Below are 72,089 nucleotides of genomic sequence, written 5' to 3' on the forward strand. Positions count from 1 at the left end.
GCATGTAGGCAACTCCGCAGAGTACAGCCAGAGGTGAGTCCACATCACACAAGTGGATTTCAGAGAGAAAACTGGATATCATAACAGTGATATTCAGCACTTGAAAGTAGGGATGATAGAGTCTCTCATTTAAGATTATAAGATTTTTTTCATGAATGTAGTTCAAGAGAACTAACTTTCCAAAAACCATTTTTAAAATGTCTCTCCTGTTTGAGAAAGACTGGATTGTTTGCGGTTATGCTTTATTATGTAACCGTATCTAGGAAATGAAGATTTGGGTTTTTCCCCTGAAATAACTGTTTAAAATACATTAGGAAAATGCTGTAATTCCTATGGGAGAACGTTTGTGGGTATCTCTTTCTGCTTACCCACTGGAATGAGAACATCAGTACTGACGCTTTCATTTATACACCATAATGTTCAATATTACTCTGAAATACTTCTGATCCTTTATCTTGAGGGACCAAATGAAGTGAAACCATTACTGTAAACACAGAAAACATTCAGCCGTGTTCCGAAGCACAGATTTTTGGCAGCAGTAAGCTCTCGCCAGATAGCTGCTTGAGAGTTTACAAATTGATCACGTATGAATCCATTTTGTGAACCTTACTCAAATTTGCACCTGCCTCCCAGAGACGGATGGAAAGGGGAGGGTATAGATACATTACCCTCTGCTGATGCTTCATTAAAGCTGAAGTGGAGTAGCCACGTATAAATGTTCTGATTCCAAACACGTTGGGTGGCAGAACATCATTTTGTTTGCTGGAAGGGAGCGCGCGGTGAGTCAGTTGTGGTTTTTGTTGTTTTTTTTTTCCCCTGGACTGTTGGGATATATTTTTTTTCCTGAATGAAAAGTAACTCTCTCCAGGTTATTTTTGTTGAGAGAGAGGACAAATACTCAAATAACAGACTGAGTCACCAAGTGGGAAAAGGATTTCTGGCACTGTTACATTTTTACCGGTCACTGGAGCTGATACTGGAATAAAGAGGGCAGCAGTGAGTCACGATTGTAGAACAGTTTACTAGGTAAAATTGAATGTTCAGGTAACATTGCAGAAACTTGTTTTGAAAGACTGAATGTTGAATCATGCTAAAAAACACTCCACAAAGCATATTTTTTCAGGTGAAATGTAGGCCATAATAACTTTTCCTGAAAAATTATTGACTTTTTTTTCCATGAAACATGAAGGTTTTTTTATTAATAGTATTTGGCAGGTTGTCCTGTTAACTTCAGCTTCTGTATCTGAATCTGAAACTTAGTAGAGGATTATCAAAAATAATTTATTATTATTTTAGCTCAGCAGCTCTGGGCATGCACTGAAATTCTTTTACGAGCTATATAGACTTCTTAGATTCACGGCCGTTTCTAATATGCAAGAACTATTTCATCACTGACTGTGGCAATCTGGACTTGCCATATTATTTGACTGTTACAGGAAGATTGCAAGTTGTTTTGTCTTGATGCTTTTCTAGTCCTTGTTGCAACTTGTTTGATGTGAGCAGCCACATTCTGGTGGAAATTAATGCTCTGTAATAACGAGATGTGTTTGAAGGAGTCATGCTGTGGTAACAACTTTTGGTGGGTACCGGCTAGGTCTGTGTGTAAAGCTTCAGAGTCCCATCCTGACTGTGCAGGAGGTTGGACGTGCGCTTGGCCATACTGTACTCTTAGTGATGGCCCTGCTAGCTTTGGTCAGACTAACCACACATGTAAAGAAGCGAGGAATCGGGGCCCTCACGTTCCTCTGATATGCAGTTTGTTAGAAGAGATCTCCTGAACCATTATATCCCTATGGGCTTTATTAAAAATGTATATGTGCGCATATATTTACATATACACACACACTCTAAATAATTTCCTTTTAATTCTTTCTAAAGACCTTTTTTTAAGGCCAGCAAAAACATGAAGGTGAACTGTCTATTTGTTCTTTATTAATTCTAATATCTGTTTCTAGCAGAATGTCTTAAAGTCTTTCTAGGCTTTCTCTAAGTCATGAACGCTTCCAAATACAGTTTATGATGCAGTTTCAGAGAGGCTAATGTTGCTTTAGAGATGCATAAAACATTTGTACACCTGCATGGTGTTTCTTTAATAATAAAGATTTACTTACATATTTTAAATAAATTGTTGGATTGTTGGATTGTATCAGCTGTTCGCCTTTTTTTTTTTTTTTAAATGGCATGAACATTTGGCTAAAAAAAGATCGATGCAGCCTAGTGCTTTGCAAGAAGGAATGGCGAAGTTCCCTGTACGGTATGTTCTATCTGCATGGCAGTTTACAACAATGCCTCTTGTTTCTTCCCCGTGTTCTTTTGTGTTCAGGTCTCCTGATAAAGGCTTGGTTGTATCTGGCAAGGTATGAATAGCATCTCTTTCACACCTCAGCTAAATAGTTGTTCACATGGCAGCTTTAAAAGCCTCTGGGTTTATCGGTGGAAAAAATGCTAGAAAAGGAGAGATTTAGTACTTAAATTAGTTCTATCGGCACTTTTTTTTTTTGGCTGGGACTCGTTCTCACAGAACTTCAAGCTGGATTATTTGTGTTAAACTTCCTGACTGAATTCCAAGCAAGTCATCTTTCCCCACAACACTGACCTTTAGTACAAGGCCAAAATAATTTTAATTTGTTTCAAGTTTCCCTTATAAGCAAGAGAACAAGGAAAAAGATCCTTCTAAGACCTGGTTAGTTAGCTGCACAGCAAAATATTTTCAAATTCTAAGAGGAAAAAACCAATAAAGTTGGATATTCCAAACTGACATCCAAACTGTACACCCTTCCTGAGCATGGTTAATTCTACAGCCTTCCAGGCAACTGTTGTAAAAGTCTTGGAAAAATAATGGCTTTGAACAGAGATGTTAGGTAACTAACATGCTTTTAACCAGGATTATGCCCTAATGGAGTTGTCGCAGGTTATGCTGCAAACTCCTGGTGGCTGTTTCTGGCCAGCCGTGGCTGGGGGTCAGAGGTAATGTCTTAGGCTTTAGCTTGCTGAATACTTTAGACCATCAGCTTGCCCCTGAGCTACCCCCAGTCTCCTGCTGGTACAAGCATTTGTGTAGCTGAGTTGTGAGCTGGATCAGATAATTCAGCTGGCTGAACACAAATCTTTGTTTTCCTTCTTTTTTTTTTTTTTCCCTTCATCTTTTCCTTGCTGGATTAGTTTTAACCCAGATTGGTTCCATAACCTGCTTCACTGCATGATGCCTGTGGCAGCACAAGGGAGGAGGGGGTATGAACTTAGGAACAAGTGACTTGGAAGGAGCAGACCACACTTTTATTTTATGACAATGATTAGATATGAGGGCAAGCAGTTTCAGGTCCTGTGATGGCAAGGAATTGCTGAGAGATGAGAAAGATTTGACTGAAGAAACTCTTGATGGTTCTGTGTTGGGAAGAGTAAGATGGATGGAGAAGATGAGCTGGGTGGGCCAGGAGTGGGGGAGTGCAGTTTGAGTACCTTAAAAATAAGTGGATCTACTTGTTACTTAGCTTAACCCAGCAGCACAGAGGAAACATGCCATAGATAATGATCACTGAAGAATCCCCTGTCAGTATCCATGTCTGTTGTGTTATGTCTTGCATTTTTACCCCAATAAATTCAGATTAAGAAAATAAGTTTCCTGTGTGCAGAATTGATCAGCTGTTTTGCTCTCAGACTTGCTGCTGTCCGTAACTGGAAGTGCACAGTCTTGACTTTTGCAGAGACTTGGCTTTTGTTCCTTCTTGTCAGACACTTAGTCTAAAAGACACATGTTTATAGGACTGCAGAGGACAGTCACAAAAGTAGGGAAGTGATTTTTTTCCAGCACTAGGTGGCTGTATGGAGGCCTGCAGCATTCTGTGGAAAGTTCACAAAAACAGTTAAGGAACGGGCCATTTTCAAAGCAGAAAAGTTGCTGCCTTTTCATGTACCTTCCTCAGCGTGATTTTTCTAAATGTTAGAAAATCAAAGAATTTTTTTTTTTTACACTGATCACTGGCTGCAGACACTGTCATCTGTGGTGTGGAGCCCAGATGGGTGTGGAGCCCACCAGAGAAAGTGACTGGGCCCTGATCGCTTTAGCTGGCGGCTGCTGCTGCTGCTGTTTTTTCCTTAGAGGCTTGGATTTGAGCGTGTGCGTGCGTGTGAGATACTGGGCTCTGAGCTTTCCAAACGCTCGGCCTGCCTTGAGGCCCTGTGCTGTTCGCCGTGCGGCTTGAGGACAGGCGGGGGCAGGCTGCCGCGCGCCCCACGTGCTGAGTATGGGGGCGCAGGGCAGCGGGGTGGGCCCCAGACTTCGGGCGCTTGTCCGCTGCCGGGGCAGTATCTGAGGGCTTCAGCTTTGCTAGGAGGTGGCCTGCAGCTCTCTTGTTCTGGCACAGGATCGTGAGCAGGGTGTTAGACTGAATAATTAACTGCCAAGCCTTCAAAAGGAGAACAGTCTTCTCCGTCAGCCCTAACGAGTGCGAAGTGTGTTACCCGTCCTCATGCTGGCACACCCTGAGGCACTCCTTCCTTCCAGTGGAGCATTTAAATGCGCTGAGCACTGGTCAAGCCGCTGGCTCGGCATGGTCCAGGACGCAAGTATCTTGACCAAACAGCGGAGGTGATGCGCTCCCCTTGCTCGCATGCAAAAATGGCTATAATGGCCTGTGAAGCCAGGGCAGAAATCTGCACAACTGAGATGCACTTATGAAGCCCAGACCTTAGAAACCTTGTTTTCTTTCCCCCTCGCCGTACTGTCTTCTCTTCTTGCCATTCTGTGGTCTAGTCTTTGTGTGTTTCCCTGCCCAGGAAGCTCCTCATCAGCAGCAAAGAACAAGACTGAGAACTGGTTTCGGCTTAAAAGGGAATATAAAATCCCAGTGTAGTAGCTTGTGCAGCTCTACATTTATAAAACCTGATGAGGCTGTGATTCAGTGGTACTCCATGGTGCCCTCTGGTTATTTCTTTGCAGTTAATTGCTGTGAAAGAACTGTTCGCAGTCTAGATCTTTTATGTGTTTGAGCTTCACCTGAATATTTTGTAGTGAACAGAGCTACTGTAACTTTCCACTTTTCTGGAGCTCTCTGGAGTGTAGTTCATACAGTTTTGCACTGAAAAGATGTAATGACACAAAATATTTCTTTTGCATTTCGATGGCAGCACATCCAATACAATGATACGTATTTTTTAAAGGAAGAGGTCTGGCTGAGGATTAAAGATCTTGGGGTGCTCAAAGGTGGTGTAAATGTTAAAGGTGGGCCATCTAATGAATTAGCAGAGCTGAGTAAACAAAAATCTTTAGTAGACTGTAAAGTCTAGGGACCTCAGTAATAAATTAGGTCTCCATTGTGCGGGGTACTGTACATGTAGAGTAAAAGGTTGGTTTGGGGCCCCCAGATGTTTTCTGTAACTCTCTGCCTAAATGTTTAAGCGATGTCTCTTTGACAGCCTTGTTTCATGCTTGCTTTCTCTGAATGCTCTTGAATGGATATCCCCAGGAAATAACAGTAATGTGCATGAGTATTTGTCCCCGGGTTTTTGCACACTTGATCAGACGTGAAAAGGAGATGCTGCAATGACTCATCTGACCTTGTAGACCCAAGGCTACGAAATGCTGATAGTGGTCTCTTGCTGAAGTCTCCATCACAAAGAATGCAAAGCATTTCAGAAGCGTTAATCAACGCTTATAGATAGTGGCTAGCAATTTTCTCACCAATATTATCTATACTGGGCAGGGAATGCAAAAGACTAATTGGGTAAACTATTGTGAGTTGGTTGTGAATCTCATTAGTTTATACTTGGCAAAGTAAATCCACTGCAGATATGTTACTGCTAGGAGCTGCTGTGATATATTTTTGTAAGAATGGCTTTCAGTGTTAGACTTTAGTAAGAAATATTTCCTATAGCAGAACTGCCATTACATCAGACCAAGACTTTGGCAGTACTGAAAGATTTGGTGGTATTTACTTGTAACCTTCGAGTTGTAGGGCTGCAAGAATGTCTTCCTTGCAATAAAAATAAATAAATAATTTAAAAAAGCTTTTTGCCCTCAGAAGCAAGAATTTAAGTCTAGACAGATGGGTACAAATGGCAGCCATCGTGTGCTACCAGTTCTAACTGGAAAGTTCGTTTCAATATCATGGTAAATGAGGGTATTAAGGGGAGGGGTTTAAAAAAGGATAATGAGGTAGAAAACTGCAGTTCTTTCTAAGCAGCAATACTTTATAATCAGCAAGGTCCTTGTAGGGGAAAGCATGTGAAAACAAGCAGGCAATGGGAGAGGGCATCCTGGTACCCGACTCTGTGGTCTGAGCTGTGTCACAGATGCCTGTGAATGACTGCGGTGTGATGTGAACCTCCGGCCTTAGCCAGGAATATATCAAAATTAAAATGACAGCAGGCGAGGAGAGAGGGCGAAGAACTTAAATACTGACTTATACAATCCAAGCTGCTCATATACATCTAAATTACTGTCTTAGAATATGTTTAAAAGTAGTTGGCTAAGAGTTTGTTTTTTGGGGGGGGGGAAAAAGTCAGTTTGTTTTAGTGTCTAATTTTATGTTGAAAGCAAACTTTCTTGTTTGCCCTCTGAAGTCAGCAGCAAAATGTAATGGGTCTCTGGGGGGGCAGCGGAGCTGACCGGAAGCGGCCTGCCAGTACTGCTCTGGGATTTGTTTTCTTTTGATTATGGGAAAAATAATCCGAGATATTTCTGTGCATGCAGAACATTCTTAATGCCTGAAAAATCTGTTGTCAAGTAGGGACAAGGGGGAAGTGCCATCTTGAAAGACAACACAAATGTGTTTGGATTAGGTTAAAAACCCAAACAAGTTTATTTTTAGTGACTTCCAGAAGCTTCTACTACAGGAAAACTGAGAGAGTCGCACAGCGAAAAGCTGGACTGGCTCTCCTGGAGTTAGTCGGGTTCACGGGCAATTAGCAGCGGCAGCAGGCACGGGAAGGGTTTCCTCCTCTGCCTTGGAGCGATTAATCAGTAATCTCTTGCAGCGTGCGTTGGGCGAGGAGGGCGGCAGAGGTGTTGTCAGGGCTCCTGCGGTCACTTGCACAGCGTGGGGGATTTGATAAGCTCCTGTGCAGCCGCCCAGCAGCCGGGTTGGAAGAGGCGGCGAGGGACAGGCCGTGCCGCGCGCGCCTTTTTACTGCTGGCCTGATAACTGGCCGCTGTTGCTTGCAGAGGGAGGCACCTGGAAGCACTGCGTATGCTCCTCAGGGGTATCTGCTTTGAAATAACTTTGATACTTCCACTGGAAAACTCCCTCTGGTGCCATTCCCGTGTCCTTCAAAGCCGGCACGTTTGGCTCGCGCGCGAGGCTGGCGGTGGAGAGCCGGCTCTGCGGGCCCAGGCGCCGGCCCCAGCGGTGGCGGCCCTGCCGGCGCCCGCGATTTTAGCTCAACGCGCGGCACTTCCATCGGAGCACCTCTCCGGAAGAAACTGGGATGGGCGCCTCTCGCTGCGTGCCTTTGACTGCGCTTTGGCACAGCAGGCGACAGCGTCGCTGCTGGAAAGCTCGCGGCCGGAGCGGCACAGCGCTCCCATCCAAATAATTTGCCACGGTTTGGCCCGAGCTGGTGCCCCGCAGCGGCTGCGTTAGGCAGAGCTCAGGGGTCCAGTTTCTGCCTCTCTTGCTGCGTGTCTTGAAGCATGTCCTTGAGCACATATCTGAAACTTGAACTGGGAGAGTTTCCTCACTGGTAAAATAGGATATTTAGTAAACTTTGGCTGGAGAGGGAGTAAGAGTAATGTACACTGCCAGATAGGAAAGTGTGATGAAACGTGCTTGTGTACATGCAAGTAGTATTATTGCCTGCCTCCGAAGAATAATATTGGGATACATTTCAAATACATTGCAGTCCTTCGCCAGTGACTATCGTGTGGCTTATTTCAGTCTAAAATGAGATCTTTGCACAAAGCAGCCCTTCAGCTCGCACACCTAGAAGCAGGTTTATTTTTTATGTGTAGCGTAAGTTATAATATAATGTTATATATAATGTACACAATAAGTTTATATATGTGAGGTTTTGGGGGGGGGGGGCAGTCAGGGGCTGCTGTTAGGACAAGCAAGAGCCGTTGCTGCTTGCAAGAGCAGCTGGAAGGGGCCACCTGCGGCGACAGCGGTGCCACGGTGATTTCAGAGGAAGCGTCAAGACTCCGCTCTTGCTGGTGCAGCAAGAGCCGGTGGGTTGCTCTGCCTTTCCTGTGCAAATAGGGGTGGCAGCCGGCTCCCCTGCCTGCAGTGCCGGTCAGGGAGGTTGCCGAGTCCCAGCCTGCCCACCCGCGCGGCTCTGCTCCCCCGCTGGGCCTGCGTGCTTATGCACGAGCCCGCAGCCGAGGATGCGGCTCAGAGACCAGAGGGCCGAGCTGCCTCCCGGCTCCGTGTTCCCTGGCGGCGCGTGCTGAGCGCGCACAGGAGTCCAGCTGCAGGGGACTCTTAGGCCTCGGGGGCTAACACAGCCACTACGTTTTTGGGAACGATCGTATGGAAATTACTCACTGTAGTGCAGTAGATGCCTGGTTTCAGATTATCATTTGGCTTGTCAGCAAATGAAAAGACTTTAGTTTTGAAGATGTTTTAATTAATGCCAAAAAATATTAAGTTCAAGGTTAGATTGTGTCATGAGATCCAGTATGCGTTATCAGAGTATTGTCTGGCAGCTGCCAGAGCCATTGATTTAGCAGAGCTTTTGCTGCATGTTACAGAATAAAATCAGAAACATTTAAAGGAAACTTTGTTTTGCCCTGCCTCTTTTTTTTTTTTTTAATTCAGTTTGGAAGATGCAATGATACATGCTTAAGGACCTCTGCACTGTTTCAGAGGCATTCCTGGGCTCTTCCATGTAGATATCCATGTTCATTTTTTTCCCCACTCCAGTGGGACTCCTGAAAAACAGTCGGCCAATTGCGTATTACCTGGAAATAAATGCATTCTTTTTTTTTAAATGTTCTTTTCTAGCTTTGTTTTTAATACGTTTTTGATTCATAGCTTTGAAAATGTGCTATGGGTAGGAGCGAGACTACCAGCTGATTGCAGTGGAAGTATGTTATTAAAAAAAAAAAAAGTTACAAACAATATTTTAAAATAGAGAATAAAATAATGTTTATAAACAACTAAATGCAGATTTTACTACAGCTGGACTTCTGTCTGTCACTTTTACCATTAAGTGCTGTATATTATAGTGCTAAAAGAACAAAGAGCCAAACAAACGGTAGGTATTGTTTTTATGATTTTGAAATCTAGACAGCAAATGATCAAGTCCAAATGATATGACATTGCTAGAAGCAATAGGATGTATCTAAAGTTACAATAATGTTTGTAGGACTCAGACTTGCCACTTTGATAAACAGGATTCAAATAGGATGAGCTGACCATTGGCAAGGGGTCTGTGCTCGGGCAGGGTGCAGACCTTCCTGCTCTCTCTCCCTGGGAAATGCCCCGATAAGCAATGGAGAAGTGAATGGTGCAGAAAGCTGGGAGACTCCTTTTCTTCTCTTCTCTTCTCTTCTCTTTCTCTTTCTCTTTCTCTTTCTCTTTCTCTTTCTCTTTCTCTTTCTCTTTCTCTTTCTCTTTCTCTTTCTCTTTCTCTCTTTCTCTTTCTCTTTCTCTTTCTCTTTCTCTGATGTAGGAAAGGAGAATGAGGAAAAAAACAGGACAAACTCCCAAGTGAGTTCCAAACCAACGCTAGCCAGGTGTGGAGGAGGAATGTTGTCATTGTCATCTTTTTGGAAGACTGTTGAAAGTTCCTGCTGCAGGAAATCAGCTCTCTCTTCCCCCCCCCCCCCCCCCGACCAGCTACATCTAAGAAACTGTGCAAAATTATTCTCAGATCCATATTCATTGGTAGAGGTAGGTGCTGTTAAATGCATGGCTTGCAGGTATCTCAGGTAATTCCTGTTGCTCTCTTCCTGGTGCTTGGCATTTTCGTTTTCTTCTCTGCTCCCTCACTGCATCTGTGTGTGTGCACATAGTGTGTGACCTTTGCAGACTTTAGGTGAGACCAGAGCCACACAGTAAGTGACCTTCAGAGAGCAGTTTATTGCTGCTTTATTTCCCCTCCGGTAAGCTTGTCTCATCTGACCCATGCAGCTTCAGCTGCAGGATTTGAGTGGTACAGGACACAGCTTGATGTGATCGTTTTGTTTTCTGTTGAAATGCCCTGTGCTCCTAGGACATGGGACATCCTCACTTAGCATGAACCAGCTGGTTTCAGCAGAGCAACCCCCATTTGTGGCCGCTAGGAACTGTGCATGTCACTTGGTTCTCTCCCTGTGCTTGGAAGCACAGACGGGTGCCTCTTAGTTTCATTTGCCTCACCAGAGCAGCCAATAATTAACTGATCAGTCGGCTTTAGCATTCCTGTAATAGCCTAAATGTGCCAAATTTTTAATGACCAGGATTTTTTTTTTGATAGTCTGTTTAACTGCTTGCATCACTGTAACGAATGCAGTACTTACTTATTCTTTGAGGTGATGACTGCCCTGGACAATATATGTACAAATGTGGGTTTTCATGGATTTTTTTCAGTTGTTGTTACACAAACATTTGAGAATTTGATCTTAAATGTATTGCTAGATAGATACTTATTTTATCAGTGCTGGCAAACCCGCTTGCCACATGGTTTCTTAGTTTTTATACATTTCTCAGTCTGCACTTCTCCTACACAGAGTGTGTGAGCACAGTGATTTATACAATCTAACACAAGGTATTTTCTTCTGGTGTGATGGAAGCTGACTGCAAGAAAAATGCAGGTAAAGCAGAAAGTGATAGTTCTTCTTATGTGCTTTTAATAAACAACATGGCAACTTAAACTTTACTTGCACTGGGAATGATGAGAATTGTGCATTGAACACTCAGGCTCTTAAATGAATTTTGAATAGGAAGAAAATATTTTTGATCTTTTGGAGTTTTGCCCCAAAATTGTGGTTAGCTTTTAAAATATGTAGTTTAGCTCTGTGCTGCTGATGAGCCCAGGGGTCTTCACTGAGACCTGCAATTTCTTCCAGAAGCCAACGTCCTCTGCCTGATGGGTGATACTCTCATGTCCACCTTACACACCCAGAGAAGACTGATGTGTCTTGCTCAGTGTCTGCCATTTTTTCCAGACCTTGCTTAGTAGTTTCTCCTTCAAAGTTTCTAGCATCTAAAAGTGATTCCCGAGCATGAGGTCATAACACCAGCTGGGGTCAGAGGCTGGCAAATTCAGCTTCATTCAATACTTTGAAGGCTGTATGAACATAGGCCCGTATGTGGGGCAGCAAGCAGGAAGAAGCTTGCAGTTTGCTGCTCTAAACTGTGTTTAGAATGAGTTCTTGGATGGGAGAATGACGGTAATTGCAAAATAGTGTTCTTTTTGCTTTTATGGATTTCACAAAAAAAGGTGTCTGTTGCCTTATTCCAAGCACTCAGAAATATATTTGGAGGATGTAAACTAGCTTCTGAATCTACTTTTTTTTATATTATTATTATTTTTTTAATATGGAAAGGTTTAGAGAAACTTTTCCACATAGGAAAAGTTTAAATGAAACCTGCAGACAGCTAGCTTAATTGCAGGAAGAATTTCCCATGTCCTGTAAAGTGTTGAGAAAGAGTTTGTCTCAAATTCTGTAAAGATCAATACATTGTTTATACATGTATAAAATAAAATGGAAATCCATAATTATGCACTTCCATTTATAACAACTTATTTGGTTTCTGAGCTTATTTATAGAAATTGTGTCAAAGCTGAAGTAAATAAAGCAAAGAGGAAAGGAGAGCAGAGATTCTTGCTGCTTGACTTTGTAATCATCCCATCCTGCTGAACTCTATGTCACTAAATAACTCAAGCAGTGCCACTGCTTCCCTTGGGCTATAGGCGGGAGAGTTAGGGTACCTAGAGTGCCAGTGTTACATGTTGTTTTAAACAAACAGGATTAAATAACACATTTCTAAAGCAAACATGCTAAGCAAACTGCAGCTTCCAGCCTCCTAATGTTTAATGGGAGTAGAGCCTTGAATTGTTTAATGTAGGAGATGATAAATCAGTGATTGAAGTGAGGGATGTTTTAGCAAAAAATGTCACAGATGATGTTTTCGCAAAGAACTGCACCAGCTAGTGTTTGCTACTTGGAGTGCTTGTACTTGAAGCAAAGGTGTTGGCAGCACTTTCAGCACAAACCTGTGTCCCCTCCTTTTTTCATTTGCTAACCTCTGGCATCTTGCTCCTTATAGCTGGTGTGAAGGTAAAGGCATGGTATCAGAGAGAACCAGCTGGCATCTTGGAAAGAAAGCTACAGCTCTAAATGTGAACATGGAGCAGCTGATATCTATCAGTTCACCACCTGGCCTGGATAGGAAATGCTACAGAGGTATGAACTGAGCCTGCATTCTAGCTTACTCAATATTTAAGGCATCATGCCTCCATCCATCCATCTATCCATTGATCCATCTATCTATCAAAATGAATATATATGTATGTATATATATATATATGGTGTGTGTGTATATATGCACACACACATATATACGTACTATGCATATATATATACACACACACACACATATACAGCTAGTTCTGCTTTGAGAGTGTGTGTGTGTGTGTGTGTGTGTGTGTGTGTGTGTGTGTTTGGGGTGTGGGGGGCTGAACCAGATGACCTCCTGAAGTCCCACCCAACCTCAGTTATTCTATGAATTACTGGGACTAAAAACTGAACAACAGGGACCTGACCTGAAAGCAGACTCACTAGTCTAGTTCATGTATTCCTAATGGTTCCCAGCAGTAGCCAGGTGTCTCTGGTTCAGCCCTGAGCAGGCTTGGCAGATCCTTGTGCTCATCTCCAGCTGTGAGTGAAAGCTGCAGACTGGAGGCTAGATGGCAAGGTGAAGAGCACGGCTGGCAAATCCCTCCCGAATAATCTGCATGCCAGATTAACAAGCATGTGTCATATAACAGCTTCCACAGTTATACACTGATCTACGGATCAGATGTCATGCCAGGGAGATGACCCGCCACTGCACACTTCTGTGGCACTCCCCTCTGGGAGCTGGGTCCTGACTCACTCTTCCTGCGATGAATGTATATTCATTTTCCAGCATGCGTTTCCTGTCAGGAGGCCCATGTGGGGCAGTTAGTATTTTAAGTACTCCGTTCTTTTCAACCAGTCTGGTTATGTGTTGTTATAAATACTTGATGCATTAAGATTATGTCGTAGCTTTTATTGACTACATTTGTGTCACCATCATGGTGATGCACGTTAAAATGCTTTACAAATTGGCAAGTGGTGGTTTTTGGGTTTTTTTTCCTCCCAAGGAAGGCATGAATTGCTCATTTTGAATAAATTTAAAAAATTAGGAGAGTGAGAAAATAGCATGCATTTGAAGGCCTTATGGAACTGGAGTACATCTGTTTTAAAGCACAATAGTGCAGACTATGTTCCTAAAAACAACTGTGGCATTCGTAACTCTTTCCATTCTGACCATGCATGAGAAGTCACAACAGAGGAATCTGCCAAAATAGACATTGTGTGACAGCCACCAGTAAGTTTCATTTGCAAATGTGTACTGCTGTCTAATTCACTTGTACTTTGCAAAGTCAGAGTGGCTTAGCTGCAGCGGGCACCTTTGGAGGAGGGTGGAATCGCACTGAAGTAGCAGCTCGTGAGTATCTGCCTTCTGGGAGGCACTGGAGGAAACAGCAGCCGTGGGGATGGGACATTGACCAGCTTAACAGAAAAGAAACCCACTGAGAGTAAATATGCAGAAACCAGAAAGAAACTCATTCTTATACTCTTCCCTAGGCATCCATGTTTATCCCCACCTGGAGAAAAGATACCAGCCTCGATGAACCTTTCACCTGACAGGCACAGCTGCTCTTGCAGGACCACTGTGTACGGAAGGTAAATGTGATCAAGCTCCCATCTGCTCAGATGTGCCATGAAGTTGAAAGCAAGAAAGAGGGAAAGAGCTTCAAAAAGGTAAAATATATATGTAAAAAAAGCACCTTCTCCATCCTATCAGAGCTCTGGCCACTCTTAATTATTGTGACTTAGGAAGGAATGTGAGAAACTTCCCCAAACCAAAGTCCTAGTGCTAAACCCTATGCAAGTTCATAGCCCAGGCAAGTAATTCTCTTCTGGAAAGCTCCAAGAAATAACGGGAGTCTTAAAAAGGAAGTGTTCCTCAATACTGACTGTCCTACCAGCCAGACTGGTTAAAGCTTAATTAAAAATTGCCAGAGTGGCTAAATTCTTTTCTAAAAGTGCAGCTGCAAAACATTAGCTGTGGGCATATTTTAGACCTTAATTAGTAACACTTGCACTGGAGGACCAAAATGTTTCATGCATGCAGCTGCAATCAATTAATATCAGTTAGGCATTTCTGTAGGCAATACAAGGGTCTCCTGAAAATGCTTTAGTGCCCACCTGGATAAGAATATTTACTTATGTGCAACAAACTACAAAATCAAACATAACTACAAAATGTCTTTATTGAAAAAAAAGCAGATTATAGCATCTAAGGTTAAATGAAACTTCTGACTTTAATATTAAATAACTTAGGATGATAGCAAGTAGCTTCTTCTTTAGATAAATAAATCTACATTTCCCAATTTTTTTCTTCAACAATCAAGGGAATCAAACACTGAAACACAAAAACCACAAGTAATTCTAAAGACTAAATGACAGAAGCACATTGAAAGGTTTTACAAGGATATATACAAAAATAGTTAAACTAATGTATATTTGCAGCATGTAAACTAGTTACATGATATACAAACTGGGAATTTATATATTTCCTACAAAATAAAAATCAACGTTGGTCCAAGTTCTTGGAAGAAAACTATATTCTTTTAAAGAAAATGAAAATATTTCTCAAATGAAAACTTAATTTAAGTCAAATTATATACTCTAGTTACGGCATTAGTTACAGGATGAATCACAAACTTTTAAACTTTTCTTGAAACACAAGAAAGCAGCTTTTGTCTCCTTTCGAGCTTTGGTTTACTTAACTACTCTGGAATTTCTGGTCTTAAAGAGCTCCTCTAGCCATGCTTTCCTTTTGAAGCGCCACCTTACAAAATATATACACATACACACATGTGCGCACAAGTGAAAGGAAAATAAAAGAAACCCAAACAACCCCTTTTTGAATGCTCAATTATCTGAATGTGTTCTTTTGTTTTCAAATTATTATTTTGGTCCTTGCTTTGGAACTCGTCCTCCAGTGCACTAGGGACTCTGCAGCTCCTAAACCAGCTATGTCCTGCAGGGATTTTTTTAAGACTGCCTTACCAGAATGCAAGGGTGTATTCCTGATGCAAATGAGAACAAGTTGTTACTGTTGTAACTTTATGGAAATATTCTGAAACTTCAGGACACAGACAAGGCTTCTGCTGACTAATCACATCATAAAACAAACTCTAGAAAGTTTACATCTGTGTTGAACTGATTTAATATAAGAATATGCCTTAAGAAAACCATTAAAAGAAGCTTTCTCATTTACACAGTTCTCCAGACAGGAGGTAAAATGTACAGAAACTGTCACTAGCACTAAACAGTACAGCACACCATTATTTTAGATTTGTTTATTTTTCTCTGTTCCTTGATTAAAAACTGGCAAATTTCACTTAAGTGCCAGTTTTTATATTAAATGCTGGAAAAGCAAAGCTGTACTTCATTATACAGTAACAGAATGCACCTGTCTGTAGAAAAATACTGGAAGAACAACTGCTGCTTTCTGGTTTTAAACAAATTGCTTATTCTATATTGAATAATTAATTTTCAATATTTTCCTGTGATGATACTTAACACATTGGAACTGAGTAGAACTATAAGAAAGATGAACAAATTAACATGTGAAATTAAATATTATTCTGTTCTAAAGTATGATCATTTTCCAAAAAAAAAAAAAAAAAAAATTATTGTATGTACATGTTAGATACTGTGCTGTCCCCTGAAAAGTAATGCTGGTGTGGAAATTTTAAACTTGCCCTTGAAGGAGGCAAAGTGCTAAGGAAGATAGTGACAGAAGACTGGTCTGAATGCCAGAGCAAATAGTCTTTCGCCTCTGGCTCCTAATGACTCCAAAGGTTTTGCTTCCATGCTGGTTGAGCAAAGCATTTTTCAATAGCAAGTACTGTTATGGGATGACTTGCTCACAGGAACAGACCCAAACCTCCTCTGTGTCTTTTAACAATTGTTTTTTTTAATTTGGTTTCCTTAAAATATATTGTAAAGACAAGCAAGTAAAAATGCCTCAAAGCTGAATGTGGTTCAAAGCAGCTTCCTTAAATGGAAAAGTATTACATTGTAGCTGATGCTAAAAGTTTATCTTGAAGCTCTGACAACTTCCACTTGATATTTTTATGTAATAACCTTAAGGAATTGACATAGGCATATAATCCAATTCAAGACAATTTCTTTCTGTTCTGGAATCTGCTGTTTGGGCAAGTGAGGCTCACATGCACTTTTAGCCTCCTTCTGAAGCTGCTCTGGTGACTGTGGACACAGAGATAATGTTTGCAAATGCAGAGAAGATGTGCAGGCACCCAGTGCTCACTGTCCTGCAGGCCAGACCTCTTAGGTGGCACTGCAGGAACAGGACACTAGTTGCATTGTAACACCTTCAAAACATGGCTCTTGCATTAAATACATTAATTATAAACTGATATATATTAATTACAAAACGACTGCTTAAAGGAACATGTGACTTGCCAAGCAGCATTCAGTAGGACAGGTTAATCTAGGCCAAAAGAAGTTTGGCAAAAGTTCAGAAAACATACCTTTTGTTTCTTCCTAATAGAGGGAAAAAAAATATTTAACAGGATTTTTTCCTGTCCCTCCCCTTGCCCCCAAAAGGAAATTCCAGACTATCAGAAAGTTCTGTTAAGGGAGTTAATTATTCCACTTAGGAATTAGTGTCTATTGGATCCCCTTTGTACTTTTCAACAGCACCACAAATGGCTTTCAAAAAATCAATGGAGCATAAGAAACTAAATGGCAATGGTGTTGCCAAATAAGTCAAGCCATTTCATCAGTCTGTGTGTTGAATTTAACACGTGATCGTTTCAGAGCTGATTCGTCAGATTCTCAACTTGTTGTGAACTGGCCTGGAACTGTCTCCATTTCCACATGCTGAGAATCTGGTCTTGTATTTCCACTTCCTCTAGAGCAGAAGAATTTTATTTTATTGTAATTTTGGATACAGTTAAAGACAGCAATGATGGATTTATTTAAAATATAAATTCAGGAAGGCTGGATCAATTCTCATGAGAATGCAAGGAATTTTTTAAACATACAGATGTGTGATTTGCATGTAAATCATCAACACATGGTAGAAAACAAACCATAAAAAAGATTCATCTAACTTCCTATATGGAAGACATATATTTCCCCAGAGCTCTGAGGTTACTGTAAAAGCTTATGCAAAATATGAAAGTGTGTACATTCTATGTACATCTAATACTTGTTATAAAATACCAATGTTTCAGTTGTCTGACTTTCTAAATTATTATTTCTGCTAAATTGTACTTTGTTTTCAAATGAAGACAATCACCGTAATCAGTTCAAAAGTACATCTAGAAAAGAACACAAAGCTGCAAAGATAATACAAAACCACTGCCCCCGCCCTTTTTTATAATATTTTAACATACAATTGTAAAGCAGTTGGTAACAAATGAAGTCTTGTATAAAACAAGTAGCATAAAGACAAGTGTAACTTTGCATAGCCAAAGGGGCTGCTAACCCTATTAACAAAAAAACAGGTTTAAAAATGAATTTTTTAGTAAGTGCCAAATCATCAAGTCAGTATGAATGTGTTTTGAAACCATGGCTACTCTTGTACACACGGCAAGTAATTACAGAGGTCTATAACTTTCTTCGACTGTTACAACCCTGCATGTACCAATCTTTTAACTCTTCAAATGGATATATTCTTCTATTATGTGGTTTCTGTAAGAGATGCTTGCCATATTTCTTTAACAAGCTATAGTCTTTGGATGACTGTGGAACCAAGCAGGATGGAAAGTTGGCCTGAAGCGTCTTCACAGAATACCATTATTTAACCCACGCTGAAAACTGTCATTGCTAAAAGTACTCATTTGCTTTCCTATTCACTCCTTCTGGGAATCTAAGTTTTTAAAAACATGAGACTGTATTCTCTAAGACCAGAATGCAATGAAACTAGCTAAAATGCTAGCATTTATCTTATCATGCTTGCTGCGATACGATAAGGTGCTAACTTTTGGGTAGTAATTCTACACTCCTTACTTGGGCAAAACCCCCACTGAAGGAAAGTGAATAGGAGTGCAGAACAGCCCTTTGTACCACTGTTTTTAGAAATGCTGCCCTTTACAGTTACAGTTTAGTGGTGCATTATTTGTTCAAGTAGACAGTGTCTCAGTGAAAATGTCTAGATAAAAGAATGCATATGTACAAGATCAGAAAGGACCCTTCACCTCTGATTTAAAAAATAAATAGCTGGTTTAGATGGTTATTACAGGAATCTCATCTTTAAGGAAACACAAAAGTCATTTTTAGATTTTTCTGTCTTCTCTTTTATACGGCTTATGGTAATGGAAAATGTCTTTCAGAGTTCTGTTACATGCATTGGATAGCTCGGAGGTGGATGTGATGGCAATTTAATATTAAGGCGCCTAATGTGACAGCCGTGGCAGAGCAAGTGGCCCTCTAATGGGTAACAGCGATGGCCTTCTTCATCATTGAGCTGCAAACCACAATCCTAGAAGAAAAACGTACATTCTAGGTTAGTGAGTGATTCAGGTAAGTCATAACAGTGTTGAAGTGTCTTGCATAACCCTGAGAGCTCCCCCCAGTACTCACAAAGGCAGCAATCTCGGGAGTTTGAGATAGATGGACACTGACTATCTTGTATTAAGCAAACTGACATCACTGAAATCTAACAGGACAAGCTATAGCACCACCCTGGGCTGGTTCTAGCATTTATTTTCATTGAATCCCATTCTGGTCTCTTCATCTAGTAAATGTTGATGCAAATTAGACAAAATCAGGCCAAGCACAAACCCTCATTCAGAGCTTGTGCTGACATATAAAACACAGGACAGGTTAGAACAGAAAAGGAGCTGCTGGTTCTGTAACAAGATGGTGAGCAGGAAATGGGGGAGCATGAGCTGGAGAACACAAGGAGAACAAAGTAGAGAATGAGAAAGATGAGTGGGGAGGGGGGAGATGGAGCATGTTTTTCTTCTGAAGCAGAACTGACCTTTCTCTAATTCACATTGGAATTTAAAAAATTAAAGACTTCAAGGCCAATAGTCCATATTTTTAGTGGAGATAAGTTAGCAGTTCTGACAAACAACTGCAGGACAAAACGGGTGCACACCAGTGGAGGAACAGAGGCAAAAAGAAAACCAACAAAGCAAACAATCCTGCTTGCTGACTATTTATATATGCTGCAGTAGGTACAATCCTGTTCTCAGTTGTCATCATTACAATTTTGAGGGCATTCAAAAGTCATGCACTTTTGTGCTTGGATTTGGTGTTTCGACTATGGTAGGTACTTAAAAATTGTTATTGTGGCCTGTCCTGACAAACTAGAGGTTCTGAGTATGTGTCTGTGCACTTAGTAAAAGGAAAAAAGGTTGAAAAAGTTGGGCGTAGATCATTTTAGTATTGAAAATTGAGGAAAAGTTTTTAATTGGACATAAAATATGATTTTTCAAATTTCATAGCTCAAGTCAAAATCCTCAAATTTTATGATGTTTAAGTAAGAATGAATTTTAAAGTAAGCTTTAAAACTGGAATGTTAGTTTAGGGAGCTTTAATCAGAGCTACATCCAGTGTAGTTGTCTGTGACTATATGCTATTTAATAACTTATCACCATTAAGTTAAAATTTGAGTTCCTCATTAGAACTTTAATTCAGATGTGTCAAATGTTCGTAACATATCTCCTCTCCTCTCCAAAACTGTATTCCTTTTTCTGCAGGTAAAGGAGGGGGGGGGGTCCTATTTATTTGCAATCTGGCTTGAACTCCACAACAGAAGCTAAGTTGTCATGCAAGAAGGAGATGACATGGAAAAGCAGCAAAGTTTCCAAAATGATTGCTTGCTTTGCATGGCCAACAGGTGATGATGGCAACTTAACAGAGTTTCAGAAGTGGCTGTGTAAGTTTTCCTAGAGATTGGACCTTTGTAAAGTGTCCATTTGAATACCTCAAAATAGCAGCACTAACTTTACTAGCGGTATTTGGAGGTATCAGTGACCCAGTGTGTACAGTCTGAGAGCCTAATTTGAGGCTGTTAGGCAGCAACCTACTCCTGTTAACACATGGCTAACCCCCTAATTTCTGCATGTAATGCACTCCGCCATTCTGGGCAGATGTGGAGGCAGCTTGATGTGCCTCAAACTGGAAGGAGAATGGGGAACTGAATAATAAAACAGAACTGGAAATAAACCCCCATTGGGACATTCCAGTATAAAGTCAATAGGCTGAGAGAGAAGAGGAGGGAGCTGTCATCTTAGGTGAAGCTTGCACAAAGCAATAGATGGGGGAAGAAAGAGGAGGGAAGCACAGCTCGCTCTTTAAAATGCTTGGATTTTCTCTGCCAATTTCTCTTAAAAATTAATAGGAAAGGATGAAGTATCAGCTGTCTCCATTAGAAGGAGATAGCTGAATGGACTGGCTCTTCCTCACATTTAGGTTCATACACATTTCAAGATACCCTGAATTTTGCTCTCTTCTCCCTCATTTGAAAATCTCTTTATAAAACCCTTTTGTGCAGGAGTGCACGGAAGGAGGATTGCTCCATTTTTGCTTCTGGGGCTAAGATAAGCCACACTGGATGGCAACACAGTTAGGATCTATGTTAACAGATGCATTTTGTATCAGACAAACCTACAGTAAAGGGGAATTTTGGGGTTGATCCCAAATTAAAGAGTTTGTTTCCCTCGTCATAGTGCCTGACACAGAGCTAAGACTGAACTCAGCTCTCCTCAGCCTCCTTTTGAAGCAAGTTGACGTAGTCCACAGCTTGGTCTCTCTGCCCCAATAAATATGTAAGTGTCCTGCACCCAGCTTTTGAAATTAGTTTACTGAAAATAAAGAAACTAATTTCATGCTACTGGAGATGACAGCACCACTTGCAGCTCAGCTAGCAAGTCACTGCTGCATTCATCCTCCCTCCCTCCCTCCATGGAGCAGCGTGGCAGAACCCTACCTGCCCAGGCATGCACAGGAGCCGGGGAGAGCACCCTGGGGTGCAGTCAGACATCCATGAGAGGTTGCTAGTTATTAGCAAAGACTTGCCGTGTCGCAGCCAGGCAGAGACGCTAGACACTCACCTCACAGTGATAGCATTCCACATGGTAGTCTTTGTCCATTGATACCACTCGAATGGTCTCCTCGGAGCCCTGTTTGGAAAGCACAGAGAATGTCAGACTGGGCTTGTAAGTTGTGTTTGTCAATATTCTTTCAGGGCCCAAACTGTAGCTTTGGAAAGCTCTTTCCCTGCAGAAACCCCTCTCCCTCTGCAGAGCAGCTCTGTGACAGCTAAAGGTCTTGTCCTCCTAGTACACAACACTGTACCACTGTTTTCACTGTGCAGCAGCAGCGTGGATATCTGACATATCTGAGCTGTAGAGCTCCTTTTGGAAGTGTAGCCAAAACTTTGTCCTCAAGAGAGAAATTTCTCTTGAAATCAAATCGTTTTCCAAAGGCACCCAGGATTTGAACAAATTAGCAGCCAAGAACTACAACCTGCTGATTGGGCAACTTCCTCTTACAGACATCCTGGCCTGATCTTTCCAGGACTGTATTCCCCTCAAACCAGCTGGTGCACAGCTATTTTGCACATGAACATGTCACCATATGTACCCCAGAGGGATTTACTTACCAGTCTGGCAGGTCATTATGAGCACAGGCCAAAACCTCAGCATGAGGGTGGATGCAGTGGAGTTGTGTAATTCCTGGCTGAGCCCCAGGCCCTGCACAGCAGCCCATACCCTTCTTGTAACCTCACAGACTCTTTTTGTAAGCCACTCTGAAGACAGAGCTCATCATTAAATTTTTTTCTCGCATTGTTTTCAGTTCCAGGTGTGGTTAGAGCACCAGATATGACGTAGACTATGTCTGAGAGAAGCTGTGGACAAGCTAGCACCTGCACTACTAGACTTGAACTAACCTATGAAATCTCCATGGGAAAGGAGGTGGAATCTATCCTGGTAACTATCAGATGAGTCAGCATTAGGACAGCTACACTTCTTTTTTTCTTCTTTTTTTTAAAGAAAAGTAACTTTGTAAAACACAAAACCAGTGAAATTTAGATAGGGCTTTTCTCCTCACTCCCCATCAGCAGGGCAGGCAGTTCCGGCTCACCCTTTAGAGGGTTTTTAATGCAGCTGAGACCTGGCCATTTAAAAGAACTAATAATGACAAATGAAGTGTAATATGCAGACTGGTGGAGGTGAGCATGCTGTACAATGCAAACTCTGGCTCTGTACACATGACAAGAGGAAGAGGAGGGAGGTACTGAGGCCCTTGCTTAAGAATAAGCTAGTCAGTGACTTGAGCAGTGGGAACTCAGTGGGTTCTGCACTCACTGGAATTAAGAGGGTGCATCACTGCGGGCAGATAGAAAAGGGCTGTGTGCTGTAACGCAGAAGTCTTACTGTGCTAAGTGTATTGTCAGGATGGGCTGAGGTTGCAAGCAGCAGTCATTCATCTGGCTTCCCTCTTAGCTAACTTTTCTACCTCCTTTTCCACCCCTTTAAGCACTTTCATTACAGTGCCACCCTGGGATGACAGGCTGTGTGGCCTTTTAACAGGATCAGGGTAACCCTCAGATGTCTTTTGACCTTGGGCATCTTAACAGATCCACATCAGAAATGCAAACGTAGCAGAAAAATAAAATTGCTACTTGAGCTAATGGGAGATTCTAAAAATAAACAGGGCTTTATTTCTTGGGTTGTTCTTGGAGCCCCAGTCAGAGCTTTCAATTAAATGAGATTTACAACAGCATAATTAAGACCTGGAAAGCACCCTAAAGATACAAAGTACTATGCTGCGTAAGTATTATGACTATTACAACCTCTGGGCATGTTTGGGAGTGATACTGCTGCTGAACTGTATTTAATTTTGTATCTGACCTACTACAGACTCTGGAAAAGGGAGGAAAAGTATCTAATGTGTTTTTAGAAAGTGTTCATATGCATACAACTGTCTTCCCTAAAGAGTCAGTGCGTATTAACACATACCTGTGCTGGTAGAATCGGCTGGTTACAGGAAGCACATTTTGGTGCAAAAACCCTATGGTGCAAGAAGAAAATGTTCAAATCCCATTCAAAGCTTCTTCAAAAAAATAAAACCAAAGAGGGCCATGTCTTCTTTTTAGCAAAATGTAGAGAACCAAGGGATTTGAAATATCTCTAAAATTTCACTGAAATTCAAGGAAAAGGAGATCTGGAAGAGAGGCTGATCTACCCCAGCTTTTTATTGCTTAGGTCTTCCTGATCTCTAGGCATAACCAATCCAACACTCTGCCTTCTTTCTTACTTTACTTTATTCATAAAGCCATTCACGTTCTTCTGTGGACTCCCTGCTTTGACGCAAAGCAGCTCCTGACTTAGAGACTGTCATCAACTAATGTCAGGAAGACATGACCCTGTTAAATATGAGAGGGGCTGATACTGGCTAGGATCTACTTATTAAACCAAATAAATCAGCTGGTCTTACCCATAGCTGCATTTTATGACAATCATTGGGCCAACATTCACTCTACTCTTGCAGTGTGGTCAGTTAGACCAATAGGGTTGAGTTCAGAGAGATTTACTCTTGCTGCATAAGCTGCATTATTGGTTGACAGGAGCTAATTCGCGTTGGCTTTGAGTGGGAGCAGAAGAGAGCCCAAGAGTAATCATTTAAACCTCAAAAATGTATTGCTGAGTGAGGCTAAAATCATTCTGACACTAGCTACTAATTACATGTCTACTGTCTCGTGTAGGTTAACATACCATATACTCCACTGTCATGCACTGCCAGAATCTGGACTCTTAGAAGCAGCCAGCAGAACCTACCATCACTTGCAGAATTAGCCTGGTTTAATTAGTACTAAAAGTCCTGAAAGAAGTAGAGAAGCAGCCCCCAGAAAGATACCCCCTTTGACACAGTTTGATTCTCAACCTCACTGGGCACCTCTATGTCATGTTGGGCTCACAAAGTGATCTTTAATACAACTTTCATATACCTTACAAATACAACATGTGGGAAGAGCACTAAGGGACATCAGAACAAATAGGACATCAGAACAAACAGGCACTTTTTATCTACTGCAAGGCTTGTAACAGTAATTTAATTAACCATTTTTTCAAAACATGCAATGGATCTGTGTACTTACGTGTGATAGTCTTTGACACAGTAAATATTGTTCTCCACATCTACAGTGAAGGGGACTCCATCCAAACATTCATTACATACCACACAGCGGAAGCAGCCAGGATGGTATGACTTTCCAAGGGCCTGTAATATCTTAGGAGGCAAACAGTAAAATGAGTGGATGCACAATTACATGAGATTCCCCCCTACACAGTTGTGTCTGATTCTTAAAAATGTACTTATTAGGTGAGTGAGAAATGCACTTCAGGACAAAATTACCACCCTGCAAATCTATCAGCGAGGGCCCTTTTAAAACCAATAAATTATTATTTCAGTAGGTTTATAAAAGGCTCTCAGTAAAGAGAGAGAACTGTGAAAAATCAAGCTAATGACCATGAGTCTTAGCTCTGCAGGACCAATACTGCCCAACAGATATTAAAAATGGCTTCCTAGGCTGTTTCCTGGAAAATCTGCTGCAGCCAAATACAAGTTACTGGGATACAGAGTTAATTTGCAAAACATAATGGGCTGTAACAGGAGCAGTCCGAATCAGTCAATACTCAAACAACAAAACATAAACAAATAAATCAGTGTCCTTTATTAGTGCTTCTGATCCACTAGATACCATTCATACCCATCAGTTTCAGTTCAGATTCCATCTGTATCAATGGATAATTAAAATTGTCCAGGCTTTTGCCATGCTGATCTTCCCTACTGCATTTTTAAAGGTTTCAAGGAAAGGCCTGACACAGTCTCATCTACACTGCTACAGAACAAATCCCCTCCTCCTGGCATCCTTGTACATAGTGCTTCGAGTGGCATGGGGATGTCAACAAGCATGTGCCGAGCCCACAAACAAACCTCTGGAAAGTGTTGTACATGGTATTTTCAGGCAGCTCTCAATGGTTTACAACACCAATTGCATGCATTTCAGGTATGAGAATCACCTTGGGGAGGTAATTTCAAAAAATATCTGCTAGCAATAGTGTTCAGCTTGGAGCTGTTAATAAGCTGGAGATGAAAATCTCCACAGGCCAAACTCTTACAGTCCTGTAAGTGTTTCTACAAATAAAGTTCCAATCACCAGGAAGAAAGGAGTATAGGAAAAATGCATGAAACCAATTTAATTTCACCTTTTTTTCCCTCTTATGAATCCCTCCAGTTCTCTGTTCAGTGACTGACACGAGAGTCCGATCAATCTGCAGGCCGGTTCCTATTCAGAAACAACTCCTCTCTGTGCCTGTTACTATCCAGGCAGCGATATAACAAGCTCTGTTAGTCCGGCCCAGCTCTGCAGCAGCTCTTTGCACAGAACAACTCCTAATTCAACTGCACTTTGAGCCCTTGAACAGCTTCAAGGCTTGCGCCCAAGCCTGTGGAGTTGCCGCAGTGCTCCTCAGCTGTGCACTACTGTGCAGGCACATTTGTTGTCTGTTCGCTCCTGGGGAGGAACATGAAGGAATTAGCCAAATAAGACGGCTTAATTCCTGGAGCTCCCAGTGCTATTTCCTTTTGTTGGAGCACACTTAGTGATGGGAGAAAGGCAGACGAGCACCTGCCAAACTTCCAGCTACTACACTACACCAATGAGATATTGTGGACTCTTGCCTGGGATTCTGCAATTAAGGGCCGGCTCAAAGCATGCAAGTCAGAATACCCTCCCCCTCCCAGCATGACACAACTCTAGAAATTTGCTCTTGGGCTAAAACGAACAATATCCTTGCCCAACCAGTGGTGCCAGGATATGAGCCAGAATCCTCATTAGTTAAGTCTCTGTTCCAGCTTCTACTGAACCTCCATGTTCACAACTCAATAGCTACTTCTGTTAGGCATGCTGATGTTCATGAACATTTTACAGCAAGAGGAAAACATCAATATATTATGATAATAGATCAGATCATGATATATGATTATATATAAAATAATAACATAATAATATCTCATAATAACATAATAATATATCATGATCTGCACTTCTTCAATGTGCAGTCTACTTTGTTTTGTTTAGGAATTTCTGCTTAGAAAGAACAGTCTAAATTCATCATACTTTCACCCAGTGAAATGATGCCAGAACTATCTGGCCCAACCCACAGCCCTTATTTTTTATTATAAAAGTAACTGACTGCTGGCTCCCTGCAAATGACAGTGGCAATAGTGCATTTTAACAGATGTGAAAGAAAAAATACAGAGGTGGAGCAAGTGGCAGAAGGTAAATAAAGCAAGTCTCAGAGCAGGCAACAAACTCAGGACTACAAATACGTCGCTCTCCTCAATGGTCCCTACTGCCTCCCTTTGATAGGGCTCTCACTATTTCATTGTCTTACAGAGCAGCCTCTTCTCCTTTACCATGTTCCCCTATGAAGCTGTTCTGCATTTTCACCTTTGGTATTAAAATTTATAGTTGGCTTTCTTTTACTGATGGGATAAACTGATGTTGCAGAACAACAGCCTCCCATCATCTTAGGAGGAGGAAAAGCCCAACTTACTGCACTTGATAGCAATATAGCATTTTAGCTTATTTATGATGCTTCCTGAATTTCAGAATTTAGCTTGACAATATTGGAGACACAACAATAGTCTGACTAGAGAAAAAGCACAACATGCCAAAGTGCGCTATCTGAAATACGTCAAAAGAAATATATCCCACAATTAGGAATTTAGGTCTCTTACCATTTCCATTATGAGGTGTCCACAAACAAAGCACTTGTCCGCTGTTTGCTGAAAACCTGAATACTGTTCAAATGACAGAAAGGAAAGAATTATTAGTAGCCTCCCTCTAGCTGTAGAAAATACCTCTTAAGCAAATGCTGTGCTATTTTTCAGCCTGTGCTGTATGTGATAGCAACTGTACAATAGTTTTGGAAGATAGAAGCCTTCACTCTGCACTTGGAACATGCTCAGCTGCCAGCTTTGCATTCTGATGCACTGAAACATTGGCATTTGCTATATAACAAGATTATTTAAAGTTTTGGTTTTTATTTTCAAAGCCTCTTGGGGGGAGGCAATGTGGGAAATAAATAATATACGCCTCCTGACTCATACTAAAATTAATGATCAAATGCTTACTGGTATCGCCTTTGGGACCTCTATTTCACTCAGTGGTACATGCTGGAAGACAGGGCCAACTGGGGACTTAATTGCCTTGTGGATATCAAACTTTTATCCAGGGGAGAATCTGAAAGTCTAGTTTTAGGAGTTTAGGTTCCTTATGCAATGTGGGCAACAGTAATGTACCTCAGCGAGGTAAGAACTAACCACGAGCCTGTGCCTCAAGCCTGCACCAGGAAGGGGAAAGCCCAGGGCAGGCCTGGCAGCAGAGCCCTCCTGGTTTCAGTGACAGGGGCATGTCAGCGGGGAGATGCCTTTGTCCACTTGGAATCCAAAGCTCCGCGTTCCCTGCCTGAGTGCTTTACATCTCAGCTGTGTTTTTGGGTCCCTAAAGCAGGTCCTATTTCAGATGTCAAAGTCCTTCTTTAACCCTAGGTTTAGAGGCATATGAGAAAAAAAGACAAATAACATCAAGGTTATCAGGCCAGACAACTGACCTACCAGACAACTACCCTACAGGCAATCGGGTAGCATTTGCCTGAAGAACTCCAGCCATGTAATTTTGAAACTGGTATTTGCAGTGGCTGAACTTTACCCTTACCCACTACAGTCCCATATAAACTAATTGCTGCGTGTGCATTCTTTCCTGCCAGAGGGAAGGGGTGCCCAGTTATTTGCATGGTATTGCACAGTGATGTTTACTTCGACAATTAAGGTTATAGCAAAGCTCATCTGAAAAGTACTCTGGTCACATAAGATAAAAGACACGGAATGGGAGGACAAGGGTAATTGGACTCTTCTGCCAGAGCTCACTCAGCTTAATTGGCTCAGAGCATCTAATGCATCCTTGTAGCCTCAGCCTACAGAGCCTATGCCTTGCTCCATTCCCCCCTTGATTTAGCGGGGATTAACTGTCCCCTCGCCTCAAAAGCTACTGGTTCACAGCCTAAAGCTGCCATGTTTTCCTTTTTATTGGTGTGAGGGGATTATATGTTATTTCAGATCAATAGGCTGGAGACAAAATTATTGTTGCTAGGCACCAAAAGCGATTATGAAGAAAAAGGTCTCACAGATACTTTCATGGGCCCACAAGTCAGTAAATGATGCTACTGCAGCTGGCACAGCTCCCCACTTACTACACGCTGAGGAACACAGCTCATGCAGTCTTATGAAACTTTAAAACTTTAACTTAACAGTCTAGGGTGTTCAGGAACAAATACAGAGGTGGGCAGACCATTCTAGTTGGCTATTTCTGCAAGATATTATTCTGAACTGTGTAATGGAACTAGTACGCAAGTCTAGACATAAAAAAATGGTTGGGTTCATCTCCCCACTTTCAGGTAGCAGCTTTCGTATCAAAGCATTTGCTTTTTCTTCTCCTTACTGAGGCAGAAAAAAGGCCTCTCTCTACTTGGGATGCTTCTTGGCTGCACTATATCTGAGTAACCACCTGGCTAGACTATTTCCTAAGGTTGTGAACTCAGGGGTTACTGGAAACAGGTGGGTAGGTCCTAGCAGAGCAGACAGCAGAGGATTAACAATAGTACAAACCTAGCTAATTCTAAAATCCTGCTGGAATGAATTTACCAGTACCATCTGGCTGTCATTTGATAAGGAATGCAAAGGCGCATTTACCCAGGTATTGATTAAGAAGGAACATTATTCCCCAAGAACAGAATGGCTTAGCGGTCAGATTAATGTCATTTATTGCTAACTAGATTGTCATAAATTACACTGCTTGTCAGAAAGAAAGGTTTTGTTGACACAAAATCACTCTTTATGACTAACCCTATTAAATTAAAACCATGATTTGTTTTTAACAAGAGAATTGTTATTTGTCAAGCACATCCAGAGCTGGATTACCTAGTTAAGAAGATTTTGCAAAATGGCAGCAAGTCTAATAACAGCGATAAAATATTTCATGGGCTCGGAGAACTCTCCTTTATCACTACACTGTTCTCTTTTCTGATCACAGCATTGATCTGGCCAAACCTGAAACCGTCTGATTCAGTGAGAGCTGGCATTTGGATTAGGCTCTGCTCACCCTTTAAATCTATCTGGACTGGAAAAGAATAACAGTCTTGGATCTCAGCAGCACTGCTTTTCTACATGATGGTAGCACTGTGGATGCTGCTGTTTAAAGGTAACCAATAAATTACTTTCTTCACATTTTTGCATCTCACCTGTCAACTTCTGCTTTGCTATGTTTGCTTCTGTTCCTAACTGGAGAGTTCAGACATGGTTGTTGTGCTAAGTTTTCAGTTTTAAAAGCAGAGCTTACAAAAGAAGTCTTAAAATACTAATTAAAATGGGTAACCTCAGTCTTGAGGCATTTGATTAATATATTAAGCTTCACAAATCTTCTGTATGCAATGAGACAGAAGTTGCGACTTGCTCCAGACTGCAGACAAGGCAGAATGGCTTCCTTACTAACTGTCAGCACACCCAAAAGCCACCGTAACGGTGGTTCCCAGCACGGCCCGGTGGAATAAAGGGTCCGGTCCCCCCGTGTCTGTGAACTGAGCAAGTACAAGAGAAGTGGGGTTACGTTCTACACTTGTAGCCTTTTTCATTACTGACATAGTTGGAGGGGGAAGAAAAGTTTTTGGGCATACCAACCCGTTTCACGGCCTGGAGACATGAAAAACAGATTGAGGTGAAACAGTGAAACAATATGGATTGATAGATAGGATCCCAGTGCAAAAGACAAATCATAGTTACATTATTTTATACATACAATATCATTCAGGACATAAGCAGAACTAGGCTTAATTCTGGCCTGACTTTATAAGGTTCTTATAGGTGCCATTAAAAAATCCCCACCTATTTGGTTGGCAGACCAGTAAGAAAATGTAAATACAGACCAATCTCAAACTAGACAGAAATTTTCACAAGGCTACAGACCACGTGTAACCGTAACAAATAAGGACTGTATTTTTTAACATTAACAAATATTGATTATAGATACTGATTAAGCATATATAAAAACATTGATAAAAGTTTTATAAAAAGGACAGCTCTGAAAATTAAAGCTCAAAATGAAGCATTAGCCTTTACTCTCACTTATGTGACTTAGAAATAAGATGCCAGTTACCAAAATGCAAAGAAGGCAAGTGAATATGGAAGAGCTGGTATTATTTTTCCTGATTCCTTAGTTTGGTCAACTGTTTTCTCCCATATATTACCTTGTCCTTCATGTCTCTCCCAGGATAATAAAATCTCAGTTAATGTGCAAGAACCAAGACTTCATAATCAAGCTCCCCAATGATATCTATATAACATAAGATTCTGAGAAGCTAAATAAACCTTGAGAAATATGTTAATTATGTTAAAATAGAAGAGTAAAAATACAGTAGAAGACCTGGCTGGCTGAACTTTTCTTTTGTTTGCTGTCCACTATACTTTGATTATCAAACAGGCAAAAAATCTCAAGTGATGCTGTCCAAAAGTCTTTGTTTCAATGGAAGAAGAAAACAAGTCCCCCTCTGTCCTGAATATTTGGGCCTGTTAGCGTCCTCCTGTGATAATCTTTGGGTTTATGAACTCTTCTGTCAAATGCGCAATATATCCAAAAGAAATTAACAATGAATTTTGAGCATACAATGAACAAATTATGCATGGAGGATAATCCCACCAGCTACTATGAGAAACAATTTCTCCTGTCTGCCCTCAATCCTTTAACCAATCTTGGTTGTCTACCCAGGATCTTTTAAAGTTTGATGTTCTCATCACCATTTTCAAAAGCAAAAACGTTCAGAAAAGAGCATGCCTAAAAAAGGCTTCAGGACCCAAAGTTTCTACCTTAGGCAACATCAGATCTTTGAAAAGACGTGTCGCTTCTTCTCCTTCGCATGCCTAACCGTGCCCAAGGAGGCTGATGCGCTCACTCCCTGCTGTTATGCACGCAACAAAACAAAACCTTCCTCCTGGAAACAGGCCCTGGAATCTCATTCAGATCCATTTTCTTCTTTGACGGGATGTTTAAAACCTGCTGCAGGTTTATGCAAAGATCAAGTGGGTTACACATTGCAGTAGGTGTGGCAGTTGCTGCTGCCGTAAGGGTATGAAGCCGTAATAACTACAATTCACTGTTACAGCATTACAAAGTCACTGAATGTGGTTGTTCAGCTTGGAATTGAGATTCCTGCTCTTCTATGCTTTAAAGGCTTTTAAGAGGGATGATCAGGAGTTTTTGCCAAGATGCTTCAGCCATTTAATTCTGAAAACTAATTTCTGAATTGGGTGCTGCGCTAATAATGTATTCCAACCCCAGGCTGCCTGTAATCCCTCACAGACTCTCTTCTCCTTGGTTTCCCATTAGCAGAGCATCTGTCTTCTCGCTGCTTTATTGTTTGCTCTCTGCATGGGACCCTTAGTACATGGGACACAACAATGTAAGAAATTCATGGGATCACGTTAAGAGGGAGGGAATATCAAATTTGGTTTCATGCAGATGGGTTCTTGTTGTTTTGTTTTTTACACATACATTTAAATGCAGCGATTAAACTATACTGAACAAAATGGGGCCGTCTCAGGCTCAAAGATATGGGAGCCTCATGGCAGGTGGCAGAGATTAAACTAAAGCAAAATAGTCCCAAACTCTATTTTTCATCTCCCCTGAAATCCTTTCATCTAACCTGTTGCTTTTTCTTGTCTTGCTGCCAGTGGGGAAACATGACTTATGAGGAAACACTAGTGCAGCAGCATCTCTTCTTGCTTCTGGTTTTCCACTTTATGTTTGAAGGACATGGGTAAGGCAAGGAGGGACTTCATGTTCTGCACAGAGGTAACAGTTGATTAGGCCGTGCACAAAACTGATGAAAATCAGGAATTCTGCTGGTAGCTAATTTTGCCTTAGCAGTCAGGCATTTTATAGCCTCTAAGGAAGAAATAACCATATACTTCCATGCTTTCTAGAGAGCCTAGAGAGATCCACGTACCAGCATTTGCCAAGGCTATTTTCTGTCTCACCAATTAAGAGCCAAATAATGATTTTCTTACCTAGATCTTCTTAGATAAACTCCTGTGTAAGCTTTGCAGTGATATGATCAAGAAAAAAAAAAATGAAGGAATGAATTTAACTCAGCACTGCATTATACAGTGCACAGTCTATTAACTTGATTCGCATTGTACAGCGCTTTATATTGCACAGCACTGTACTCTTGCTGGAGGTTATTCATTGTCACTGCTACCATCTATTATGTATACTGTGAAAGAAACTGTCTACATTAGAACATATCTTCCTGAAAAAAAATCTGGATTTTATTCAAAACAGTTGTTGAAAGATTTCAATTCAAAACATACAGCAACTAATACCAACATTTACTACAGAAGTGGAAACACACCACTTTCTCACGTTTTTTTTCTAACTCTCCCATAGAAAAAAATTAGTGTTGTCTGCTTACAAGTGTTTGGCAGGAGTTATATACAATTAGAAAGAGCTCTAGTTCCTTTTTTAAGTGTGCTTCAGTTATTGTAACTTACTTTTCAATGTAGAAAGGATAATCTGACTTTTTGGATCCACATCTCAAAAGGAAATAGGGGGAATGACTATCTGGCATGAAACCAACTGGACTTTGTAACACACACTTCAAAACATTCCAGTAGCAAATGTAAAGTACAGGATAATTGCAAGAGCTAGTTCATAGTGATAAATCTCAGAAAAAAAAAAAATCATCTTTTGCTTTCCTTGTCTATTTTGTCACATCCTAGAGAGTGATTCCTGGGACCCACCTAACAATCTGTAACCCAATTCCAGAAATGCTGAGCTCCTCTTACTGAATTCAGACCTTACTCACACATTTCCATTACATTCCATTAAGCTCATTTACATTATTAACTGCCTATGTATTGTTCTTTTACAGACTTGTGAGATTTTTTTGGAGTCTGGTTGGTCTCCTATTTCAAAACACCAGTTTTCTTCAATTAGCAGGCCTGCAGCTTGCTATGTGTGCAATGTTTGTCAGTGCTCAACCTTATGTTTCTCAGCCATGGTGCCAAAGTTCTTATATGGGCCCTTGCTTTAAAAATTTGTCCTCTGGGATGAATTCCTGAGAGAAAATCCAGACCTCCCACCCCAAAGTCAATGGGAGCTCTGCCACCGGCTTCAATGGACATGTAACTTCTTGATATGCGATACAGCACTACTGTGTTCCATTATAATTAGAGGTGAATCCAAACTGCCAGCTCTACCTATTCCTTGTGGTGATTAAGATACAAGTCCAAAGTGCCCAGGCCAAATCAAGATCTGAATATCCCTAAAGACTCCAAAATTTATATTTTAAGCTCATCTGTAGGCTTGATGGAACACTTCAATTCAGAATATCCCAATAAATTAGCCTTATTTCACCACTGTCAAATCTGTTTATAAAATTAAACCAGGACCACTGGCATACTACAATTGTTGTAGTATGTACAACAGTACGTACTACTTTTTTTTTTTTTTTTTTTTTTTTTTTTTTTTTTTTGGCAGGGAGGGGTTGGAGTGAGACACACACACACAAGTAACAACATGAACCCTCCTGCACAGATTACAGTTAACACACTATAATCTGTCTGTTTTTGTTGATAGTATTGGAGAGCAGAGCAACATTTGGCATTCATCATTCTTTTTACTGCATATGCTTTGAATCTGTCCACGTTTGATTAGTGGTACCAGTGCTCTGGAACTTGAAAGCACCTTCTTTCCTAACCTAGACTGGCCAGAGGCTTCAAAATGCTCACAGACTTCATTCGGCTTCTGTGTATCAGGAATATTGTGGCAAATTCCCTTCCCAGCTTTGATTCCATTATTCTGCTAAACTTATCATTAAACACCTATGTCTGCCTGTTCTATGACTGGAATGTGCATTTTAATCACAAGTCTTCTAAACACAACATTCTCACAATTATCTAAAACTATATTTGCTACGTGATTACCATTAGATATGAAACGGACGCAGGCTGCAACTTTAATCATTTACCTTTTCAACTGGAGTCTATTTTTTCTGAGAGTGTCTCCCATAACAGCGATGGGCTCTCTCACTAATGCACTAATCCCAGAGCTCACCTCCCGAGGGAGAGCTACAAGCACTTACACTCTCTGAGATGGAAAATCAAACCTCTGACTCCAGCTGACACTAGCTTCCATTACACTAAATAAAAACTCTCCTCCTAGGGCCCAGCATCCCTTCCTAGGGATGGGCCTTTTCCCACACTGCCAGGCTTGGAAAACAGCATGTGCACAAACTGAGAACAGCCTCGTTATTATTAATATTTACATTACAGCCATGCCTAGGGGCCCAAATTAGGGTGAGGGCGTCACTGTATTTGGTGCTACAGGATATGAAGATACAAGCCCTGCTCTCATGAACTGCCAGTCATCTAGCTATTCCTTCATTAATATCCTACTCCTTTCCTCCCTGAGAGGCTGGTTTGAGGGTAGATTTCTGTTTGCCTCCTCCCTACCAGTCCTATGCACCCTCACCCTTTCGGGTCTTCAAAATCATTGAAAGTTTTACAACTGTGGATTGAAGATAAGGCCCCATGTGGTCTCTGTAACCAGCTTCTGTGTTGCAGCGGCCAGTTACAGAGCAAAGGGACTATGCCTATAGCAAGGGAAAGGGTTACCTGAGCAAGTACCTAGTACTGGTGTAGGGGAAAGAAGGAGCAGAAAATCCCGAGGACTGGTCAGAGGGGAGAAAGAAGATCCAAGAAGCAGCTGGCAGGCTTGCAAAAAGCACTGCTTCGGTTTGTTGGGCGGCGCTGCCGCTGGCTCCTTGCCCTCCCTTCTGCCCTAGCCTCAGTTCTTGCCTTTCCCTGTGCTGAGTTGGGAGAGAGGGACCGAAGCCAGGGCAGGGAGTCACAGCAGCTAGAGCAACCCACGCTGGGACTGGCCACGCTCTGGGACGGGAAGGGGCAGAAAGGGGACACCCAAAGTCCTGGATACTTGCAATGTGTTAAGTCTCTCTTCACGGTTGGCATGAGCAAAATGAAGTTTTTAGAGCATTTTCCTTTCAGGATTTATGGGGAAAGTGACAGATCTTCCTCTAATCTGATTCACTGAAATAGCTGAACAGTTTTAGATGAAACTTTCAACAATAAATGACAAGAAAGTTAGCCAGAGGCAAAAATCTGGCGTGGAGAAGTTCAGCCTAAATGATTAATTCTGGCAAAGTTAAAAGACAGTGAAAGAAATCATCTTAGAAGGGGAAGTTTTGGATGACCTGAATGCTATGCACTGCAGCTTGTGGTGTCTGTAATAGGTTATTTCCATAGCATCTGAGTGCCTTCCAGTAGTACATTAAGCAATGTAACTAACATCTGTCACATGAGGTTCATTTTCCTTCTCATCTTCTCCCTGGAGGAAAATTCTCTCATTTCTTACCCTCTACTGGACCCCCACTCAATAATGTTCATTACCTCAAGAGAAAAAGGGAAAGCCTATCAAAAAGAAGGAAAAAAAAAAAGATAATAGATCTAAGATCCAGGCTGCTTTGGTGACATTTTTTAAGTCCTTTTTGCCAAGAAAAGCAGTAATTTCTTTTAAATTTCTTTACGTGATATTTAAGCATTGAAAAGGAAAGACAGATTAAAATTATTGAGCTATTTTTCCTTCACCCGTGATTATGCAGCAATTTATCAACAAAATGGAACAAGAACATCTGACTGGGATTATTTATTATACAGTAAGGCATTTATTTTTTGCTCACTTCACCAGGAACAGTGTCCCTGTTATGGCTAGTTAGCCATCTGTGTCCTAAGAGCTTTCAGGGAAGGATTAAACTGTCATTTGTTTTATTTCCTTTCAAGAAATAACTGTTGTAACAGGGCTAAGGCAAGAGCTGGATACTGCTGATCTTGCTACCTTAAGGTGGCATGGAAAAGAGCAACCATTATCTTCTGTTATCTTCCCTAGAACCAAAGCAAATCATTGTAAAGTTGCTGGGTTTTTTTTGCTGTTTCCATTCAATAATATCCAATCTTGATACTGAAGTGCTTCTACTAGAAATTGCAGAGATTAGACATCTCTGCACCATGCTTAGGCAGAAGTGGAAGTACCAGTGATTTTTTTTTAAATCTGATTTATTCACTGCATTTAGCCAAGACGGTCTGGGTTTAAGCACTGACAGAATTTACAGCTAATTAGGGCTGGAAGTGGGAGGCTGATAAAAATAAAGAAAGAAAGGAGAGGTATGCCATATCCTTATCATGTGGTAAGGGTTTACCAGCCCTAACGCATTCATTTGCAGCCCTGCATGCAAGAAGATTGGCACCATTCTCACAAGGACGATCATGGCAGTTCCATTTGGCATCTCTTCCCCAACTACAATTCCATCAGAGGGTCTAAAAACTTCTAGTACTTCTTCCCTGGAAAGAATGAGCAAAATAAGCCTTCTGATTCAGAGAAAGATAATCTGCACCCTCAATAAGAGCAAACATGTGGGAAAACTATTTGTTAGAAGAATGTACCTTGCAGCTATTGCCAAAGATTTTGATGGGTGTATCTGTGCTTTGGATAGCTTTATGGCTGCGCAGTGGAAATTGCTCATAATGAATGATAACATGTACTTTTCTGTAACACCTTTCGTCCAAAAATCAAAAGCACTTTACCAAAAAAAAAAAAAAAGCCCAGATTTTAAATGCTTGATGCTAGGAGCTCCTCATGTCACACTTACGGACTAACAGCTTGGTAGCTTACCATGCTTTAAATGACAACTGAGTTCTCTTAAAAAATGTGACCCATAAAGCATTTCACCATTGAAACGCAAATGCTTTTAGAGTTTGGACGGAGACACCCTTGAGTGGCTGGCACCAACTCTGTGCTGCACATTGAAAGGAACAGTTTAGCCAAGGAGGGCAAGCCCCACTGTTACAAGAGGTGCCAAACATTTATATAGACCAGATAATGTTGTTTGGTAAGGTTGTCTTCAAGAACCATAATAATATTGCAGTGAATTCAATGCATCTCCTTTGATGGAGAGAAAGAGCTGATCTGTCTTGAGTGAGTGGGAGTTAAAGAACCACATACCTTGTATGCACTACAAACTACAGTTCTGGAGACTGCTTCTACAGGAGCTGTTCTGACAAAGAGAACAGCAGTATTACAGGAAAATTAAAATACTGACACTTATGGGAAAAATTTAAACATTTCTAAAAGTTCCAATAGAGATCCATAAATAATCTCCATTCTTTCAAAGAAGTTTCTACATTGACTAGTTCACAGCAAGAACCGGTCCAGCTCTTTTGCCTGTCCTTGTTCATGTGCTATTTACTGTAGTCCCAGGGTGGGGTGCTGCTTCCTCCTGGTGTCTCACCTGGACTACTCTTGCTGGACATCCCCAGTATGGGGCAGGCTGACAGTGAGGAAGCACCTGCAGCAGAGTAACAGGATACGCAGAGGCAGCAGAGGGGATGGACAGAGCTCTGGAAGAATTACAGCCCCCACCACTGCCCCATGCTCCCTGTTGAGAGTAGGATTGGGACGGGCTCTCCGCCAGGCAGCAAGGAGGCTTTAGCCCACTTCAACCCCTGCCCCTATTTGCATCACGTCTGCAAGTCCGCTGCTTCCCATCAGTGTGCCTCTTGCTGGGAGGTCACATGGGGGGCTCATTCAAACCACTGCTACTTTGGAGGGACTGTGAGCCGTGAAACATCGCCACCTCACATCTGTCTCTCTGTGAGCGATGAAACATTGCCACCTCACATCTGTCTCCGGGAAACAGTGCAAAGATTACCCTGCTGTTGCTATTGCAAGTTTACAGACCTCTCCATTTATTATTACATGGATTTCACCAATGACCACAGCATGATAGGCACAGTCCCTCCTGCCGAAATTCTCAGGAGCTGCTCTGCTTCTAACTCCTGTTATGTTTGTAACAGACATGAAATAACCTGCTCACAAACTGCAGGGCTGTAGCTCCACGAAGCCATGACCAGATTCCCATACATATATGAGCATCTAACGTTTCTCATAGTTCCCAGGCAAAGAAAAGCCAAGTAAGAGAATGGACACCAGTGGGAGACCGTATTTTGTTAGCAGGAATACAATTATAATGTAGACAGGCTGCCTCCATTTCCTCCCCCAAATTAAAATGATCTTTTCCTATGTTGTTACCTAAGAATGCGGCCAAAATCTGATCCACTCTGCCTTAGACTGTATTTTAGAAGCCAAAAAGAGGCTACAATGAGCTAGGAGACAAGTCCCTTGGTGCAAGAAGTGTTGAAAGGAAGAGCGCATACTCTTGCTGCTACTCTAGCTCAGGACAGAGGCTTGCAGGGAGGGAGGGAGGGAGGAGGCAGGTCTTTGTGGGGTACCAGTGGACTCAGGCCTATGGGACAACTCAGGAGACTGTTATAATGTACAGCAGCTCCTAGAGCTCTGCTGGCTCTCTCTTCTGGGCCTGCAAAGCCTGCATGGCAGTTGTCAGAGGGCAAAATTAGCCTAACACATCCTGAGGCAAAGTTTTTTACTTCCCCCTCCTGCCCAGCTTCATTGCAAACAAGTGTCCCAACGGCTAGCTGACATGTCTAGAACTAGAGAGGGCCATGGGCTTGAGAAGAAAGGTGAGGAACAAGCCCTTTGTGAAAAGAGGGGGGACTAAACAGATCCCCTAGATAGTCTGTGTCCTATCTTTTACTTCTTTAATATCCTACTGTGGTGCTGTCAGCTGAAAATCCATATATAAAGCTGCACTGAGGTTTGGAGTTACAGCAGATATTGAAATCTCCTGTTACACAGAAAAAGCATTTGACTATCTGCATTGGACTTTTTTTTTTTTTTTTTTTGAATTTCAAAATGGTTAGGAGCAAGGCCTGGGAGTAAGAAGCTGTTAAAATGACTTCCTTATTAAATGCAACTTTGCAGCCTTTTCCTGTGACTGCTAGGCTTTGAGCTTTTCAGTCCACATAAATCTAAATTAGAATAGGCAAAGTTGTTTCATTTCATTAGGGAAGCAAAGCAATTCCTAGTATTCTTGCTTGCTATGATTTGCTGAAGGGAAGCTAAGAGAGGATGGAATCACTTTCTGAGAATCAGCTAATTTAACACTGTTAGGGACAATGTCAGAATTTAATTTCTTTTGCTGCCTTATGCAGCAGACAGTCCCTTGGCCTGCCTTTCTCACATACCCCTGTGCTACTGGGAACCTGCTAAGATGTACTAGTAGAAGGTTCAGGCTTATAAATCTGTGCCTTAAATGTCCAACAGTCCCCTAACTTTCAGGAAGTTTATTCCTATCAGGTCCCTAACCCCAATTTTCTTGGGAAAATGACTGCAAGTGTCTCCCTCCAGAAGCCTACTATGGAATGGGCTAAAGACTTTTCCTCCCTCTGAAAACTGAATGTTATCCAAAAAGAAATTTAGATTTTTACATTTAAAATTGTTATGTTTAGGCTGAAATTGCAAGATAATAACAACAATCACATTGTTAAGTCTGTATGAAAGGTTTTGATCATGGGGAAAGTAAATTCTAACACAATTCAAAACAAAAATCTCAATGTTTGAACCCTTTCATCTCATATTGCACCTTTTCCCCCTCTCCCTGTGTTTCTGCAGGAACACAGGAAAGAGCTGAAAAAAAGCATGGGAGAAAAAATAATTTTATCTCCAAGAAACAAGTAAAACAGTAACATATTTTAATTATAACAAGCAACCTCTTTTCTGTCAAAAATACAATTTGTTCTTTTCAACAGGCTCCAGCTGTGGGAGGCTGAGAGTAAAGGTGTAACACATGAAGGCAAATATGGTTTATATTTTAGGAATTTCCAGGATTTTTATGGATTGCATTGATGAGAAATGCATTTCCACACTCTGAAATGCCAATAACATTTTTGTTGTGGGATATACTTTGAGGAATTCCTTTGCAAAAAGGATGGCAATATACTCATTAGAAATGGAAAGTCATTCTTGAAGACCCAGGCTTCTAAATGAATGTTATTTCAATAAATAAAGGTGCTGTGAATTCAACATACTGATTCTCCAATTCATCCTATAAGCTAAAATACTTCATTCCTCTCTGATTTCTCTTCCCAGCCACGTTGTCCTCTTAATCTTAATTATAAATGGTCTGCCAGTTATCAAATCTTTCTCTGTGTAAGTACTGCACAATCCTCACCCTTAATTGCACAAATATTTTATTTTTGGAACAACGCAGCTCAGCAACATGCTTCATTTTTCTTTTCATGACTCAGTCTCTATTAAAACACAGCATTTATAAAAGCTCTGGGTGTGTGGAGAGAAAATTAGTTGCTCCTCCGTGGCTAACAGTTTTTAGCTAATCACAATGCAGCTCCACATCACTCCTAGCAGAGCAGTGATTAAAACTGTGCCTGTAACAAAGCAACATTGTACACAGCGATGACGTGCTACGGTCAAAAACATCTCCCCTCTTGTTATGATTGGTATTCCCCAGATGTTTGACTTTGAGCTCTAGCTTGGCAAGCGAGGCTTTGTGGCTGCAATTCAAGTCCAAAGCTTGAGCAGCTCTAGTGTTTATTCTCATAATTTACACTTTGTGATGGCTTATGGACAGTTACATACTTGCTTTCATAGCCACCACTTCAAACTAAGGGCCTGATCCTGTCTTCATGGAGTTGATGGTAAAAAGCTCTGCAATTCCAACAGAGGCAGAAGTAGGCCCCAGAAGACTAAACCGTTTCTCAAAGCAAACAAGCCAATATAAAAGAACAATTTGGTTTAAAAACAATGAAAAAATGCCTGAAATCTTACTTACTAGGAAGTCTTCTTCACAGTACACTTTACCATTGACATTGTAGAATGCTTTTCCTCGTAGTCTTCTCCCTGTTAAAATATTTTACCGTCAGAATTTTGTACTCTGTTTCCAAGTTTAGGCATTCAGGACGAAAAATAAAAAGTACACCCTGCTGTGCCCGTTAACATGGCCAGTTCCTAGCTTTTTTTCCTCACTGGACTGTCAATCCAGATACCTGGGTGAGAATTAGGCTCTAGTCTCCATCATACATTAAAAAATTCCTTATCAACTGAATTTGACCTGTAGGTATGGGTTGGAACCCAGATGATTCCAGTTCCTGGTAAATTTGAAACCTAAACCCCCAAATGATTATTCTGGTGGGAAAAACTCATTTGCAAATCAAAGCAATTTTCTTTGCAGGTCAAGTCATACCTGGGATGAACCCAATGCATTTGACTCTGAAGGACAACAAGCGTGGCATACCAGCATATTAATGTTGCTGTCACCTTTCATTAATCAGTGCTACAACAGCTAGACCTGTAGCAACCTGTGATACTAAACCAGCACAAGGCACAGGGAAGCACAGAACAGCACCGAAAACGAGAAATTTCATTTCTGAGTTTGAACATTTGCCATTTTATTGGAACTAGCTGTGCTCTTATTTACTATGTATGGGATCATCATAAATTGATGGTTCCCTTTACAGATAAGAAATATACAAGATTCCAGAAAGCCTCAACAAATAATGTTGAAAAAAGGAATTCAGAAAACTACCAAATCCAACAGTTCTTTATATACGACTGATCAAAAACATCTCTCTCGTACACCAGAGTGGTTCCATTGAAGGCAATGACATTGTCTCAGTGTAAAACCAGCAAGGGAGAAGAGTAACCAGACTCATCCTGATTCAGCTTGTTCCCAGCCAGTGTCAGGGTCCTATCTGGCCAAAGTTTCCAAATATTTGAGTGTTCTCATTAAATCATTTGCAGCCTTGGTAAGGAGATGGCACAACGCCTAAGGGCCGCATATAAGCTGCCATTAGCAATGCACAGCAACAATACTGTTGGGGACACAGACCCAGAAAGAGGGCAAAAGACTGTTTTTACAGGTTATCAGAGAACTCTCTTTGAATTCACTGTTGAAACATTTACTCCACAAAATAAGCTTGGGCTTCTCCCTAACATCCCAGGGATGAGAACCTCCACCATAAACGCTGCCTATCCTTGCTGAGAGTTTAAATCTCAGGGCTGGCGAGCTCAGAGCTAGCTGGCAGAGAGCAGAGTGGCAGAAGTGCTCTCCACGGTTTCCATAAACAATGTTGAGGAAAATATGATTAATTTTCAGTGCTTAAAAGTGTCTCTTACACGTTGCCACTGTGATCTGATCCTGGGAAACAGTGTGCGGCACAAAGAAGTTGGGATTTGGGCTGATGCTTTTGGGAAATCACATGCTGTATGTGGTTGTCTGGCGGTTTTACTGTCGTGGTCGAGGGAAATGCTTCTTTTGTGTGCACATTCTTGGGCTTTAGATCTCACCAGCTGCTGTCTCCATATTACTGGTAGGTGGAGTCAGTTATTGTTTGTCTTTCTTACTGCCTGGTAGCTCTGGTTGGGGACCAGGATCCTGTTACCCTGGGCAATACACTGAGACTACAAGTCTTCTCTCAGAGACTCATGTAAAACTGGTCCATCCAGTAAGTTAGTCACAGAAACAAGACACAGGGCTGGAACAGCTCTTAGGAGGTCATGAGGCCTCTCTCAAAAGAGACACAGGAGCAACTACCTCTAGATCTTCCCTATTATGCATCCAAGCTGTTCTTAAAACTCTCCAGTGGAAGAGATCCATGACCTCCCTTAATAGTCTGCCCTAGTTCTTAACCACACTTCTAGCAAGAGTACGGGGTTCTTTTCTTAATATCTAACTGCAATTGTCAAGGAAGCTGTAAATTTCTTTATATCCTTCCCCTGTGAACGTGGTAAGCAAGCCATTCTCCTGCCTGCCTGACTTATAAATCTTTAGGCTCACGACTTTTTGAACAGAGCCCTTTACAGAACTATAAATATGCTTCAAAATGACCTTCAGACTCTGATTCCTATGAGGACTTGCTCAAAATTGAACTTACAGCAGACATGGTGCATCATCACCAGTGTTTTGGTAAAGGACTAGGGAAGACACAGCCTCCTACCCAATGGAAAAGCTGCCACCGCTTTAGGAGTCCTCTGGCACCCGTTAGCTCGCTCCTCTGCTCTTGCCTGCAGTGCCTGTTTCAGGCTTGCTAAAGAATATGGCTGATGCTCCTTCCCAAAGGCCCAGCTCTACAAACTGTTTTGCTCTGGATCCCTGAGACATACTTCCTCCCTGCTGAGTCCTGCTCAGCTGCATTAGTTCTCCACCTGCCTCTCCTCCCTGCCTGCAGAGCTGCCTTCAGGATACCTGTTCCCTGACTGCCCTCTCCAGCCACAACTGTTCCTCCCACCGCTGCCATTTCTTCCCTCTGGCTCAAAAACCATGACTTGGCTGTCACTGCCATCATGCTCTCAAACCTCCTCCACAGCTCCTCTTCCAGCTTTGGGAAGCTGCCTCCACCTCATGTACACCTTTGCAGCAGTTCCTAGAGCCTACCTGCTTTTCACCCTGGGAAGGACACACAGGTCAGTCACCCAGAAATCTGTGGGCCTGAAATGTGCATCCACCTCCAGACAGACTTGCCCCCCGTCAGCTGGCCCCAGAGCCATCCAGGCCCAGGTGCACTCGTGGCCAGTGTCCTCACACACCATGGCAGGGACTGAACGGGCTCCAAGCACCCCAAGTGTGCGGAGACTGGTGGCAGCAGCTCACAGCAGAGGTGAACCTCTGCCTCACAGCCTTCCAGACACACGTTCTCCTCTAAGCCCACCACCTACAGCAAGCACCACCCCGGCTCTGACTGCACAGTCAGGACAGCAAATCATAAACCTCTCCAGTGCCTTCAGAACCACACCATGCAAACAAAAAAACATCATTCTTGTGGAAACATGAAAGCCTTGGCTTCATATCCATCTTTAATCACCTACTAAAGTTCTCTATTGCCTGACAGACTGTCCTCTGCTGCAGGTATTATTCCTAAGTCACACAAGCCACTGCGATCTGGGCAACACAAGAGCCTAGTTTCCAGAGGTAAGTCCCATTAAGAGTCACCCAAGCTTGCTCAGCATGGTTTGCATGGCGTGTTGTTGTTGTTGTTGTTGTTGTAATTTCTTGCTGTGCCTCTAAACACACAGAGCTTGTGTCAGCCTGCTGGGAGTCACACCCAGCGCAAGCCCAGCAGCGTGGAGCAGGAAGCCTGTGCCAATCGCAGGCCCTGCGAAGGTGCAGGAGGCAAGCTGGCAGGGGCAGCGGGCAAGGAGGACATTCTGCAACAAAAGAAAACTCCCTGAAAAAAAACTCCGCTGTCCTCTGCCCAGCTGTGTCATGCCATCTATACCCAAATGGAAATAAAGGAGCTAATAATAAAATAATGTAAAAAGAAGTGAGAGAGAAAGGAAACAGCCAAGAATGGCTTTTTAAAGGATATGTTGGTTCTGCAAGACCCAGCAAGGACACATGATTTGCTTTCAGATGGTGGAAATAAAATGGCCGCACCCAGACCAGGAACTTGTCTTCTACATGCTGATGCAGCGTTTCCAAATTACTCACAGGGACTGGCTCAGTCAATGCAGAAAACCTGCCTGCTTATTTCAGATGGTAAACCTCTAGCCATCGCTCTTCCCACACACCCATTATGGTTAGAAGCAGCAGAGATAATTAGGGACAAATCCTGAACTCTAGCCCTGGAAGGATTTATGCAGGAAGAGAATGCCTTAAGTCAGGGCAGGCATCAGCATCCCCTGAGGGACTGCACAAGGTGTATGAAGATCCACAGATCCTGCATTGTATCCCAACATTTACCAGAGAGCCTGGTAGTGCTAACCTTGATGGAAATGCCCCAAATTCTGCTCCTGTCATTTCAGAGCAAAGCACCTACAGCAGAAGTCAATCAGGTCTGATTTTTCCATGACCAGGAAGGAGTGGGAAGCCTATGATCCAAAGCAAATAAGGCAAAATGATCCTGTGGACTCTCAGAGGCTTCTGTTATCAAACATTTGATGGGCAGCCAATCGCCCTAGGACATGAAACAACCTCAGCTCACTCAAGTGCAGTAAAGCTGCAGGCCCCCGTCTCAGCCACTGTACAAATTGTGAGCCCCTGCTTACTGATGAGGCATGCCTCTACAAACCCACCTCCCTGTCAAAAACAGACAACTAACCTCCCCTTTCTTATACCTGACATGATAAAAAAGCCAGTTTTATATTACACTTACAGAGCAACACCTTTCAAAACTGAGGAAAAATATCATTTTCCCCATTATACAGATGAGAAAACCAAGCCACTTATTAGGGAACCGACTTGCCCAAACTCATAAAGCAGGCAAGCAGCTTACTCATATGATAATTACTATTATTAGCAATAATTAATAAGATTGACAGGCCTTTTACCTTAGAGAAATTTCAATCAGGGGTAGTACAATAATTATCTCATAAACAAGAAACAGCAAGTTATCACACAAATAGCATGAACCACACTATACTGGCTTCTATATACCGAATTTTAGAAATAAAAGCAAAAATGTGTATTCTATTTGCCCTCCAGAAAAGTCTGCTAAATGACAGCATTGAGCAAAGTTAAACACTGAACTCCGTGGGTGCCCGGGTATCATAAATACTGCAATAAATAGAAAAGCACCAGCAATCACAATCAACAAGGAGACACAAACCAACAGGAGATCCAGGCTGCGCTCCCCGCAGCCCTGGCGCAGTGCTGGGCAGAGTTAACTGAGCTACCCTCGCGCTTGGAAGCCACCGAGCCAAGACGGGGGCCGTACCACACAGACTAGCGTAACTGCCTCCCGGCTTGATGAACCGGACGGTCGCTTGCACGGCTTTATTCCTTGAGGTGCTGGAGTAACTCTGGAACCTGCGTAGCAGCAGCCTGTTCCATGTGACCATAACCTATTATCATCGATCAGGCAGAGATTACAAGTCAAAACCAATAACACTGCTTTAGCCAGCTGAGTCAAGTGCTTGGCCAGGTAGACAAGGTAATACCATCCTGCATACTGGTACAAAGATCTGCTGCCTGGTTTTCTTTTCAATGATGGAGGAAATCCAAGTCCAGGTTACTATTTGCTTTTACAATTGAAACAAAAGCCAGAGTTTCTGACAAAACCTGATACAACTTGCAGATAGCTCATTATAATAATAACGAGCAGTTATAATGAGCAGCCTACCACAGAGTCCACAAATACGGGGTTTCACAAACACCGTGCTTCTTTCCTCCTCCTCTGCCTTTAGCTGGATACCCCCCTTGGCATGTCTGCCCTGTCAGACCAGTTCTGTATAGTACCAAGGAAGAGCCTCAGTTTCACACCTGACCAGAAAAACAGCGGGTTGGCCTAGAACATGTGGGAGACCATGATAAGGGTCCAAAGATGGGGCAAAACTCCACCTAGCCTGCAGCTTATAGGGAAGCCCCTTTTTTGCCTGAGTGCTTTTTAGCCTTGCTTACTATAGAAAATAAAGCTTATGGGCTCACAGAGACAACACACGCCCACCCACTAACTTTCAGACTTGGCTGAGGTCAACAAATTCAACAGGGCAGAGAGCTCAAGGGTAACTGGGCTCCAACATGTTAGGTGGATGGCAGAGACCTTGTAAATGTCCAGTTAAGAGTGTGACGTTTCAAGTAGATCTTCTTGTATGTAATAAAGTGTAAGCTAGAAATCACTCTGTCACAGAAAAAGATCTCAAGTGGTGTTCACAAACAAGAAGACAAACATCCAAAGGAAACCAGGCTTTTTGGAACTTTTGTTTACTTTATAAAATAATTTTATCCAGTTTATGATTGTTCAATATTTAAAATGTGCCTAATAATTATTTCCTGCAGAACTTCTATGTCCCCAGTGTAGCAAAGCACAAGAGAAGAACAGAATAACAGCATGGCTTTAGCAAAGGACTGGGCGTCAGACAGCAAGTCAAAGATTTGCCTTGCAAAAGGCAAATGACCCACAGTTGACACAGGCTGTCCACAGCTACTCTCTCCAGTCTCCACAACACTTCACTGGGTAGTGCAAACACATCAGTCAGGAAGCCAAAATGGGGTAAAACTTTTTCCAATATTGTTTCAAAAGCTGCTCCAGGCCTCATGGAACAAAATGAGGATCAGACCAGCTTTTATAGTCTCAAGGAAGTGCTCCAAAACAGTAACAACAATGTCCTGCTCCTTCTCCACTAGCAGTGAAAGCATCTTCAAAGCCCTTCCAGAAGAGGAAGCCTGCTGCTGTTAGTAATGGGGGTTTTGCCTAGGGAAGTGAGTTTATCGAATCACAGCCTTCAGTGGTAGGTACCCAGTCTCACACAGAAAGACGCCTCTCAACACCCCCCCTCCTTTGTAAAACAAGAGATAGCAATGTCTCACTGTCACAGCATGGTTGTTAGGCCTAATTACTGTTTGCAGAGTGCTTTGAAGTTTAAAAGTGCCAAGCATTATTATAGTATTTTAAGTACTTTGATGATTAAAAACATGCAACTGTTGGGTAATAATCATGATTTACTAGTATTGTAGTGTAAGCAAGTTCATGCGAGAAGTCTGCGTTGTCTCACGGGCTGACGCTGCTTACAAAGAGCTCCCCTCTGACACTGGCAACGCTGTGCTCTCAGCCTCACCTCCTAGATAACGCCCGACACATCTCCGAGACTACCAACGGGTTCAAAAAATACACCAACCTACTTCCCAAGCATCATAATCTCTGTCATGATATTTTAGATACATGTGCCTCTTCTCATAACTTCATGCAGGAAAGTTTCAGCATTAGACAGTAGAACAAAGCAAAGGATGACTAATAATAACCTTTTATTTCAAATGTTACAACTGTGCGTAACAAGAAGCCTGTACTTTACTCAGAAAAAGGTAATTAAAACATCCCTATATGAAATACAATCGAAGAGTTCAGCTGTGGGTATCGCACCTGAAGATAAGGAAACTTCCTTTGTTAAAGCAGATCTAATTAAAAGCTGGAACTGCCAAAGTTATCATCATGGAACAATATTCGAGTACCTGCCATTCCTGTTCTTTGGAGACATGCCTGGGTAGGTGTGAGCACACGCCAGCAGAGACCTCAGCTCTGCGGGGCTTCTCCGGAAGCGCCATCCCCCACTCACCTCCAGAGCAGGAGCAAGGAGCCGGCTGAGAGACGGGAGCATGCGGCACCACTGTCGCTCCCTCTCCAAGAGCCGCAACCCCTCTCCTGTCAGCTGCCGACCACAGCAGTCCCACCTGGCACTTCCTCGAGCGCCCGGACTGCCCAGCTCTGCTTCCCCTCAGGTCGGTGGTTCAAGGGGAGTAGAGGATGCCAGCGCAGCACTTTGAAAACTGCACCCGTAAACCGCAAGAGTTCCCCACGTGTTTCAGAAGAGCACAAACATAACCCTGACATCCTCTTTAACAGCTGTTTCTGAAGTGCAAAAAAACCCACTTTTTTTTTGTTAAGATTTCTTCCCCTATTACGTTTTATTTTATGAATTTTCAAATCTAAGGCTAAGTGGGACATTCAGTAAAGAATTTCTGCACTTTGGAAGTTTTGGTTCATGACTCACAGCCTTCTGCGCACAGCAGCCCCTGGCTTTTCATGCCTGACTGACTGATGAATTGTGCATATCTGTTTTATTAAGCAATGTCAAACATGGACCTAATCGCTTGTTAACAGCTTCAGATGCCAACTTTGCAGTGACTGATGCGACAGCATCATTACTGGTCTCATGACAGTATCTCAAGTGACAGTCTCCCAAAGAGTCCAGACTAAGTGACATGTAAACATACATGCAGAATTAATACACAACATTTGCTCAAACATTTTGCAGCTGCCATAATAGGGAAGAAAAATTCCTGTGCATTGCCTGCCCCAGAGTTCCGTACAAGTGTAACCAGACCTGACGCAAAGTAACTTGGGCTGAGCCAGAGTTGGGTTTGTGTTCCCACTGTCAACCCAGGAACAGCGTTTCCATCATTCCTTTAAGAAAACTCAGGCCAGAGGGCCAAACCCATTAACTTCGTTTTGAAAAAGCCCCTGGCATAAGTCAGGGGCTGCCCTGATCAACAGAGAGTGCCACGGCTCTCCGTGGGCTGCCGAAGCTCCCAAACGCAGGAGCGCCCCGGACACCCCGCTACACCTTACGCTGCACCAAGGGCTGCGGTGGAGCCGGCAGCTGAGTCAAGCAGCGGCGGGGCCTTCCCAGACGTCCCCGCTGGGGCGCGTGGCGCCCATCATGGCAGTGCACGCAGCTGCCGCGGGCTGTAGCCAGGAGCTGTGAACGCGGTGGCACGGCTACCGCAGCCTTGCTGGCTGTGCAAGGTGCCGCCTGGTCTCCAAAGAGCACCCGTGTGCTCTTCCAAAGCACAAACTGCTTCCCCTCTGCCTTCTAACACCGTCAGACATCCAGATTTCAAAAATGCTGGGTTAAAAACCAAAGGTATACATTTTAATGGCTGAGAAACAAGGACCAAAATAACTCAAAAACATTAGAGGCAAACGAAACATCCAGAATCCGATCTGTTCTCTGCAAACCCTGAGGCTAAAAAATTACTATTTCTGAAAAATGGACGCTAAAATTTAAGTCATTAGATGATTCCAGGAGCTGATACTTCAAGAGAAATACCAGGTTTTACAAATGTGGAATAAATCATTGAAAATATTAAATATGAACTCACTTCTGTTACCTCCTCTGTCCAGTTATCTCAGGATAAAACTGATGCTGGATTCCATCTAGGAGATGGATTTTCTTTCACTGTGTAGAGAACACTTGCCTGCTCAGGACTTAGCGAAGTGCCAAAAGAAGACAAAAGCTTCCAATACTATTCATTTTTTTATTATCATTTCTCTTTTACTCACATGTGAGTTTGGGCCTGCAATTCCCCATCCCTCCCGCTGGCTTATCACTGCATATCTGCATAGAGATGTTCCTTACACGGGGTTTCTGTTACTCCACCCGTTTGAAAACAGGGAGCACTGAGGCTGCTTTAGCCCCTGAGTAGCTGTTAATTAAAACTTTCTCCGCCACCTCCTCCAGGGCACTTGTACCAAGGCCCCAAGCAACGGGAGCACAACTTTCCATGGCTAAGGAGAGACGGGGTCTGTGCAGCTCCTCTCGGGGCCAGACCCCCGGCCTCCGAGGCGGGTGCAGAAAGGCGGCGCAGGAACCCTTTGTGCGGGGCAGCAGCTACAGAGGGAAACTGCACTCCGGTCCGATGCCCTACAAGTGGCGGTGGGGAAATTTCCATCCCCCACCGCCCCTGCCTAGTCCCCTCCTCACAATGCTCAATTGCTGAGGCTTTGTGAAAGGAGGGGTGAATTTCTAGGGCTTTCAGGGTTTTTAAGATAGAAAAAATATCAATGCCAAATTCCTTTGAATAGATGATACTGCATGTTGGCAGAAGCCACTTTTCACAGACTTCAGCCGTTTGAAATCTGAAACACTAAAAGTGGCTACTGTGGATGCGCTGTATTCTTCTTTTCAAAGCAATCTGGCACTCAGTTTTACTCCCCTGTTTCAGGACCCAATCCTGCATTCCTTTCACGCTCAGACTCCCATTGACTTTAAGGAATGCAGGATTGGATCCTAAATGTGTGCTTTACTCACACAATAGCTCCTCATGGTTACGATCTATTGAGAAAGGCACACTTTAAAAACCATTTGGAATTGCAGGCTCATCCAACAGGCTCGAATGCTTGTAAAGATCTTTCATTATTTCAGGAAAAATGCTTGGTGTGTGAATTACATACACACACATTCACACATTTTTCTGGTTTCAAGCTGCAGGCACAGCTTGGTTTGAGATGCATCAAAATATTTTGAGCACTGGCCTGATAGCTAATAAAGAACCACGTGTAATTTTAGTTTTTGAAAAAACAAAAAAAAGCAAAACTGAAGAAAAAAAACAAAGCAAACATATAAGCAGCTGAATCTGTAGAACGTTTTTTTCAGAGAACATTTGTAAAAGCCTTTAAAAGACCTGCAGTGGCTAAGACAAAACAGAGTCTTGCAATGCGATTTTTGAGGATGCTGTATATTGAGTTACTAGGCTATTACGATGCAAATCTCAAATGTACAAGCTTTTTACTTGGCCATAAACACAAAACAGTATACATTGTCCTTTCAGAAGAAAAGGTTTGCTGCTAAAATAGCAGAAGCCCTACGTAAATAACCAACATTCTTTCTGCCTGAGGTCACTGACTTGGCCTATTCAATTCCGGCCTAGTCTGGGATTTGACAATCTAAGCAGGGGAGAGGCCCTTTCCTTTTTTTCAAAAGAATGCTGGGATTTTATTTGAAATTTAAACTCTTGCAAACAAAAGGTGGCATCGTATGCTAGAGGCCTATGAAGGTGGAGTACAGGATGTGTATTGTTTTCTCCCTTTACATAGATTCTTTCAGGAAAGAGTATTCAGAGTCTGTGAACAAATTCTAATCAAATATTATCATCAGGTAGACAAATAGTATGATATTAATGAACAGTTTTAATAGATTAGATTTACTTTTAAAAAATACTGATCCACAGAAAGCACAAAAATCTAAGCGATCATTTAAAATAAATTATTTTAAAATTTTTAATTTAAAATTCCTCTATAGTTTAAGCTCCTATACTAAAACATATTTGTATGTAAAAAAAAAAAAAGTTTTCTGTGCAAATTAATTGCGGCTACAAAATCAGAGTTCATTTTCAATCTCTACCTCAAGTTGATCTTTCCTAGAGAGGCAGATGGTAGATAACTGTTTTTCTTTCTGATTGCTGTTTGCCCAGCTCTTATTAGGGCACTCACAAAAGTACATTCATGTATAATACAATTATTCAATTCCATTTATGGGTTGCTAATGAAACGCTGCACTGCTCTCTACTCTGTGTGACCTTTCCAGCAGTGAAATAGCGTGCAAGTTGCTATCACATCAAAATAATGGTATTCTACACCTCACACTGCACTTCATAGATTATATTAAGTTGAATTTGCAGCTGGTGTAAATCATCACAGCATCACTGAATTCATGACAATTTATACAAGCTGTAGACCTGCCCCAAGGTATTATCTTCACTAGAAAAAATGTCCGTCTTTGCTATGTGCTAGCTAACATGTAGTAAAATCCAGGTGAAAACATGGCAGTTTATCATTTTGACATGTTTGTAGCTCAAGGTAAACTTTAGACTTTCCCCTGTAGTTTACCTTAACCTACTATGATGTCAAAATGAAAAACTTCATTAGCTTCTCTGGAATTCTGCATTTTGTGTTAGCTATCACATTGAAGAAAACACCTTTCTATCCAGAAATCAGGCCTTTGCTGCCAAGAAACCTTGCATTTTTGCAACGGGGCAGGTAATGTGCCACAGCTGTCTTGCTCTGACAACTGCACTCTGCTGCGTTCACAGCCACAGGAGCCTGCAAAATCGGAGCTGGGTGGAGGAGATGGGGAGGGTACAGTTCTGCCCCAACCTAGCTGCACTATTAGTCTCCAGCCAGATTATGTAGATAGCTAGCTAGTATCTTTTGTTACCTTGCTGGAAAACCCCACCTTTCTTGGCAGGGTATCCATAATCTCCGTGCCATGTTTACTCTAATGTGGAATTCTCTCTTCCTTTCTCTCTCCTCCTACTCTTCAGTCAGGTTATTTAACCAAAAGGTTCCTTAATGCTGCGGGGACAAGGAGATCTCTGACCTTTGGTACACAGGCAAAGCTTTCCTGTGCAGACCATGTTATAAACTTCACAGATACTTTCAAGATTCCATATAATTTGCAAAAGTTAAAATTTGGCAGATGGTTCCTTTCTCTCTCACTTCTGTATTTATTCTATCTCATACCACCCATCAATTCCAGGGTTAAGGCATAAATTATTTCCACAGAGCTCTGACAGAAGAACTTATGTTGAAAAGGAGTTCGTAAAACGTAAGCCAAGCATGTATTTAAAAAACAGAAATGCAACAGCCTGCACTGATCTAGTAGCTATTTATAGGCCTATATATATTAACATATATCTTAAAATATATTTCTTTATAAGCCAGCAAGCAGATACACTAACAGGGAAATGTAGAATAAAGCTCTAAAAGTACTTCAGTTAGGATTTCTTTCTGTGGGCAAATACAAAAAGCATGAAGGACAAGGACCACTGGGTAAAAGCCACCAGAGGCCTTCCCACCACTCAGCAAGCTGGAAGGAAGAGGATAGAGCAGCTCTTTCCTCAAGGTAGCTTCCACTGTGGGAAGCTTTCATGGCCCCAGCACAGATCCTGCTTGTCAACAGCAAAGAATTCAACTTTCCCAGCTGATGCCTGTAAGCCTGGACTTAAGAGAGTACTTGACCTATCACACTACCATAGGGTCCGAGTGCCAGTCCAGTCTATGACCAAACATATCCACCGTGAAATTGTAGTCTATTCCAATCCAAGTATTTCCAACTCTACAGGATGCAAGCTTCCCAAAAAACCTTGCTAGCTACTACCCATGTAAATGCGGCGGGTGTTTTTTATTTAAGCTTCAGTAAGAACAACCGTAATGGTACAACAAGGATCTAGCTCAGCATCCTATCTCCAACCGTGGTCAAGAGTGAAAGCTTAACGGGAAAGAGCATTAGAAACAGGGCTTGCACAGGGTGAGGTGTTCCCAGTAACCTCTCAGCTTACAGGAACCAGCACTTAACATCTTCCTGCACTGCGGGTTGCATCAGAACTATTATGTTTAATAGTCTTGCTGGACCAATCCTTCTCTAATTTGTCTAATTCCTCTAAGAATTCATTTATACTTTTGGCCTCCACACTGTCCCTATGGCAGCGGGTTCCGCAATTTAATTATGCATTGTACGAAGCACTCCCTTTTGTTTGTTTTAAACCTCTACTGATCTCAGCTGCTGCATCCTACAGAATGAGGCAGTCTCTACAGCCGTCACAATCAGACTAGACAAGAGCTTTTTAAGTCAAAGCCTGAAATGTCAAGGTCTCGAACTACACCTGGAAATGAACAGGATGCAAACCACAGGCACAGCTGCTTTTTTTTTTTTTTTTCCTGGTAACTCTCTGAAACCATGATCAGGTCTTCGTTGTATGGCACAGAACTGGACACATGTATAAATGGAACTGATAGTCCCTGATTCAGTTTGCACTCCATGCGTGATCTCCCTACAGGAAACATGAGTAAGCCACCAAGTACTACCTGAAGTTAATGAGCAGCCTTCATGAAGAGAGAACTGCTATAATCCACATGGCAGATAATTTCATTAGGAATACATCCAAAAGAAAAAGCCACGATCTTCCCGTAAAACTAAAGGGGAAAAAAAAAAAAAAAAGACATTCCATCCCTGCTGCTATCTGAGCCCTCAGAGTGGGGCAGGAATCCACCAGAGCCTCTACCTGACAAACTTAACCAGCAGAAGTTAGGTCAACTCTTTCAACTGAGGGCAATGCAGATCCCTCACCATTGCTACTAATTCTTTCTTCCAAGTCATTATCCATTTTTCATTCAAGTTCAGCCTCAACTAAAAATGATAGTTCAGTTGGGCTCTCAAGTACACCATCAGAGATCTATTTGGTCAAGAGCTGGTAAAGTGAAAACAAGACAGAGAGCTGAACATCACCTCTGAACCGTGAGCTGCAGCATCACTTTCTCTCCTATACTTTATTTATAGAAGTATGCTGAACAAAAGGAGTGGACACAGCCCAATCCTGTGACAACATGCAAGAGCGCCTCAAGGAATATGAGCAATTTCCCTAAACTATCTTCTAAGTTGTCTCAGAAAAACAAGAATGGATTTGCACAAGAACAGCTTACTTTCTTCCTCCCAGTAGCATCACATGCGTCAGCACCTCACTGCAAACAGCTTCAAAGGGTGCTGCTGGCGAACCTAAGCACACCGGCAATCCTTGATTTGAGTTACATCCAGAAAGTGCTCAGCAGCCAACATCAATGGCACCCATCCGTTTGTGAAATCAAGCTCACAATGCTCAATTCTCATTCACTCAAGATAAATCTGAGCAGCAAAAACATGATGATTGTTGAGATTCACAGTGCCTAGAGATGGTAGCTTAAACATTTTTCTTTATGCAATAATGGAAGCCCCATCTGGAAAGGGGGTCTACATACAATCTCCAAAAACAACAGGTCTAATGATTTTCTGGTGGATATTGCCAGTCAGAAGGATATGCGGCTAATTTATGACTGCTTTTGTAAAGTGTACCCCTTCACCTCACCCCTGAGTTTATTTAAATCTAGGACGCAGAAGTTTCTGTATTTGCCTACACACACAAAATATGATGTTATCAAGGAGAAGAGCTATCTAGCATCAATATAAACAGTTTCATTCATAAATGACCTAAAGACCTTTACAGCATAGAATTTTTATAGCCCTGAAATGCAGAAGTTTCCCTCCGCAGTTGTGGTAAAGGGGAAACAGTTTTGTTGCCTCATATACAGCTTTTCAATACATTTGCAATAAATGTATTTCAGTTACGTTTACTCAGATCAACTGTGCCCTATGCAATATGTGAGAATTGGTCAAAGTCACCATAAGAGAAGCCACCATAGTACTTCTGGAGAGCTCGAGCACCGGAAAGCATTCTCCCTCAGCACCAGAAGTGCTAAGAAGCTTATAAAAGCGCACAGTGGTAAAAAGTTAAAATGTTCTCAGGATGGTAAAGCATTAAAACATTCTGAAAGTTCTGAAGCACATTCTTTGGGTTTAGATTATTTAGCAGTAAGTTTGAAAAAACTCAGCACAGAGACAACTCTTCTCCTGTTCACATTGGCGTAAATTTGGAACAATTATACTGATGCTAGTAATGCTACTCCAGATTTACCCTGGGTAATTTTGAGCAAAGCCTGACCTATGATCTCAGATATGTTTTAGATGATATTCCCATGTGTTTTGCTTTAGCTAAAATACAACTGAGAAATACAACTTTACTGAAATACTGAAATGAATTGGGGCTTGCTCAGCCACTTAAATCCTTGATGTTTTCTGGTGGACTGACCTATCAGCTTCCTCCACCTTTCTGGACAAGGTCATATTAGAACTAAAGGCACAAGCAACTTGCAAAACAAAGAGCTGAAAAGGTAGGACTCCTGATAGTACACTCACTTCTCTTGGCACTCAGGTACAATAAGGATATTGTTCCTTTAATGCTTAGCTTTCCTTTTAAGAAGTATGTGAGATTTCAGCCAATTCTCCCCAATGATTAGTTCAGGATGAATGTACTTAACTCAGGATTCAGCTGGAAAGAACCCAAGTAGATGCAATCAATTTTCCACTAAATCCACTTCCTTCCTCTCTTCCCTACCCAGCATGAGACATCAGCTTGCCACTACAGCCAGTGGTGACTAAGACAATGAAAACCTCTGCCTTCAGCCATGCTTATATCGAAGTTGGTTACTCCTCCTTTTGATTTTCCCTGGTTTTCTATTTTCTTATATCCTATTCACTAGCCCAAAACTTTGGGCTAGATGGAAAAGCAAGAAATTTGAAAAAGCAGCTATACAGCAAACCACAAACATCAAATGCATTAGCTGCTATAACCATGAAGTTAATCATTCAAAACTGCACAGATTCAGCTACATGAATTTCACTGAGACCAGGACAACTTTCACCTTTACATGTATAGAACTGAAATCTGCCCAAGGTTTTAATATGCTGGTACTGTAGAGCACCTGTGTCGGGCATCTCTGTATTTAACACGAAATTACCACCACCACTATCTGAACACTGCAGTTCCTGAAATGTTAGCCACCTTCCACTCTGCCTGGGCCCCCCCCAGGCAGCATGGCCTGAAAAAGAACAGTTGTAAAGCCAGGGATGATTTGCTACTAGAATTTAACCAGGGTAATAAAAAATAGCATCTTCTCCTCTTTGAAAGACAAGACTTGGAAAACGTGATCTCTGGCTCTCACCTACATGCCTTCTAAATAGTTTAAGTAGATGATTTCTACACTCATCTCCCCAAGAGTATAAATTCTCATTTGTTAAGTAACTCATTGAAACAGCAAAAGAAGTCCTTGCTGGTTGTGTCTTCTTTAAGCTACTTTCTTCTTTTCTCTTCTTCTAGAAGACTGCTGGGCTATTAAAACTGATCCAGCAAATTGTTTCCATAGGTTTGAATTTACACTGCTGTGGTTCCTAAAGTCAGTAATCCATGGACTTTCTCAAATAAATTATTTGCATTTCCTGGAAGAATTTTGCAGGGAACTCACTTGGAAGAGCGACAGTGTAGAATACCTAGGCAGCCAGCTGAATTAAGTGACTGAAGTCATATGACCACATCCAATTTAATACTAGGAACATGCCATACTTGTGTTTTAAAATACATTAATAGACGACCATTTGGACATAGCTATCAGTAATCAAAAATTATCGCTAGGCACTGAAAATCCATTCCTGTTTTTAAATACATATTAAATCAGGTGCCTTCCACTCTGCACAGGTACAATAAAAGATCTGGCAGGCCTCCTATTACTGGCTTTATTCTGCATATGCATAGGGCACTTTTGAATCACCCACAACAACCAAGTTAGCTGTGCAGTTAGAAGTCAGCAGTAACTTCAGCAGCAGTCATTTTATTTCTTCTTACAGAAGATATTTCAGAAGTTTCTCCCCTCCACTTCTTTGACTATTTGTTGCCTAGCTCATTATTCACTTTTATCATTATTATTCCAAACACACTACAAGTTCACATGGAGCATAGCAAACAGGAGTTAAATCTTGACAGTTTTAGGTAAGAAAAGTCAGCTGGGGAAGGGGGAGGAGCAGGAGGAGCATGACCTGTGGAGGCAAACAGAGAAGGAAGAGCCCCTGTGAGCATCACAAGGAGAAGAGCAAGGCAGCTCTGCAGCCCCGAGCCCGTTCCCAGGCGTGGGCAGGCTCCCTGGCTTTGGGCACAAAGCTGAGGTGGTAGGAGATGGCAAAGGGAGCAGTGAGGGGAGGGCAGGGCTGCGGATCCGCCTGCTGAGTCACAGAGGAAGGAGCAGTAACACCAGATATGCATTTGAGGCTGAGGTTATAGGAGGCCTTGAAGAGGAGAGGAAGGAATACAATTTTTTTGTGTACAAATGAAAAGAGTTTGTGAAGACAGACCCAAGCAGCATGGGCTGTAAAGCAGTGGGAGAGGAAACCTTTCTTCAGATGTCCAGCTCTGGAGCCTCCGTGTCATCTTTACTTCATGTGATATACAGGCAGCGGGACAGGAAAGTGTTTACGGAACTTAAAGCTTGTTGTCATGAGTCTGCTGCTAACACCACAATGCAGAGGAGATCTCACAGGGGACTCGGGGAACGATTTCACAAGACCCCAGTAACCGCATGAACAACCGAGTCTACCACAGGGTTGGAGCCCTATCTCCGAGGCCACGACTGTGTCAACAACCTCCCCCTTATACCTTCCTCTCCCCAAAATCATTCCTCCCAAACTGCACAAGGGAACAAGAGAGCTTGCAAAAACACACAGCAGAAGACCGTTTGGCATGTTTGAGCAAAACTTACTGCCTCCCATAGGCTTCCAAGTCTCTCTAGTCATGTCACACACAAATTAAACTTGAAGGCAACCTAAACACTGTCGTAGAACTTCACTTATCACTCTGCTTTGTGTGCCAGCTGGGGCACAGAGAAACTGGAAAGCTCTCTGGCATTTCAGTGTGCAGGACAGACAGTCGTTTCATTACCAAAGGAACATGAATGTTATGGCTGGAAAGTGTTTCAGGCCTGAACACCCCCCAAAATGGTGTTGGGAGCACACTAGCCACACTAAATCAGATATTCGTCCTGCTAACCGCCAAATGGAGTCGATAATTTTATAAATGGAGGAATACCGACTACAGACTGGAAGCTGGCCATGAAGGACGCCATGACGGGGTTTTGCTTCAGGTTTGTTTCTAGCAGATATTTAATATACCCAATTGGGACGGAGTTTGCAAGCATGAAGATTTCTTATTTTGTGTCAGTTCAACACAAGGCACTTGCACAGAGGCTTCACTCTAGTAAAATACTAGGAGTTACTCGGTAAAACCACAAAATAATTCCTTACTACCAGCATAATCAAAATTAGACAATTACATTGCAAAACTACCTACTTTTCATACAAACACAGGGAACAGGCTCATGTAGAGCGAACCATGCCATAAAGCCATTAACGTCACTGTGATCAGATCAGGCTCCTGATGCTGAACTAAGACCTGATGCCGTTCCCCACAAAGTCAAGAATAGTTTGACAGTAACTAAAACTGGGTTTGGTCACTAGTGCTGATAAATCTAAAAAGTCCCAGTAGAAGTTCTGGTCAAAGGCAGGATTTTCAGGAAATAAGATACTTATTGGGGGACTTTCTGGCTAAGATCAAATTTACTGTGTTTCTTCCTACTGGAGCAAGTCCAGCGAAGGGCCACAAAGATGATTAGGGGACTGGAGCATCTCTCTTATGAGGAAAGGCTGAGAGAGCTTGGCCTGTTTAGCTTGGAGAAGAGAAGGCTGAGAGGAGATCTTATCAATGTGTACAAGTATCTGAAGGGAGGGTGTCGAGAGGATGGGGCCAGACTCTTTTCAGTGGTGCCGAGCGACAGGACGCGAGGCAATGGGCACAAACTGAAACACAGACACTTCCATCTTAACATGAGGAAAAACTTTTTCACTGTGAGGGTGACAGAGCACTGGAACAGGTTGCCCCGAGAGGTGGTGGAGTCTCCTTCTCTGGAGATATTCAAAACGCGCCTGGATGCAATCCTGTGCAATGCGCTCTAGGTGACCCTGCTTGAGCAGGGGGGTTGGACTAGATGATCTCCAGAGGTCCCTTCCAACCTCAGTGATTCTGTGATTCTGTGATTCCTGTGCTGTATTTTGAGGGAGAGACACAAAAATGGTGGGAGTGAGAGATTCTTCCCTAACTGGGTTATAACTAAACTAAAATTCTCCAAGAAGTCAAAAGATGAGAGACAGTATTGGTTGCTGGTAAATAACTCTGGAAATTGACCTCCAGAAGTCAATTTACTAGAACCAAGTTGGTCATTTTATAACAGTAAGTTTATAAGCAAGTAGAACATTCAGCTCATGTCAAATACCAGGGGTCAACTGAAGCACTTTCATTGGTGCCCAGGAACAGCCCACTGCAGCTATAATTGGCCAATCCTCCAGAGTCCCATCATTTAAATGAGAAAAAATTTATGGTTGTTTATGTAGGCCTCGCGCCAAGCCTGTTTCTCCGATAAGCTTCTCTGGTGCATTTGTGTCTCACATCCGATTTAGAGTCCTCTGAATACTGGAGACAGCATTCCTTGGATACTTAAAATAAATTAAAAACACAACGTTCAGCTTGGACAGAGGAATGGGAACGTTATTCATGTGGCCCAGGCTCTAAGAGCTCTGGGGAGTGGTGCTGGGAAAATAGTCTTTTTAAAATCTTACATTAGTCTGTGTATTTAATGACATATAATCCTCAAAATGGTCCTTCATAAACTGTACATATGCATTATTTGAGCAAGTAATTATTTTCAGTAGCATGCTGCAGTAGCTGCATGGCTTGGCTGGCAGATACTACAAATATCTCCTCCAGCTCATGCATCTATTTATTATATAACAATAATTAATTAACACTCTTCTCTAGTACTTCCATCCCAGGATCTCAAAGTTCCTTTCAAAATATTAATGAAATCAGCATAGTATCAAGCATGTGAGGTAGGTGAGAAGAATTATTCCCACACGGACAAAGAGAGGCATACAGTTGAAGTGATTTGTCCAAGATTACACAGGAAGACAGTAGCAGAGTTTGGAATAAAACTGTGGCCTCCTGACTCACTGGGCTGGTTTACCCCTTCTTAACAACCAGTCTATTAATTCTCCCAGCTACAAATTTCTATGAAGCTTGCTAATACCCTCTCTACCAGAAGGAAGCCTGAAAGACAGAACACCAAAAGCCTCCATTATCATTGTATGTTCAGGGACAATAATGCCAGGTCTGCTTCTACTGTTTAATCTATTTTATAAATGTGAAGGCAAATAAAAGTTCTTTTGTTAGTAAAGTTTATTTCTTTTTGTACAAGGCTAGGTTCTTCTGGGAAACAACATTCCTAGATGCCTAAGAAGTAAAAACATCTTTCAGATGTAAACCTTTGATTTGTAAAGTTAGTTTGTAAGATAAAACCTAGGCTGCTTTCTAATCTGGAACATCAGTGACTTCTCAAGCCATATAGACTTCTGTTCCTTGAAATAAGCAGTAAATAAGAATTATTATTAAGGATGAGTTAGTAACCCAGCCTACATAGGAGGCATGGATGAGGCACAAAGCAAAAGAGAGTCCTTTGAGAACACATAGGATGAAGGTAAAGCAGCAAAACACATTTTCGCTCCATGATGTGTCCTTCAGTAAGAGCTTCACAAAATATTTTACTGAGAGATCCTGTCATAACTAGGCAGGATTTCCAGAACAAAAGTAACAGATGGTCACTTGCTGACACACAAGAGGAGAGAGGAGAGATCCTGCTACCTCAGCAGAGAGCGTGACATGGAAAAGGGACAGCAAGAAGGCCAAGACTGGAGACGGAGAGCAGGACAGGGCATAACAGGGGGAAAAAAAATAAAAATAGAAAATGATTCTGTTGAAAGAACACACAGGAAGTTTGGAAAAGAAGGGGACAGCTTTGTTGGTGAGAAAGGACACACTGAAGCTTCCGCTGTTGCAAAGGGATATTATCTTGCCTCCTTGGTAAAAGATTTGTTGGGCTGCCAACAATCTGGAGTCTTTAAACCCTAGGAACTCAGGGATCCAGGAAAAGCCTAACATATGCAGTAATGCTAGTCAAAATGGGAAATGATCAGGGCACAGTAAGGCTTCCAACAACGTCAAGGTCAAGGGGGCCAGCTGATTGTCTTTGGAGAAAGAAGTACTGACACAATTAAATTACGATCTTCACTGAAGAAGCTTCTAGCGCTCATTTGAAATGAAGAACAAAAAATTGTCCATGCAGAAGCAAAGCCAGAGCAAACGCAGGCAGAGAGAAGGATGAAGAACAAATCAAGGGAGATGGAAAGCTGGTCTCCCCTTCACAGAAGACTCAACTGAGACAAACTGAAGTCTAATCCCCTCAACACGGTAGAAAAAAAATCAGATAAAATCACTTTGGGGCATTCTAGAGCAATAATGGTGAGATGATGTCCATATATCCAAAGGGTAGGACAGAGGAAAGCCAGAGATTGAGATGATAGGGAAATACCCAACAGATATAAATTTAGAGGGGAGGCTACTGCCAAACACAGTAGCATGGACATGTTTGCATACATGGACAGATGTGTATGCAAGGACCAAATTTGCTAGGATAGGTACCAAGAGAGAAATGGTTAATTGGTCATGGAAGGAAGAACTTATTTACTGAGTGTTGAAGTGATGAAGGACAAAACTGACTAACTGGTATGTGTGGAGACAGAGTTGATTTATTGTTAAGGGAACAATTATGTATATTAAATTAGAGATGGTTTCTGGGAGCTGAGACCTTCTGGGGACTGGTTCTCAGATGAGTAAAGGACCAAGGAAATCACTAAAGCTTTGACTGAGCATTTTGCAAAACACATAGGGACAACACATAGCACAAACTTAAGTCATTAAAAATGACAGGAAGCAAAAAATCCATCTCCTTTCATCTGTTTTTTCTTCACTTTTTCTCTGCCCGCTTTTCCCTTTGTTTTTAGGCAATACTTAAAAAATACAGAACCTGTAAATAGGAAACTTAAACATCTGCTGATAATGTCAAGTGACTTGCCTGCATTCTGCTCTGGATTATCTGGATTTCTTCCCCTTGGGGAGATGAACTTAACTGCAGCACAAGGCAATCTTTTCTCTTGGAGAAACTGAGATGTGTTCCAAGAAAACATTTAAATGAAGGGAGGGAGCGGAAGAAAGAGGACAAGAGAGTAGAAGGGAAAGAAGGAAAAACTATGAGAGATGTGGGTTTCAAACTAAGTGAAACAAGAGCTGTGGATAATAAATGCTGATAAGGAAACAGTGAGATTTTAGCAAAGCTTGTTACACTAAACAATAGATGGCATTCCAAACACACAAAATTATGCAAGGAAATGATTATATTCTCTCTGATATTTACCATAGTTCTTAGAAGTAAAAAACAGAGGCAAAAACCTTGTTAATTAGAGTATATTTTTTGTACTTTATGTGTTTTCCAACCCCTGAAAGGATCACAGACACTGTCAGTGATTGGTTCCACATTATGAATACAAAAATATTGTGGGAGGAATACATCTATGGGTCAGTCAATCAACCGAGCGAAAAGTTTCCATCATTAGTTGCCGAGCAACCCCCACCAATTAAAATAACCATCAAAAGCCATGCATTTAATGCTGGAATAATTAATAGCAGAACACAATTAATACCTTTCAGAGAAACAAGGAGACAGAGAGAAATCACCAGCCAACTATTCATCATATGCCTTCTGATAATCAAAAATAGAGAATGGAAGTGTTTTCCATTTCTCTGTTGGCTAGCTATCTATCAAGAACACCTCTCCCTGGGGGTCAGCCTTCAAATCTGTGAACGCTAGTTGCTAAGACAGCCCTCAAAAATGAGAGATACTAAGACCCCTAATCAAACAACTTTAAGCACATGTTTATTTTTGAGCACCTGAGATACCTTCCCCATGGAAGTCAGGGCCCAGGACTGGTCCAGTCAGGTAAGTCACCCTTAAAAACAGGCCCTGTCCTATATTTGAACACGATTTAAAGTAATCACAGAATTGAAAACCTTTCATGACAATATCTAGCAGTATCATCTGTAAAAAGACACAACCAATGGACTGGTCTATTTATCTGAAGTCAAGCATGGCTGGACTAGGGCTTAGCTAGCACAAGAGAGCAATATAATCAGAGAGCAGACTGCTAAATGCATCCTAAGAATAAAAACAGCTAAAAAAATTCTAAATGAAGGAGATTTGGGGGAACATCTGCGTCAGTCCCCTCTCAAACATTTCTGATCACTCTTTTCCCACCCTTTTTCATTTTTCCAAAGCCTGAAATATTATCAGATTAACAATGGATCAAGATTAAGGAAACATTTTTACACCAATAGGTACACTAACATACTTGGGACCTTAGAAGAGCTGATATCCAAGTCTGACTTTTAATTACCAGGAAACAAGATTACATTCCATTGCTGACACTTACTCATGGGTTCAGAATCTTGTGCAAAGTGAATCAAAATTATCTGAAAGCAGTTGTCACCTTTACAATACTAATGCCTCTTTTTCAAGTGAGCACTTTCCCTTCAGTGAGTTTTGCATTAATGTATGTCTAGGACTGCAGTTACAAACATACCTGAAATGGCTTATAACTATGCATCTTGATAGGTGTTAAAATGGAGGGAGGTAAGCACGGGCTGTAACTTATCCCAAAGAAGCTGAATAACTCAGACAAAATTCAGCGCTCCTGTAGCAATGCTGCAAGTTATCTCAATTACAAGTCTACATAAACGACAGTCTTAGCAGCACATACAGCCCCCAAAAGATTATTGCTTTGTAAATCCTTTGGTCCTTTTTCATAACTGAACTTGCACATCTCCAAAGCGCTGGCCTTCTCCAATGAATAATATCTCCAAATAACTGCCTCAGACAGAGTGTGTCAGGACTTACTGCCAGCTCCAGTTACGGCCTGGAAACCACCAAACATTCAGGTAGCCGTGAACACAGTCTGCATGCAGGGTCTGCGTAGCAGATGAAGAACCATCTTCGTTATGCAAGTTCAGGGCCTCGAGATCTCCTGCTTCAGGCCATGGGGGTCAGGAAAAAATGTTCCCACATGCACAGCACTGAATCATCTGCCAGCTCGCCCTGCCCTAAGCACCAGGTATTAGCCAATGGCTCTGGCAGGATTTCAGACCAAAAATCCCCAAATTCCAGTCTGCTCTGGACTGATGGCATGTGGTTAGAAAACTATAGGGGAAAGTGTGCAAGGACATTAGCTACCCAATAGACTTTCACTTCACAGCAATGTACCCCTCAAAGCAATGCTCATTAGTTCCTCGCCCTTACATGTTCTCACTGAGTCTCCTTGATGCTCAGAATAGCTTGCATAAAACACTGGTCATCAGATGAACAGTCAGAGGCTGAAGCTGCAACTGAGTCACCTAGAAGTCAGGCACTAGGCACTGAAGAGTTAAAAGCTAACACACGCACGCACACACACACACCACTATGATTACCAATGCTAATAATATATGTGGACACACAGTAGAGAACTCATAAATTTGTCACTAACTTTTGTTTTATTCTACATAAGCACCACATTCACAGAGAATTTAATTTAAGGCTAAGAAGCAAGTACTGGCAATGTGCAGTTTGGATGCAGTGTGACTCATACTAAACTTATAAATATGCTGTGGGGACAGAACAAATATGAATTAAAAACAAACCTTCCACAGGGAATTTGGGCATTTTAAAAACTCACCAATTGCTGATAAATATACTCTAAAGGGACGCAGTTTCCTAAAGACATTCTGTGCCTTACTACCACCAAGAGCAAACAAAGGTTCAACCCAGGGCAGCTAATATGCACAAGAGCATTTTCAGCGATACAAGAAACTTCTCCCTACAAGCAGGGACATGACCATACTTCCTATTAATAGACATTTACGTACAGTAGCACTCAGTGGCTTCAGTCAGAAGAGAGCTGTTGTCTACTAGATCCTATACAAACATAAAGGGAGGCTGCATCTAAACCTACAATCCCATTCTCCTTTTATACCAGTTAGAAGGCACAGGCTAATTCAGACCTGAACTTCATACCTTCAGGGTGACACTAACTGCTGCTGTGGTTGTCCCACTCGGGCCTTTTAGAGTTACCGTGCTGCCAGCCTCCACTATAATCCTTCTTTTAGAGAGGCTTGTAGCAAGGAGTTTTGTAAAGGCTGGAAAGAGGCTGGTGCTGAGGCAGCGGCAGTACTGCCAGTAATCAACCTGCACTTAGAGTGCACAAGCAAACTGGGCATTACTGCAATTATCCTGCAAGAAATCCTGTCATACTCTGAAATACTACCAAGGGGGGATTAGATGAGCTTTTCAGGCAGACATTTTTCTGCTCGTCTTCTGTAAGCAAAATCTGCAACTGAACTCTTGCCGAAACTAAAATTTTACACTTAACAGAAGGGACAGTGGATGTTGTTGGCTAAATTCTTTTATTATTTAAGACCCTCATTCAGCAAAGCATGTTTACATATGAGTAATTTAACACATTTAACCACATGTCTAAGTGTTTTGCTGTATCAAGGCCTAAAAGAGGTTTCACTAGTGTTAGAGCTGAGAGGAGATTTGAATCTTCATTTAAAAAACAAAAACAAGCTTCAGTTTTTTTTCTCTGAGAGATTATGCATCAAGATCTATGTTGAACCATTTGATCCCAGAGCATCAGAGCGCTTTGGCTTTTACATTACCTGATGTAAATTATCTGACCTATGAAAAAAGGCCTGTCTCAGGACCATGGCTTGTTACACAAAGCACTGGGGTTTACACAAAGAAACAACAAAAATTAACTGAAATTAACTGAGCAAAGTTCTGAGATGCTCATTAATGAGCCAGAAACACATCATTATATTTTAATACAAAATATCTCTGTCTGCTAGGTCATTTACTTTTCCTTTCCATCCTTCTCATCTCAACTCATTAGAGAGATTTCTTATTCTGAGGAGATCTGGTACAATACTGAACCAATATAGCACCAAGGTTTACCCAAAAGCTCTTAGAAACTAGGAGGACAATGAACAGTTACCATTTTACCAAGATGTCCAAAGGGGACAGAAGCCATCATTTCTTTTCTCTTTATTTACTATATCTCTGAAATATTTCCTCATCTTTCTGTGGTTATGTTTTCAAAGAACTACGTACTGTGTCTGTGAAACAGCTCCAAGAATCTGTCTGTAAGTTCTCACACTTCCATGCTAGCAAGGCTGGAGTCCTCACAGAGGCTCTTATTATCTGTGTATTTTAGATTTTCCTCTTAATTACAAACAACATAAACCTCTCCAGCAGTCTTGTGATATACTTTGACAGGTGTCAAAAAGGACACCACTGGGAAAAGTGCTGGTATGTCAAAAAGACCCAAGATGACATTTTGCCATATAGTGGCCATTTCAACCATAGCACCCCAATAAGATTGTACTGAGCACTGAAACCTAAGCGAAGCTTTAAGTGCCTAAGAAAGAAGTCTTACTTGAGGAGGATTTCCTCCTGAGGGTCTCTTCCCATTTTTCTGCATAGTTGCACTTTGCTGAGTTGAAAATACTCACTACTGAGTGCTGAAACGCAGCCCTTGGAGGCCCTATTATTCATTACTGCCTTTCAGTCTGAGTGGTCTCCAAACCACACTATTTCCCAAGGGTTTGATTTATATATATTTTTAATTGTAGCTAGTTAAATATTGGGCCCTTATCTAAATCAAATGTCTCCAGGTACAGAGTCTTTCTTCTTTAAGTACTGCCTTTTACTTTCTACATCTGTTATACTGAAAATGAGACTGGTATCTGCTGGAGAGGAATTTAGATCATTCTTGTTATTTGAGGGGGGAAAAAAGGAAAAGAGAAGGATAAACTTTTCTTCTTACTTCATTTTAGATTTCTAAGTAGACGCAACCAGTGCATATGAACTGTTTTAAGCCAAGGCACCAATGTATTTCTCTGCTCTCCTATCAAAGATTCAGTGTAATGCCCAGAAGGACTACTGGTTCATACGATGTGACCTCTTGCCTAACACAGGTCATTAACAGGTTCACCTGGTTACCTGTGTACTGAGTCCAAAAGCTTGGCTCAGCTTAAGACACCTTCCAGAGAGACATTTGGTCTTAATTTCAAAACAATGAGGAATGGAGAATCCGTCACTTCTCTTGGTACTTTGTTCCAGCAGTTATTCATCCTCATTGTATACAAACTGAATTTGATTTCCCATCTGAACTGTGTAGTTCCAGCCTCTAGAACAGATCTCTTGTGTTTGTCTCTAGTACACGAAACACCACTTTCTAGTGCTGTTTCCTAGTAAAAGCATTTGAGCTCCAATCAAGCAGCCATGCCCCCCCCTTCCTGGGCTCATGATAAGCTTTTCTCCAGCCTTTAGTCACCTGCATAACTCATTTTGGACCCTTTCCAGTTCTTCCTCATTGTTTTTAACAGTGGGCACCAAAACTTAGCACACTCCAGGATGCAATCGCCATAGATATGACTTGCATGCCTTGTTCCCAAGATCTGGATCCACTAGTCTTTCTCCTCAGGCATTAGCCTGAATCGTTCTTGTTTTCAGAAGCAATTCCAAAGACCACACTGCACCAAGCAAAGTGTGAAGCTGAAGAGTTTATGTAACATCCCCTCACTGGCTGTGTTCAGTGTGATACTGGTTAGGAGCCGAGTTCAGAGAAATAGCTCTGCTATTAGCTCACTATTGCATGCAACTGAACATAAGTTTTGATCAAGTATTTCACCTGCACTTAGAGCTGTTACTGCTATATTAACAGCCTATCCACCTTTTCAGTGCCTAACATAAGAAAGATTGCAGGCATTCTGGGCTACACACAACCGGCTTCCTTTTAGCGGGATTGTATCAGAGGTAGCAGACAGAAGGAAATCCAAGGGCTGCTTGCTTGCAAAACCTCCTGACAGCCGATAGCTGGGCTCTCCAGCCTGAGAACAATACAGAAGCAGCTCAGAAGACACGCAGCATTGTTTCCTAGCGTGTGTATTTGTGACTCACGGAAAGTTGTGTGAATCATGAAATTCTACCGGCACCATGAGGTGGGGCAAAAATACGTTTTGAAAGAACATGCCTGAAGTCACCTTCTGCTAGATGTACACTGGCCATACACGTCTCCAGGACAGTCAGAAAAGCTTGTTGTGCTTGTGAATAACTAAGTTGGAATCGAATTTTGCTGTTAAAATACATTCCTCGGCCTTTATACAGTACATTCCTCTGAGGAACAGAATGACCTGTATACAGACCCTTGCGGTAACAAACACACATCCTGACTACTTAAAATAAAAAAACACAAAAAACAAAAAGTGCCCTGCAGAGGAAGCTAGAATTCGCCTGTGCAATTAGGTTAGGTTAATGTTGACAATGACTGGATAGATATTATCCGATATCATATTCTGTAATCCTCTGCTAAGCAGGATGCTGGAGCATTTCATTCACTCTGGCAGCCAACAAAATAGCTGCTCATTCACTGTCAGACTTGAGCAGAGTCATGAGAAAGATCCCGTAAGATTTGAGACAAGTTTATTCTAGAACAAGATAATGGTCCACAGTGATTTATAAAGGTTACTAAATTCTATATGCAGGCTGTAGGTTTCTTCAACCAAACATTTATCTATGTGTACAAATCTCAGGAGAAAAAAAAATACACTTCTTTGACAAGTGAATTTTACAATGGTCTTTTCATTAGAAAGTTACTTGGTTCTATGTCAATAATCTTTTACTCTTTTTCTAATCCTTAATTAATCCCTTTTATAAACAATCTACACTCAGCATATTCTGCTGAGAGTAAGTCTTTTGCTAAGTATATACATCACAACAAGATTTTCGACATCCAGGCCAATATTTTCATATATTAGGAACCTAAATCCACATGTATATCAATAAATATTACCTGACTCCTAAAAATGAGCTCTGATAGTTGCCTTGAACTTGGTGGGAATTTGTGAACCCTCAGCACTTGCAGACAAGACACTTAGGTTTCCAACTTCTGTTCACAATGTCTGACTTATGTCAAACACTTCTGAAAGTGCTGCCCTGAATTTTCCAAGTCCTATGTTTTCCCTGGCAAAGCCATGACTTCCCCCAAATCACATAGAGAATACATCACTTCTATACACATGCAGATTTAAACAGAAATCTAAACAGGTCCCGAGAGCAGCAAGGAGGAGCCAGTGATTTACCTACACAGTTTTCCTCTACAAAAATAAAATACTGTAATACTTTAAGGTGTTTTGACTTGTAGTTTCTACTTTTTCTTATCACATTCAAACATAAACAATTTTTGAGCTCTGTGTATACACAGAAATGACAAAAATACATGCTGGACTGCACTTACATTTGTACATAGAAAGTGAAGGAAAGTATGCTTCTGACTGCACAGATTTTACAATTTTTCTGTAAAAATGATAAATGCACATTACAGTTCCATAAACTTTAAATCATAACTGATTTAAAACATGTAGTGCTTATAAAGGCCAGGTTGAAGCCATTTTGAAAATGCAGCCCTTAAAACAACCAAATACTACTTTTCTGGGCTGTTGCTTAAGAAAACACCATTGAACACTTACAGATGGCAAACAAAAAACAACTTTTGAGGCTGGAGCCTTGCGTGGGAATTTTGCCTCAGGAAGCCAGCGAGATGAGGTCTCACTTTGCACACTAGAGGCTAAAGGAATATATATTACAGAAGGAAGCCACTTAATAAGGCTATGGTAGATCCGACTTACCACAAGAGCAGCACGTGAAGCAGTTGGTATGATAGAGGTTACCCATTGCTTGGCAAGCCTGGCTCGCTCCATACACACCTTTTCCACATTTTATACAGATACCTAGGAGGAAGAAAGAGACTGAACGTTAGAATCCTCTGCAACTCCTATAAAAGCAGCTCCTGGCCACTGAGTCTTAAGCACTTGCTATATCCCCATCAGGCCCTAAAATCAATGAGCTAGTCAACCTGAACAGATTCAAGTACCAAAGTTGGCAGCAGGCAGCTTGAGTGAAACAAACACATGGAAATTAACCCAAATGAAGGGGCGGGGGGGGGGGTAAGCCTCAGCTGCTGATACAAAGCATGGAGACTGAGGCTGCCTAAAGACAGAAGTCCTAGGGAGGCAGGTGAACTGAGAGAGAGCAGGAAAGCTGAATGCTCTCTGGAAATAACTCGGTTTGATCAAGAAATAATTTAGTGAAACCATCACAGCTAAGTGTTCCACCACATTACATTCAGTAATGACCAACAACACAACAATTAGGTCAAGAAAGAAAGGATTTCTTTTCTTTGCCACTCTCCAGTAATGCAAACAATAGTGTTAGTCCATGGTCGAAACCATGCAGCACAGCAAAAATGGGTCTGTCAGTCATATTTAATAACTATTTAACTTTCTCCGAATAGTAATATGTAACCTCAGAAACATAATCTGGCAACTTTAAAAGACAGAAAAGCAAGGCTTCTACCTTCCTTATGGTCTAAGGGCAAAAGTTCCCATCGGCAGTTTTGCTTCAGGGGTCAGGAATTCACCCTCACTGTCACACTGAGCAGAGTCGCAAGAAAGGTCATGATTTCAGTAAGCTCTGTAAAGAGGATTTTTTTTTAACTTTTTCCTCATAATCATAGCTTTAAAAGTATTTTTGTCCATGTATTTATTTCTATCTGCACATAACCCCTCCAAATGCCAAGCCTGGCAGACAGATAATTCAGCAATCACTTTGCTTCCGTACCCCGGGGAACAGGAAATGAAATGCTGGGGAATCTCTGTCCTCGTTTCATATACTCAGAACCAGTAATTTTACGTTCTTCTGAGATGTCCATTGGTCTCTACCTGTCTGTAGTTGTATAGCATACCTCAAGATGAGGCTGTGTGATTTTGAAAACACTACAGAAGAAAGCAAAAATTGGAATTTTTGCCTCACTCAACCCTGTAATGAAGCTACTTATGTGCTGTTTGAATCCTGTTTCTACAAACGTACGCACAAGTTTAGCACTGATTATTAGTACCAACAAAACTAATACACCTAGAAGGTAGGAACTCAAGAACTACAAAATCGGGCTTTAATCATCCAGAATCTTTCCCTGTTGTACTGTGAAAATTTTATGTACACATACATACACATATATGACAAATGCACAAAAAATACAAATACAAACTGCTTTGGGGAAAATTAGCATATTATGAACTGGCAGAAACTTTAGTAGCAGAAAAAACAAAGCTAAGCTAACAAAGCATTTGGTGTCTCAGCTCGC

At 41.8% G+C, this 72,089-nt stretch overlaps 1 protein-coding gene and 1 long non-coding RNA gene across 2 annotated transcripts; one reads left to right on the forward strand and one right to left on the reverse strand.

Annotated features, from left to right (window-relative positions):
* Positions 1 to 9,744: 9,744 nt before the first annotated feature.
* On the forward strand, positions 9,745 to 32,097 carry LOC112962993. The gene is made up of 7 exons (XR_003252477.1): positions 9,745 to 9,830; positions 12,192 to 12,328; positions 13,757 to 13,933; positions 18,547 to 18,736; positions 22,022 to 22,155; positions 29,328 to 29,495; positions 32,018 to 32,097. It is a non-coding gene; the product is annotated as an uncharacterized LOC112962993 (long non-coding RNA).
* Positions 15,836 to 37,413, reverse strand: WTIP (WT1 interacting protein). The gene is made up of 6 exons (XM_026059651.1): positions 37,362 to 37,413; positions 26,975 to 27,037; positions 24,327 to 24,457; positions 23,188 to 23,239; positions 21,277 to 21,345; positions 15,836 to 18,695 (listed from the first exon to the last, which is right to left on the reverse strand). The coding sequence occupies exons 2-6, from the start codon at positions 26,981 to 26,983 to the stop codon at positions 18,543 to 18,545; spliced, it is 414 nt and encodes a 137-aa protein (XP_025915436.1). The 5' UTR covers positions 26,984 to 27,037; positions 37,362 to 37,413; the 3' UTR covers positions 15,836 to 18,542.
* Between the last annotated feature and the right edge of the window lie 34,676 nt (positions 37,414 to 72,089).

This window comes from Apteryx rowi, unplaced genomic scaffold (genome assembly GCF_003343035.1).
Source record: "Apteryx rowi isolate R43461 unplaced genomic scaffold, aptRow1 scaffold_1, whole genome shotgun sequence".
Taxonomy (NCBI): Eukaryota; Metazoa; Chordata; class Aves; order Apterygiformes; family Apterygidae; genus Apteryx; species Apteryx rowi.

What these genes read in the sequence shown, in the direction of transcription:
- WTIP (XM_026059651.1), bottom strand. An exon ending in TGTGTCAAAGACTATCACAC is followed by an intron (nt 23,240 to 24,326) that starts GTAAGTACACAG and finishes CTTGCACCATAG; the next exon opens with GGTTTTTGCACCAAAATGTG. An exon ending in TGGAATGCTATCACTGTGAG is followed by an intron (nt 18,696 to 21,276) that starts GTGAGTGTCTAG and finishes TTTTTCTTCTAG; the next exon opens with GATTGTGGTTTGCAGCTCAA.